Below are 72089 nucleotides of genomic sequence, written 5' to 3' on the forward strand. Positions count from 1 at the left end.
TGGCCACACTTTGGTAGAGTAGCTGTGCTGTGCTGTGGAAGGGGGGGATCCCTTCCACCCCAGGTCAGTTCAGACTCTCCAAAGCCCACAGGCTGAAATGGCTAAATCACCCAAACAGCAAAGATGGTGGCCCACCCTTCCCCAGGAGCTCTGTCCCAAGGAGGCACAACATTGCTACCAGTGCCTGGCTGGAATTCCAAGCCAGTGGGTTTTATCCTGTGAGGTGCCATGGAAGTGGGGTCCGCAGACCATTGCTGCTTGGCCCCCTGGATTCAGCCTCTTTCTTAGGAGTATTTATGGGGAGTCTAACCTCCCACTTTGCTGGAATTTCAATTACTTTTGCTGGGAAGCCCAGAGCTGGAGTACCTAAAGCTCCTGGGTCTCTGCACGTGCCCGAGCAGTTGCTCTGCAGAGACTCAACATAGTTCTGTGTGTCAGACTGAAGGCCCTGATGGAGTGGGTTCATGAGGGGATCTCCAGACCCAAGAGTTGCAAAGATCCATGGGAGAAGTCTGGTTTCTTGGGATCACACATTCACTCACCACTTCCCTGAGTGGGGAACTTCCCTTGGGTCCATGTCACTCCCAGGTGGGCCATCGTCCTGCCTTGCTTTTCTCTGTTCTCCAGGGGTCAAGTTGTTTTCTTGATTAGTCCCAAGGCAAGTAGCTAGATGTTTCAGTTGAAGGTGCTGTATTTACTCACCCTATCCATTCCTCTTTGTGAGAGCCCCACACCTAACCTGCTTCTGGTCAGCTATCTTGGACACTTCTCCAATAACATCACTATAAAAACTTTTCTTCTAAAATAAAATTCTGACTTCTAAATATGTCAAAATTTTTCTAAATTTCTTCTAAAAATATCTGACCTCAAAATATGCAAAATTGCCATGATATAGTTATATTTATTAATAAAACCTTATTTGTTTATTATACAGCATTTTCTTCCTTACTGGAAAAGCTATAGTATAACGACTGCCAAAGGAATGTTTTAATATAATTTAACCACTAGAATCAAGGAAAAAAAAACTATTGTCTCATGGTTTATTGATCTACTTGATTTTATAATGCATCATTGATTTTATATTTTATCAGATATAGTCCTGTTTACTATCAGACATATAAATGAACAATTTACCATTCAGAAGTTTCAAAATTCATGCTTATACTGTAACCATGGATTTGAGGACCAGAAGACTTTTCCCAAAAAAAGAGGTTTTTATGGTCTTGGCTAAACTATTATACAGTTTACAGACTCTGTAAAATCTTTAGGATTCATTTTCAACTTTCTTGTTTTTCTCATCATTTTATTAGGTTGATCAGATCATTGTAGCTTTTGATAAATATTAAACAATGAAGAAATGATTCTATATCTCACCAAATTTACAGATACCAAAATAATAGGTATTCATTAGTTTTCACATTCATGTAGGAGTAACTATATTTTTAGGGAAAGCTATATTTCCACCCGCTTTTTTTTTTTTTTGAGATGGAGTTTCACTCTGTCTCCAGGCTGGAGTGCAGTGGTGCGATCTCAGCTCACCGCAACCTTCGCCTCCCGGGTTCAAGCATTTCTCCTGCCTCAGACTCCTGAGTAGCTGGGACTACAGGCGTGCACCACCATGCCCAGCTAATTTTTTTATTTAGTAGAGACAGTGTTTCACCATGCTGGCCAGGATGGTCTCGATCTCCTGATGTCATGATCCACCCGCCTCAGCCTCCCAAAGTGCTGGGATTACAGGCGTGAGTCACCGCACCCGGCCTTCCCTCACTTTTAATTCAAGCTTTTCAGCAACAATGTATAATGAAAAAAAACAAACAAAAAAAAAACATGCAATTTAGAGATAGGATACCTGGGTGCAGTCCAGGTAAATGGGAATGGATTTATATAATAATAAATAAGGATGGAGATAGGGGAAATAATCTAGTTTGGGCTAGCCTACAATATGGTTTAAATCACTGTCTGAGAAGGTGTAAATCTACTTTGACAAGGGAAACACACAAGTTTTTTTGTATTACAATAGCATCTTTATTTAAAATTTCCAAAACTTGAAAGCAAACAAGATGCCCTTCAGTAGATGAATGAATAAATAAACTGTGGTGTATCTTCTTTTTTAACTTTTAAGTTCAGAGGGACAAGTGCAGGTTTGTTACATAGGTAAACTTGTGTCATTGGGGTTTGTTGTACAGATTATTTCATCACCCAGGTATTAAGCCTAATACTTAGTTCTTTTTCCTGATCCTCTCCCTCCTCCCACCCTCCACCCTTCAAAAGGCCCCAGTGTGTTTTGTTCCCTTCTATGTGTACATATGTTCTCATCATTTAGCTCCCACTTATAAGTGAAAACATGCGGTATTTGGTCTTCTTTTTTTATTATTATTATACTTTAAGTTCTAGGGTACATGCGCACAACATGCAGGTTTGTTACATATATATACATGTGCCATGTTGGTGTGCTGCACCCATTAACTCGTCATTTACATTAGGTATATCTCCTAATCCTTTCCCTCCCCCCACCCACCGCCCCACAACAGGCCCCGGTGTGTGTTCACCTTCCTGTGTCCAAGTGTTCTCATTGTTCAATTCCCACCTCTGAGTGAGAACATACGGTGTTTGGTTTTTTGTTCTTGTGATAGTTTGCTGAGAATGATGGTTTCCAGCTTCATCAATGTCCCTATAAAGGACGTGAACTCATCTTTTTTTATGGCTGCATAGTATACCATGGTGTGTATGTGCCACATTTTCTTAATCCAGTCTATCATTGATGGACATTTGGGTTGGTTGCAAGTCTTTGCTCCTGTGAATAGTGCTGCAATAAACATACGTGTCCATGTGCCTTTATAGAAGCATGATTTATAATCCTTTGGGTATATACCCAGTAATGGGATGGCTGGGTCAAATGGTATTTGTAGTTCTAGATCCTTGAGGAATAACCACACTGTCTCCCACAATGGGTGAACTAGTTTACAGTTCCACCAACGTGTAAAATGTTCCTATTTCTCCACATCCTCTCCAGCACCTGTTGTTTCCTGACTTTTTAATGATTGCCATTCTTACTGGAGTGAGATGATATCTCATTGTGGTTTTGATTTGCGTTTCTCTGATGGCCAGTGATGATGAGCATTTTTTCATATGTCTGTTGGCTGCATAAATGTCTTCTTTTGAGAAGTGTCTGTTCATATCCTTTGCCCACTTTGTGATGGGGTTTTTTTTTATTGTAAATTTGTTTGAGTTCTTTGTAGATTCTGGATATTAGCCCTTTGTCAGATGAGTAGATTGCAAAAATTTTTTCCCATTCTGTAGATTGCCTGTTCACTCTGATGGTAGTTTCTTTTGCCGTGCAGAAGCTCTTGAGTTTAATTAGATCCCATTTGTCAATTTTGGCTTTTGTTGCCATTGCTTTTGGTGTTTTAGACATGAAGTCCTTGCCCATGCCTATGTCCTGAATGGTATTGCCCAGGTTTTCTTCTAGGGTTTTTATGGTTTTAGGTCTAACATTTAAGTCTTTAATCCATCTTGAATTAATTTTTGTATAAGGTGTAAGGAAGGGATCCAGTTTCGGCTTTCTACATATGGCTAGCCAGTTCTCCCAGCACCATTTATTAAAAGGGGAATCCTTTCCCCATTTCTTGTTTTTGTCAGCTTTGTCAAAGATCAGATGGTTGTAGATGTGTGGTATTATTTCTGAGGGCTCTGTTCTGTTCCATTGGTCTATATCTCTGTTTTGGTGCCAGTACCATGCTGTTTTGGTTACTTTAGCCTTGTAGTATAGTTTGAAGTCAGGTAGCGTGATGCCTCCAGCTTTGTTCTTTTGGCTTGGGATTCTCTTGGCAATGCGGGCTCTTTTTTGGTTCCATATGAACTTTAAAGTAGTTTTTTCCAATTCTGTGAAGAAAGTCAGGGGTAGCTTGATGGGGACGGCATTGAATCTATAAATTACCTTGGGCAGTATGGCCATTTTCATGATATTGATTCTTCCTATCCATGAGCATGGAATGTTCTTCCATTTGTTTGTGTCCTCTTTTGTTTCGTTGAGCAGTGGTTTATAGTTCTCCTTGAAGAGGTCCTTCACATCCCTTGTAAGTTGGATTCCTAGGTATTTTATTCTCTTTGAAGCAATTGTGAATGGGAGTTCACTCATGATTTGGCTCTCTGTTTGTCTGTTATTGGTGTATAAGAATGCTTGTAATTTTTGCACATTGATTTTGTATCCTGAGACTTTCCTGAAGTTGCTTATCAGCTTAAGGAGATTTTGGGCTGAGACGATGGGGCTTTCTAGATATACAATCATGTCATCTGCAAACAGGGACAATTTGACTTCCTCTTTTCCTAACTGAATACCCTTTATTTCTTTCTCCTGCCTGATTGCCCTGGCCAGAACTTCCAAGACTATGTTGAATAGGAATGGGGAGAGAGGGCATCCCTGTCTTGTGCCAGTTTTCAAAGGGAATGCTTCCAGTTTTTGCCCATTCAGTATGATATTGGCTGTGGGTTTGTCATAAATAGCTCTTATTATTTTGAGATAGGTCCCATCAATACCTAATTTATTGAGAGTTTTTAGTATGAAGGGTTGTTGAATTTTGTCAAAGGCCTTTTCTGCATCTATTGAGATAATCATGTGGTTTTTGTCTTTGGTTCTGTTTACATGCTGGATTACATTTATTGATTTGCATATGTTGAACCAGCCTTGCATTTCAGGGATGAAGCCCACTGGATCATGGTGGAAAAGCTTTTTCATGTTCTGCTGGATTCGGTTTGCCAGTATTTTACTGAGGATTTTGCATTCATGTTCATCAGGGATATTGGTTTAAAATTCTCTTTTTTGGTTGTGTCTCTACCAGGCTTTGATATCAGGATGATGCTGGTCTCATGAAATGAGTTAGGGAGGATTCCCTCTTTTTCTATTGATTGGAATAGTTTCAGAAGGAATGGTACTGGATCCTCCTTGTACCTCTGGTAGAATTCTGCTGTGAATCCGTCTGGTCCTGGACTTTTTTTGTTGGTAGGCTATTAATTATTGCCTCAATTTCAGAGCCTGTTATTGGTCTATTCAGGGATTCAACTTCTTCCTGGTTTAGTCTTGGGAGGGTGTATGCATCCAGGAATTTATCCATTTCTTCTAGATTTTCTCATTTATTTGCATAGAGGTGTTTATAGTATTCTCTGATGGTAGCTTGTATTTCTGTGGGATTGGTGCTGATATCCCCTTTATCATTTTTTATTGAGTATATTTGATTCTTCTCTCTTTTCTTCTTTATTCGTCTTGCTTAGTGGTCTATCAATTCTGTTGATTGTTTCAAAAAACCAGCTCCTGGATTCATTGATTTTTTTGAAGGGTTCTTTGTGTCTCTAACTCCTTCAGTTCTGCTCTGATCTTAGTTATTTCTTGCCTTCTGCTAGCTTTTGAATGTGTTTGCTCTTGCTTCTCTAGTTCTTTTAATTGTGATGTTATGGTATCAATTTTAGATCTTTCCTGCTTTCTCTTGTGGGCATTTAGTTCTATAAATTTCACTCTACACACTGCTTTGAATGTGTCCCAGAGATTCTGGTATGTTGTGTCTTTGTTCTCATTGGTTTCAAAGAACCTCTTTATTTCTGCCTTCATTTCATTATGTACCCAGTAGTCATTCAGGAGCAGGTTGTTCAGTTTCCATGTAGTTGTGCGGTTTTGAGTGAGTTTCTTAATCCTGAGTTCTAGTTTGATTGCACTGTGGTCTGAGAGACACTTTGTTATAATTTCTCATCTTTTACATTTGCTGAGGAGTGCTTTACTTCCAACCATGTGGTGAATTTTGTAATAAGTGTGATGTGGTGCTGAGAAGAATGTATATTCTGTTGATTTGGGGTGGAGAGTTCTGTAGCTGTCTATTAAGTCCGCTTGGTGCAGAGCTGAGTTCAATTCCTGGATATCCTTGTTAACTTTCTGTCTCATTGATCTGTCTAATGTTGACGGGGGGTGTTAAAATATCCCATTATTATTGTGTGGGAGTCTAAGTCTCTTTGTAGATCTCTAAAGACTTGCTTTATGAATCTAGGTGCTCCTGTATTGGGTGCATATATATTTAGGATAGTTAGCTGTTCTTGTTGAATTGATCCCTTTACCATTATGTAATGGCCTTCTTTGTCTCTTTTGATCTTTGTTGGTTTACAGTCGTTTTATCAGAGACTAGGATTGCAACTCCTGCCTTTTTTTGTTTTCTATTTGCTTGGTAGATCTTCCTCCATCCCTTTATTTTGAGCTTATGTGTGTCTCTGCATGTAAGATAGGTCTCCTGAATACAGCACACTGATGGGTCTTGACTCTATCCAATTTGACAGTCTGTGTCTTTTAATTGGAGCATTTAGCCCATTTACATTTAAGTTTAATATTGTTATGTGTGAATTTGATCCTGTCATTATGATGTTAGCTGGTTATTTTGCCCATTAGTTGATGCAGTTTCTTCCTAGCCTCGATGGTCTTTATAATTTGTCATGTTTTTGCAGTGACTGGTACTGGTTGTTCCTTTCCATGTTTAGTGCTTCCTTCAGGAGCTCTTTTAGGGCAGGCCTGGTGGTGACAAAATCTCTCAGCATTTGCTTGTCTGTAAAGTATTTTATTTCTCCTACACTTATGAAGCTTAGTTTGACTGGATATGAGATTCTGGGTTGAAAATTCTTTTCTTGAAGAATGTTGAATATTGGCCCCCACTCTCTTGTGGCTTGTAGAGTTTCTGCAGAGATATCAGCTGTTAGTCTGATGGGTTTCCCTTTGTGGGTAACCCGACCTTTCTCTCTGGCTGCCCTTAACATTTTTTCCTTCATTTCAACTTTGGTGAATCTGACAATTAAGTGTCTTGGAGTTGCTCTTCTCGAGGAGTATCTTTGTGGCATTCCCTGTATTTCCTGAATTTGAATGTTGGCCTGCCTTGCTAGTTTGGGGAAGTTCTCCTGGATAATATCCTGCAGAGTGTTTTCCAACTTGGTTCCATTCTCCCCCTCACTTTCAGGTACACCAATCAGACGTAGATTCGGTCTTTTCATACAGTCTCATATTTCTTGGAAGCTTTGTTCATTTCTTTTTACTCTTTTTTCTCTAAACTTCTCTTCTTGTTTCATTTCATTAATTTGACCTTCAATCACTGATACCCTTTCTTCCAGTTGATCGAATCAGCTACTGAAGCTTGTGCATTCGTCGTGTAGTTCTCCTGCCATGGTTTTCAGCTCCATCAAGTCATTTAAGGACTTCTCTATGCTGGTCATTCTAGTTAGCCATTCGTCTAATCTTTTTTCAAGGTTTTTAGCTTATTTTCATTGGGTTCGAACTTCCTCCTTTAGCTCGGAGAAGTTTGATCCTCTGAAGCCTTCTTCTCTCAACTCGTCAAAGTCACTCTCCATCCAGCTTTGTTCCATTGCTGGCAAGGAGCTGCATTCCTTTGGAGGGGGTGAGGTGCTCTGATTTTTAGAATTTTCAGCTTTTCTGCTCTGTTTTTTCCCCATCTTTGTGGTTTTATCTACCTTTGGTCTTTGATGATGGTGATGTATAGATGGGGTTTTGGTGTGGATATCCTTTCTGTTTGTTAGTTTTCCTTCTAACAGTCAAGACCCTCAGCTGCAGGTCTGTTGGAGTTTGCTGGAGGTCCATTCCAGACCTTGTTTGCTTGGGTATCAGCAGCATAGGCTGCAGAACAGCGAATATTGCTGAACAGCAAATGTTGCTGCGTGATCATTCCTCTGGAAGCTTCATCTCAGAGGGGTACCCGGCCGTGTGAGGTGTCAGTCTGCCCCTACTGGGGGGTGCTTCCCAGTTAGGCTACTCAGGGGTCAGGGACCCACTTGAGGAGGCAGTCTGTCCGTTCTCAGATCTCAAACTCTGTGCTGGGAGAACCACTACTCTCTTCAAAGCTCAGTTGGAAATGCAGAAATCACCCGTCTTCTGCGTCGCTCACACTGGGAGCTGTAGACTGGAGCTGTTCCTATTTGGTCATCTTGGAACCCTCCGGTATTTGGTCTTCTGTTCCTGTGTTGTTTGCTATGGAAAATGGCCTCCAGCTCCATCCTTGTCCCTGCAAAGACATGATCCTGTCATTTTTATCACTGTGTAGTATTCCATGGTGTATATGTACCACATTTACTTTATTAAGTCTATCATTGGTGGGCATTTAGGTTGATTCCATGTCTTCACTATTGAGAATAGTGCTGCAATGAACATATGTGGAAAGACAGAAGTTTGTATGCTGTTTGCACTCATATATACATGTCAGATTAGTCTGTAATTTACCCTTTTTTCTTAAAGTTTTTTTCAAGTTTGATTTAAAGGTTGTGTTAATCTCTTAAAGTGAATGTGGAAGTTTTACCTTTTCATGCATGTTCTGGAGTAGTTTAAATCACTAGTCCACTAACCACCAATATATGTAACATAATGATCTTACCATTTATGGTTAAATAGAACTTCTCTGGTATTTTGTGGGCAGTAGATCATTTGAGATGTATGTATTACTTTTATAAATAGGAAAAAATCAAATATATTCCCTTTAAGAATCTAATAAAAGCTATGGATGCTTTTCTACTACCAAGACCAATCATAAATAAATACAAACTTGGGTGTTCAATTCCAGGTAGCTCATAGAAGCCTTAAAATATGTGCACAGAGTCTCTAAAGATCCATCAATCATGGTTTAGAAAACTTATCTTTGATCTTTCTGTACTCTCTTTATATTTTTAGCTTGTTCTTCCCCTTAAGGAAAAATTTGAGATGTTTGTTAACTACAGTATAGGTCATGTTCTTCTAATTTAAAATATCTAAATCTGGAATAACATCAGCAAAATTGCATACTAGGAAGCTCCAATCTCTTGTTCCCCTATGGAAACATCAAAAACTACCAGAAACTGACTAGCATAACCTTAGAGGAGCAATCAACTGAATACTCACTTAAGGAAAAGCCAGATTCAAAATTGTGGAAAATTCCATGGCATTTCTGCTCACCTTTGCCCCACTTCCTCCTCTGCACAGCACAATCTTGGTCTGGCAAAGTGGTAGCTCAGTTCTCAATTATCTCCCATAGAGAATACTTTATTTGCAATCTTCTAACATGTGTGAGGGCTGCCTGAAGGACTGATTTCAGTTTTGCCTAACTCAGAGCTCATGCAGGAAAGCAGCAGGCATTGCTTTTGAAAGCTGCAAGAGAGCAACAGACCTGTAGTTGTGTGGGACAAGAAAATATAGGTGGAGACATACAATGGACCATCTAATGTCCCAAGGAGAAACTGGAATGAGACATTTTTGGAAACTAAGATATTCAAATTTCAGCTATCTATACAGGGGATTTAAAAAGCCACACCAGGGCCCAAGCAAGACATATACACAGAAAAGACTTAAGAAGACCTTCAGCTATCACCTCAGGCTGATCCCAAGACTCAGGGCATGCATACCTGACTAATTGTGCAGGACTGTTCAAGCACAGAGCAAATCTGTAAAGACTGAAAGAGGTGGTTGTTTTTTCAAATGCTCAATTATCAACACACAAATAATAATCACAAGGCATATAAAGAAACTGAAAAACATGTTCATTCAAAGAAAGAAAATAAACTGGGAGAAACCACCCCTGAAGAAAAACAAGTATTGGACTTACTAGACAAAGACTTTACATCAACTGTCTTTTATATGCTCAAATAACTAAAGGAAAACACAGGAAAAGAACTAAAGGAAATTTTAAAATATTAATATATAAACAAAATGAGAATATCAACAAAAAGAGAAATTTAAAAAGGAACCAAACAAAAATTCTGGAGTGGAAAAATATAATAACCGAATTTAAAAATTTACTAAAGGGCTTAAACAGCAGGTTTGGGCAGACAGAAGAAAAAAATTGATGAACTGGAACATAGGATATTAGAAATTAACAAGTCTATGGAGTATAAAGAAAAAAGAATGAATAAAAATGAACAGAGTCAACAGGACTTATGAAACACCATCAAGAGTATCAATATACATATTATGGGAGTCTCAGAAGTAGAAGACATAGAAGGGCAGATAGCATAGTTAAAGAAATAACGGCAAAAACTTCCTAAAGTTGATAAACAACATGAATTTACAATCCGAGAAGTTCAATAAATTCCAAGTAGGAAAAACCTGAAGACACCCACACTGAGATACATTAAAATCAAACTGTCAAAAGCCAAATACAAAGATAACCCTGAAAGCTACAAGAGAGAAGCAGCTTATCATACATAAGACATCATCAATAATAGTATCAGCTGCTTTCTCAACAGAAAATTTGGAGGCCAGAAGGCAGTGAGATGATATATTTAAAGTGCTGGAAGAGAAAAATTGTCAATGAATAAATCTATAATTGGCAAACCAGCCCTTCAAAAATGAATAAAACATTAAGACATTTCCAGTTAAACAAAAGCTGAGGGTATTCATTATTACCATAACTGCCCTGTCCTTTGGGTTGAAATGAAAGGCCCTAAACAGCAATGCAAAGTCATATGAAGCTATACACATCTCTGGTAAAGGTAAGTACATGGGCAAACATAAGAACCAGTATCATTGTATTTTTGGTTTGTAACTCCACTTTTGTTTTCTATAGAAATTAAAAGACAAATGCATAAATATAATTATAATTATAAATCTATGTTAATGGGCACACAATGTATGAAGATGGAATTTGTAACTTTGAAAACAAAATGGTGGAGGCAGGGAAGAGGCTATTAAGGAATAGAGTTTTTGTATGTAATTGAAGGTAAGCTGGTATCAATTCAAAATAAATTGCTGTAGCTTCAGGATGTGATATGTAATTCCCATGGTAACCACAAAGAAAATACCTATAGAATATATACAAAGGAAATGAAAAAGGAATCAAAACATGTCACTACAAAAAGTCAACTAAACACAAAGGAAAATGGTAATAGAAGAAATGAGGGATGAAAAGCTTTAAGACATACAGAAAATAAAATAACAAAATGGTAAATATAGGTCCTTCCTTATCAGCAATCGCTTCAAAAGTAAATGAATTAAATTCCCCAATAAAAAGGCATAGACTAGCAGAATAGATTTTAAAAATATTAGTCAACTAAATGTCATATACAAGAGACTAACTTTATACCTAAGGACACAAACATGGTGAAAGTGAAAAGATGTGGAAAGATACTCCATACAAATAGTATCCAAAGAAAGCCAGGTGGCTATCTTAATATCAGGGAAAAAAAAGGACTTAAAATCAAAAACTGTTATAAGAGACAAATAAGCATATGGTATATTGATGAAGGAGTCAATTCACCAAGAAGATATAATAATTATAAACATATACAAATCAAACATCAAACCTCCAAAATATATGAAGCAAACATTTACAGAATTAAAGGGAGAAACAGACAGATACATAATTACTGGATACTTTGTCACTCCACTTTCAATAATGGATCAAAAACCCAGACATAAGATCAACAAGGAAACAGAGAATTTGAACATTATAAATCAATTGGGCCTAACAGACATGTACAGAGCACTCCATCCAATAGCAGCAGAATACACATTTTTCTCAAGTGCACAAGGAACATTCTCCAGGGTAGGCCATATTTAGACCATAAAAAATGTCTTAATAAATTTTAAAAGATTGAAATCATATAAAGTTTTTCCAATCATGATGGAATGAAACTAGCGATCAATAGCAGAAGGAAAATTGGAAAATTCACCAGTATGTGGAAATTAAACAACGTACTTTTAAATAACCAATAGGTCAAAAAAGAAATCACAGGGAAATTAGAAAATATTTTGAAACAAGGGAAAACAAAAATATGACATACCAAAGTGTATACAAGAGACAATGAAAGCAGTGTGAAGAGGAAATTTATACCTGTAAACACTTACCTTTAAAAAAGAAGAAAAATTTCAAATCAGCGACCTAAATTTACACCATTAGGAACCAGTAAAACAACGAACTATACCCAAAACTAGCAGAAAGATGGAAATAATAGATTAAAGTGGAGAAACATAAAATAGAGAATAGGGGAACAACAGAAAAAAATCAAGAAAACCAAAAGTCAGTTCTTTGATAAAATATACCACTCTTCACCTAGTTTGACTATGAAAAAAAGAGAGAAAACTCAAATTATTAAAATCAAAAATGAAAGTGAAGGTATTCCTTACTGGTTTTAAATAAATTTTTTAAACCAGATTATAAAAGAGTACTATAAAGAATTGCATGCCAACGAATTGAATAACCTACATGAAATGGACAAATTCTTAAAAATATACAACCTACCAAGATTGAATCATGAAGAAATAAAAAATCTTCATAACTTATAACTATTAAGAAGATTGAATCAAAAACCTCCCAACATAGAAAAGCCCTAGACCAAACAGCTTACTTGATTAATTCTATCAAACATGTAAAAAAAACCAAAATGAATACCAATCCTACTCACACCCTTCCAAAATACTGAAGAGATAACACTTCTTAATTCATTCTATGAGTCCAGCATTACCCTGATACCAAAACCAGACAAAGACACCACAAGAAAAGAAAACCACAAACCAAAATCCCTTACGAATGTTGGTGTACAAGTCTTCCAATATTAATAAATACTATCAAACCAAATTCAGCAGCATATTAAAAGGATTCTACAACAAGAACAAGTGGGATTTATTACTGGAATGCAAGGGTGTTTCAACACATGAGAATCAATGTAAACACATATAATACACCAATATAATGCACCTAAATATAAGAGCTAATACTATAAAATTCTTAGAAGAAAACAGAGAGCAAAAACTTCAAGACATCAGATTTGACAATGATTTCTTGGATATGACACCATAAACACAGGCAACTAAATAAAAAAATGATAAATGGAGTTCACCAAAATTTAAAACTTTTGTGTACCAACAGATACTCTGAAATGAAATGGCAATGACAGAATGGGAGAAAAAATTTTCAAATCACATATCTGATAAGGGTTAAGATCCAGAATATATAAAGAACTCCTACAACTCAACAACAACAACAAAAATTCAAAAATGGGCAAAGGACTCAAATAGACATTTCTCCAAGGAAGATATGCAAATGGTCACTAAGAACATGAAAGATGTTGAACAGCACTAACTGTTAGGAAAATACAAATCAAAAGCACAGTAAGATACTATTATATTTCACACCTATTAGCATGACTATTATTTTTAAAAAACAGAAAATAACAAGTGTTGAGAATGTGGAGAACCTGGAAGCCTTGTGCATTGCTAGTGGAATGTAAAATGGTGCAACCACTGTGAAAAACAGCATAGCAGTTCCTTAAAAATTTAAACAAGTAATTACTATATAATCTAGCAATTCTTTTGGGTACACACCTGAAAGAATTGAAAGCAGGGACTCGAACAGATATTTGTACACCAATATTCAAAGCAGCATTATTTACAAAAGCCAAAAAGTGAAAAGAATCCAAATGTCCATCAATAGATGAATGGATAAACAAAACATGTTATTTATATACAATGGAATATTATTCAGCTTTAAAAATGAATAGAATTTAATACATTCTAAAACCTGGATGAAGCTTGAAAACATTATGCTAAGTGAAATGAAATAAGCCAGACACAAAAGGACAATTAATGTATGATTTCACTTATATGAGTTATCAAGAATAGTAAGATTAATAGGAGTAGAAAGTAGAATGATGGATATCAGAGATTGGAAGGAGGTAGATACCGGCAGTTATTGTTCAATGGGTGTGGAGTATCCATTTAGGGTGATGAAAAAGTTCTGGAGATAAATAGTTGTAATGGCTGCCCAACATGTCAAGGTATTTAATGCCACTGAGTTGTACACTTATAAACAATTAAAATGGTTAATTTTATGTATATTTTACCACAATAAAAAATCATCTTAGACTCACTCATAGATCCCAGAAAAAAAACTTCTATATCTATACAAGACATAACATGAAAGAAGCTTGAGAAAGTGCTCATTTTGTTGGTTCTCAACATAATGTTAGTCATATTTTCTTAGCATCTTTACATTTACATGATGCCTATAAATGCATGCAAGCGTCCTCCTTTATAGCATGCTTAGCCACAAATAAAGACAACCTAGGGACTTGGATAAACTAGGGACAAATGTTAGGAGTGGGTGGTTTCTGTTTTGTTATGTTTGGCTTTTGCTTGAATTTTCACACACACAAATAATTCAATACTTGTTTTAACAATGGTAGATTTAAAAAATAGAAACACTCAGTTTTCAATCTAGATTGTTGTTTTCATTTTATCTTGAATCTTCATAAACATACAAAGCAATGTTCTACTTACTACATCACTGCTTCCTATCTTTCTTTTCCCATTGTTATTAACCAACTTGTGTATGGACTTGCACAGGTATAATTTGCATGGATATAAACTTTTAATTTGCTCTAGTACAGAGGAAACTAATTCTGCAGGTTTCTCCCAAAGAGTACATTTGTGCTCCCTTTCTTATTTTAAAGCCTAATAATGTTACACATGTGGAGATAATAACACCACCCATTCATTAAATTGTGAGGATTTAATGCAAGAACAGAATACAAAGTATTTAGCACAGTGTCCGGCATTATAATAAATAAGTAGTATTTATTTATACTACTATTATATTATATAATATAATATATTATATAATATATATATTATATTATATTACTATTATTATATTATATTTATTACTATTATAATAAATAAGTAGTATTCCCTTCCCACCCTGCCCATGCAGTATTATGCCATGTGTATGATGGCCATATGTCTTGGAATTTCCAGCATGATTCTAATATCAGATATGTTGTTCTCCTAACCCCATCATATATTTCTATAGATCACAATCCTCAAGTCAGTATTTAGAAAACAGAGTATTTATTGATATGACACATAGCCCTTAAACAATAAGAGTACTCACTAGATTTTGAGTGCTTACTATGTTAATTATGTAATGTGTTCTGCACTGTCATTTAATTCTCCTAACATCCCTATGAGATGGATGGTATCATTGCCATTTAAGAGATGAAGAAATTGAGAGACCTGTTAGCTCAGCCAATGTCACACACTTGGCTTACCAGGTCTCCTGACTCCCTATCTGATGCTTTTTCCATCACCTCAACGATTTATACTTTATCGACATACATGAAAACACAGGTTTTTTAAGTAGTGCTAGATATTTGTTCAGTTGTGCTCTGAATAAAGGAAGCTAGCAAGATTTATGATGGAATCATTCTTACACAATAAACACGTTGTGGTACCTCAGTTTCCTTGTCTCTAAACTAGGACTGATTTATCTTACATGGTGGTGAGGACTGATTGGGGAAATTGGTATAAAGAACATTCATATTTGAAGTACTAATTCTCAGAAATATAAATACAGATACAAAGCAAGATACCCTGAATACTCGTGCTTGTACTTTGAAAAGAGGTTGACAAGAAAAAGCTTGATGTTGAAAATGGCTCAGTTATAATCAGTTGCTGAAGTTATTCTGACAATCAGGTACAATGCAGAAGGGCAGACATTCTCAGGAAAGGTTAAGGTTTCCTTGGCAACTATCAAATGCATTGTTAATATCCCCTAGGAACTTTTTGGTCAATAATGACTGAAGTGCTAGAAAACTATTTTTAAACTATCTTTTGAGTTAATTCTACTCTCTTTTCAAAATTCTTTTTTCCTTAAATTTACTTTAATTGCTTAATTAATGGTTATTTGGTGAAGTTTACTGAACATTCTGTTGAAGGAAAGGTTTTGACTCTTTCTGTCAAATAGCATTAAAGATGCCAATGAACAGGGAGCTGCTTGGAAAAGATTTGAGCAAACTCTAATGCAAAGGAGGAGTAACCCATAAGATATTCACCCAAAGTTATAATTATGAGTGTCTATCTAAAATTATTATTAATATCTATTATAGAATTTTCATATTTGCAAATGTCTTAATAATTCATTTGTATTGGTTATTCCACATGTCTATCCAACCAACACCTTCAGTGACTATTCTCATTTTATGGATCAAAAACTTTAGACCAATTACAAATAGCCCAACTTGGCCGGGTGCGGTGGCTCACGTCTGTAATCCTAACACTTTGGGAGGCAGAGGCGGGCGGATCACTTGAGGTCAGGAGTTCGAGACCAACCCGCCAACATGGTGAAACCCTGTCTCTACTAAAAATACAAAAATTATCTGGGCATGCTGGCACAAGCCTGCAATCCCAGCTACTCAGGAGACTGAGGCATGAGAATCGTTTGAACCCAGGAGGCGGAGGTTGCAGTGAGCTGAGATCGTGCCACTGCAATCCAGCCTAGGTGACAAAATGTGACTCCATCTCAACAACAACAACAAAATAGCCAGACTTTCTTCGACCATTTATTAGTGGGCAATCATTAACAAGTATGGATCAGAATCAAAAGAATTGAAATAGTTATTTATATCATTAGAATTGGTATATCACAGCACTTGTCATTCCATCAAGTAATATTTGACAGGATTCTTGGTACCCCAAGAATATGATAGTGAAAGGCAAAAGATTTGTAAAATCTGAAGAGAAACGAGTGTATTGCTTGAGGTGATGGATACTCCACTTACCTGGATGTGATTACTATGCATTGCATGCCTGTATCTGAACATCTCATGTACTCCATAAATACGTACACCTACAATGTACCCACAAAAATTAAAAATTAAAAATTTTTAAAAAGAATGTGACAATGGACAAGATAAATCAATCAAGCCTCTATACAAACCAATGACACATGAGAATACTTAGAGACCCTGTGATTTTAAAATAATTGATGACAGCTTCATTCATTGTTACCTTCAGCTGAAGTCATTGGTATTGATAGAGTCTATTCTCAACTTTACCAAGAAGGAGCAGTTATTTTAAACTATATCCTTCAAGAAATATACTTTATATTTGCTTTTCTTAGTCCAAATGCTTTTCTTAGTATTTGAGGGCATTATAAAATAGTTATTTTTGCTAAGTTGAATAACTGTTTGTTAACATGAGTTGTATTATTAATTGTTACTGACTATTGCCAAGAATATTTTATTGATTTTTAAAACTGTCTAGTACAAAGGTAATTATCTTAGAAAGGTAATTGAAAAAAACAATTTCAATAATGCAATTCCAGGTTATACCTATGTCTTAGTGACAGACACCATAATACAGTAGAAAGAAAAATAGATGAACAAAAATAAACCTATAAATGAATTGTGTAGTTATTTAAGAATAACCTTGAGTCAGATATTCCTTTACTTCCAAGTGGTCTTATCTCCATCCCCTTTTCTTTGTCTTATAAGTCAGTATGAAAATATTTACCTGCTCCCTGGGTTGGAGCTTCCTTCCTATTTTCTAAAAATAAATTTCCTTCAACCAATTTCTATGTCTGCAAATCAGCCCTTATAGAACTGTAAACAATAAACGATTTTTTTAAGATTGGATGTTTTGGCCGGGCGCAGTGACTCATGCCTGTAATTCCAGCACTTTGGGAGGCTGAGGCGGGTGGATCACGAGGTCAGGAGATCGAGACCATCCTGGCTAACATGGTGAAACCCCGTCTCTACTAAAAATACAAAAAAAATAGCCAGGCCTGGTGGCAGGCATCTGTAGTCCCAGCTACTTGGGAGGCTGAGGCAGGAGAATGGCATGAATCCGGGAGGCAGAGCTTGCAGTGAGCCAAGATCACACCACTGCACTCCAGCCTGGGTGACAGAACGAGACTCCATCTCAAAAAAAAAAAAAAAAAGATTGGATGTTTTATCACTGATCATTAGAGAAATGCAAATCAAAACCACAATGAGATACCATACCATCTCATGCCGGTCAGAATGGCAATTATTAAAAAGTCAAGAAACAATAGATGCTGTCAAGGCTGTGGAGAAATAGGAACGCTTTGGCACTGTTAGTGGGAATGTAAATTAGTTCAACCATTGTGGAAGACAGTGTGGCAATTTCTCAAGGATCTAGAACCAGAAATTCCATTTGACCCAGCAACCGCATTACTGGGTATATACCCAAAGGAATATAAATCATTCTACTGTAAAGACACATGCACACATATGTTTACTGCAGCACTATTTACAATAGCAAAGACATGGGACCAATCCAAATGCCCATCAATGATAGACTGGCTAAAGAAAATGTGGCACATATACACCATGGAATATTATGCAGCCATAAAAAGGAATGAGATCACGTCCTTTGCAGGGGCATGGATGAAGCTGGAAGCCATCATGCTCAGCAAACTAACATAGGAACAGAAAACCAAACACCCCTCATAAGTGGGAGCTGAACAATGAGAACACATGGACACAGGGAGGGGAACAACACACACCAGGGCCAGTTGAGGGGTTGGGAGGAGAGGGGACGGAGAGCATTAGGACAAATAGCAGATGCATGCAGGGCTTAAAACCTAGATGACAGGTCGATAGGTGCAGCAAACCACCATGGCACATGTATACCTATGTAACAAACCTACACGTTCTGCACTTGTATCCTGGAACTTAAAGTAAAATAAAAAAAATAAAAGATTGGATGTTTTAATTACTTCAAAATATAACTTCTCTTGAAATTGTATGTTCATTTCAGCACCTGGTATATCCAGGTTGCTAACAACAGAAACTAAACAATCAGAAATAACCATGCTGAGGATATTTGCCTTGTTATATTTTTTCTCTTCCTCAGTTTTTATAAACAGGAATGAAAAATCTACTGTCCAAAGTGACTGGGAAAAGGGCTAACAACAATATAAAGGTAACAGTATTACACTGAATATTTTCTGGCTGCTCTTAAGGAAAATGAATCCCATTGACAATTTAGCACTATAAACAGAAGCTTCAGCAACAAAACAGTTCATCATCATAATCACCAAAAATCACATTCAAATAACCAGTATGGTCACCTTTTCACAACAAACTGGATAGACACGATAGTTGCCTACAATGGTGCTATTTTCCTACCACATAAAGCATCAGATACAGTGCCTACTACATTATAGTTACTGAATAAGTGTTTGTTCTTTCTCTGCATACTAGCATACCTCTAAGAACTTCCGGTGGTTGGCCACACTTCTTGCCTTGGCATGTTTTGATCAAGAGAATACACGTTGGTCATGATCAGGGGAGAGAAAATGGAAAGCATGGTGTGGTAGCTAATCATGGTATATGAGTAGAAAGTATGATCTCTGTAAGCAGACCACTAGACTTGTGGAGGGCTAGTTGGGCAACTGAAAAGGGAACATGAAAGAGAAAGAAGTTGCAGAGGACAAAGAAGAAATTATGACACCATATCAAGTATTAGTACATCTAAGGAAGGTCAAGGGCTAGGGGAAGGGCACATTCCTCAGTCACATTTCCTGGTCTCATAATATACTGAATAATAATTTATACTAACTAAATAATCCCTGACACTGATATTCTAAAGCATCTGCCACATGCCATCATCTTCTTCACAAAACATGCAGAAGAGGTTTCCTCTGAATAAGCCTCCATGTTTTGTTATGAGACACTGCAATCTTGCCACACGGATTGAACAGGTTACATACCTGACCCAGAGGCAGCTGGACTTGAGGGGAGATCAGCAGCTTATGGTAAAGAGACAAGGGAGCTTGGCCCATCCAGGTAGTTTTGTGTTGGATGATAGTACCATCTCAAGTATGAAGACAGGCTCATCCTTGAGATGAAGCCATTATATCACCTGGAGATTTGAAACTCCAAACACCACGGAAAAGGTCAAGAGATAGTAGAGTACAGACAGAAGCTGAAAGATGTGTCAAGAAAAGGCAGGAAGGAGAATTCACACGGCAGGGGAAAGCGATGAAGTTGAGAGCTGAGAGCATTTGGCAGCAATAGAAACAGACAGAATTATGGTAGGAAGAAGTAAAAGCAGAAGGCAGAACCCAAATCATGAGAATTATTTACTACTAGAGCTGCTTTTGGTGCAAGAGGGTTATATAGTATCCTAAATATGGTCTTTTTGGCCATCTGTAAGGATGAATTGCCCGAGTACTGAAATAGTTTCTTCTGCTTCCTTACTTTCTGACATATCTTTATAACAGCCACATTGCCTGAGGAAAACTGAGTTGCTGCTGTTCCTTGCAATGTGAAGTTACCAACAAACACACCTAGACACAGGTCAGTAACCACCTAGTCATTGTTTATAGCCTCCTTATCACTGTGCACGTGCTATCTGTCAGAGAAGGAAGGACAGACACCACAATTCAAGTCAAGAGACCCAAGTTAGGTTGCTTTTGGCCACAAGTAACAGAAAACCCTGAATAAAACAGAACTTTAAAATAAAGTGTTTTCTATTTCTCCACATCCGTTCAACCATTGTGGAAGTCGGTGTGGCGATTCCTCAGGGATCTAGAACTAGAAATACCATTTGACCCAGCCATCCCATTACTGGGTATATACCCAAAGGATTATAAATCATGCTGCTATAAAGACACATGCACATGTATGTTTATTGCGGCACTATTCACAATAGCAAAGACTTGGAACTAACCCAAATGTCCAACAATGATAAACTGGATTAAGAAAATGTGGCACATATACACCATGGAATACTATGCAGCCATTAAAAAGGAAGAGTTCATGTCCTTTGTAGGGACATGGATGAAGCTGGAAACCATCATTCTCAGCAAACTAGCGCAAGGACAAAAAACCAAACACCGCATGTTCTCACTCGTAGGTGGGAATTGAACAATGAGAACACATGGACACAGGAAGGGGAACATCACACACCAGGGACTGTTGTGGGGTGGGGGGAGGGGGGAGGGATAGCATTAGGAGATATACCTAATGCTAAATGACAAGTTAATGGGTGCAGCACACTAACATGGCACATGTATACATATGTAACAAACCTGCATGTTGTGCACATGTACCCTAAAACTTTAAGTATAATAATAATAATAACAATAAATAAATAAATAAAATAAAATACAGTGTTTTAAATCTCACATACTGAGAAGTCCATAGGTAGGCCAGGCACTGGTTTGGTATGTCAAGGCTTTGTCTCTCCTTTTCTGTGTTTCCCTGGTCTCTGTCCTTCTCTGTCAGTAGACCTTCCCTTCAGGCTTGTAGCATGATGCTGGCAACAGTTCTGAGGAAAATGAAGAAACATTTCCCAGAAACCTTTCTGGAGTTGGGTCATGTACTTGTGCCTAAACCAATCAATCTTTGGCAAGGAGAACAGGACTACCAGGACCTCTCTTACATCAGTTAGGACCCATCCCCTATGGTCTGAAATGGGGTCAGCCCCATCAAGAAGAATTGATACCTGGACAAAATCTGGGCTCTGTTAGAAAGTGGAAGGATAGTAGGGAGCACATATTCGGTGAGCCATCACAGTATCTGTTCCAAGAGCTGATGCAATTTGGATACTTGTCCCCTCCATATCTCACACTGAAATGTGATCCCCAATGTTGGAGGTGGGGGCAGGTGGGAGTTGTTTGGGTTATGGAGGTGGATCCCCCATGAATGTCTTAGTGCTATCCTCATGATAATGAGTGAGTTCTAGCTCTATTAGTTCCCAGGAGATCACATTGTTAAAAAGATCCTGGCACCTCCCCTCTCTCCTCCTCCTCTTTCGCCATGTGATGCCTGCTCACCTTCGCCTTCTGTCATGGGTGGAAGCTTCATGAAGCCTTCACCAGAAGCAGATGTTGGTGCCATACTTCGTGTATATCCTGCAGAACCCTAAGATAAATAAATTCTTTTCTTTATAAATTACCCAGCCTCAGGTATTCCTTTACAGCAATGGAATTAGACATGAACTACATCACACCATACTTGAAAGCAAGAAGAAGATCAGTGGATATATTTTGTGAGTTTCTGAAGCACATAGCATTATCCCCTATTTTATTTCTACCTGTAACAACAAAGTTTCTGACAACAAAGTGTGTAATTAGAACACTTCTTCCTTGTTATTATGTTGGCAGTTTTCAAATCACAGTATATCAATTTCCAATGATCCAGCCACTGTTCCCATATTATCAACTTAAGGCATTTAAAGCTAATAACCCACTAACTAAATTATTAATCAATTATCAATTCAGTGCCTATATGCCAGTCACCATGTTAGGTGCTAAAGATAGAGAAGTAAACAAGGTACATTTCTTTTCCTCATACGTCTCAATCTGCTTGCAGAGGGGCCCATATCTTCACTCTCCTTGCTAGACAATATGAAAGAGGCTGATCCACCATGGCATCCCCAGAACCTAATGCATGGTTGATATACATTGATTGTTGAAAGGATGAGAAATACAAAGAAATAATAAGGTGAGTGGTGAGAATAAGGGACCAAGAGACTTCTGTTACTATAAAGTAATAAGACTGGTTTTATTGTGTTTTGTGTTGCTCATAAACTATCTCCAAAAGCAGTTTAATAGAGGTTTAAAAAACATTTGAACTATGGCAATATTATTTAAGTGATTATCTTGTCCCAGTGTGATTACTTTTAAGGAAAATACTCATTTAAATATAGAAGTTATGGCACATTTGTCACAAAAGAAGTATTGTTACATGATTGTACTCAAACCTTAAGATTGCTTCTAAAAAGAAAAACTAGTATCCTAGTGACAGTTGCAATCTACCACTAAATGACCACATGCAGAACTTGTACATAAGATGGAAAGGGTTTTTTTCTGTGGATTTGGGATCAAGTTCAGCCCTGTGTAACTTTAAGTATGGCCAAGCCAAGGCTTTGAGGTTTTCTGACAGTGAGAAGCAGGAACATGGTAAGGTATCAAAGGATGAAAATTTCAGTGCAAATCAAGGTTTGTTCATAAGGTCTGCCCTTGCATAACATCAGGATGTGAATGAAACGGCTAGTACTGATGAGATGGGAGCTCAACTTAGCCTTTCTGTTTGAAGGCAGCAGAGGAGAAAAGAAATTATTTGCTACATGGCAATTTGCATTAGCAAAAAAGCAGCGGCTTCTATGATTGTCTCCTAAGAAATTATCAAATGTCCCTAGGTAACCCCCAAAACACTTCTTTAAAAATGCCTATGAAAATCTCCCCTAGGCAGAATATCTGAATGAATCTATTCTAATGAAGATATTACTTCCAATTCTGATTTATTTTGTCATCAAAATAAAGTGGAAATTATAAAGAGTAAGCTGAGAACTATAATTGTATTACTAAACACAATTTTCTATATTATTCTTTTTTATTTTTCCATAAGTTATTGGAGTACAGGTGGTATTTGGTTACATGAGTAAGTTCTTTAGTGGTGATTTGTGAGATTTTGGTGCACCCATCACCTGAGTAGTATACAGTGAACCCTATTTGTAGTCTTTTATCCCTCGTCCCCCTCCCATCCTTTCCATCAAGTCCCCAAAGTCCATTGTATCATTCCTATGCCTTTGTGCCCTCATAGCTTAGCTCCCACATATCAGTGAGAACATACAATGTTTGATTTTCCATTCCTGAGTTCCTACACTTAGAATAGTCTCCAATCTCATCCAGGTTGCTGTGAATACCGTTAATTCATTCCTTTTTATGGCTGAGTAGTATTCCATCAGGTATATATACCGTAGTTTCTTTATCCACTCATTGATTGATGGGCATGTGGGTTGGTTCCACGTTTTTGCAACTGCGAATTGAGCTGCTATAAACATACGTGTGCAAGTATATTTTTCGTATAACAATTTCTTTTCCTCTGGGTAGATACCCAGTAGTGGGATTGCTGGATCAAATAGTAGTTCTACTTTTAGTTCTTTAAGGAATCTCCACATTGTTTTCCATAGTGGTTGTACTAGTTTACATTCCCACCAGCAGCGTAGAAGTGTTCCCTAATCACCACATCCATGCCAACATCTACTGCTTTTTGATTTTTTGATTATGGTCATTCTTGCAGGAGTAAGGTGGCATTGCGTTGTAGTTTTGATTTGCATTTCCCCGATCATTGGTGATGTTGAGCATTTTTTAATATGTTTGTTCGCCATTTGTATATCTTCTTTTGAGAATTGTCTACTCATGTCCTTAGCCCACTTTTTGATGGGATTGTTTGGGTTTTTTTACTGATTTGTTTGAGTTTGTTGTAGATTCTGGATATTAGTCCTTGGTCAGATGTATAGATTGTGAAGATTTCCTCCCTCTTTGTGGGTTGTCCATTTACTCTGCTGACTGTTCCTTTTCCCGTGCAAAAGCTCTTTAGTTTCATTAAGTCACAACTGTTTATCTTCGTTTTCATTGCATTTGCTTTTGAGTTCTTGGTAATAAAATCCTTACCTAAGCCCATGTCTAGAAGGTTTTTCCAGTGTTATCTCCTAGAATTTTTATCGTTTCAGGTCTTAGATTTAAGTTCTTATCCATTTGAATTGATTTTTGCGTAAGGTGAGAGATGAGGACCCAGTTTTATTCTCCTACATGTGGCTAGCCAATTTTCCCAGCACCATTTGTTGAAAAGGGTGTCCTTTCCCCACTTTATGGTTTTGCTTACTTTGTCAAAGATCAGTTGGCTGTAAGTATTTGGATTTATTTCTGGGTTCTCTATTCTGTTCCATTGGTCTATGTGCCTATTTTTATACCAGGTTACCATGCTGTTTTAGTGACTATGGCCTTATAGTACAGATTGAAATCAGGTAGTGTAATGCCTCCAGATTTGTTCTTTTTGCCTAGTCTTGCTTTGGCTATGCAGGCTCTTTTTGGGTTCCATATGAATTTTAAAATTGTTGATTAATCAATTTACATGCACTTTTTTAAAAAGTCTTTATAATATACAAGTTTATAATTTTAGTTAACGAAGTATGGTGTCTATGGTAATTTCCAAAAAGAGTGGGAACAGATTCTTGGTTAGGAAGGCCACATTATTTGATTGGAAACGTCAGTTTTAACTTAAATATTTTCGCTTACAGCATCATTTCTAGAATAAAATCTAACATATGCCCGGCAGTTTCTGTTTCATGTTTTGAAGTTAAAAATAAGTCTTTTAATATCTAAAACTTATGTAGTCATGCACTGCATAATGATGTTTTGTCAACATTGAATAATCTTATGGGACACTGGTCCCGTAAGATCATAATGGAGCTGGAAAATTCCTATCACCTGGTGACATTGTAGCTGTCCTAATGTCAAAGAGCAATGCATTACTCACATGTTTATGGTAGTGCTGGTGTAAACAAACCTAATGTACTGTCAGGCACATATAAGTGTGGCACATACAATTATGTATAGTACATAATACTTGATAACGATAAACAACTATGTTACTGGTTTATGTATTTACTATACTATACTTTTATCATTATTTTAGAGTGAATTCCTTTGACTTATTAAAATAAAAAGTTAACTGTAAAACAGCCACAGATCCTTCAGGAGGTATTTCAGAAGAAGGCATTGTTATCATAGGAGATATGATATTGCCCATGAAGACCTTCCAGTGGGACATGACATGGAGGGAAGACAGTGATATTGGTGATCCTGACCCTGTGCAGGCCTCGGCTACTGTGTTTGTGTCTTCATTTTTAACAAAGAGTTTTAAAAGTTTAAAAAAATTAAAATATTAAAAATAGGAAAAAAGCTGTTGGAATAAGGATATAAAGAAAGGTTTTTTTGTAAAGGTGTATGATGTATTTGTGTTTTAGGCTAGGTTTTATTACAAAAGAGTAAAAAAGTTGGCCAAGGGTGGTGGCTTATGCCTGTAATCCCAGCCCTTTGGGAGGCCAAGGCAGGCGAATCACCTGAGGTCAGGAGTTCAAGACCAGCCTGACCAATATGGAGAAACCCCATCTCTACTAAAAATACAAAAATTGGCCAGGCGTGGTGGCGGGTGCCTGTAATCCCAGCTACTTGGGAGGCTGAGACAGGAGAATCGCTTGAACCCAGGAGGTGGAGCTTGTGGTGAGCCGAGATGGTGCCATTGCACTCTAGCCTGGGCAAAAAGAGTGAAACTCCGTCTAAAAGAAAAAAAAAAGAGAGAGAGAGTAAAAAAGTTTACAAATATTTAAAGGTTATAAAGTAAAATAGCTGCAGTAAGCTGAGGTTAATTTATTATTGAAGAAAGAAAAATTTTTTGGAAATTTAGTGTATAGCCTAAGCATTTATAAAGTCTACGGTAGTGTACTGTAATGTCCTAAAGTCTACGGTAGTGTACAGTAATGTCCTAAAGTCTACGGTAGTGTACGGTAATGTCCTAAAGTCTACGGTAGTGTACGGTAATGTCCTGATGTCATCACATTCACTCACCACTCACTCACTGACTCACTCAGAGCAACTTCCAGTCCTGCAAGCTCCATTCTTGGTAAGTACCCTATACAGATGTACCATTTTTTATCTTTTACACAATATTTTTACTATACTTTTTCTATGTTTATATATACAAATCCTATTATCTTACAATTGTCTTCATTGTTCAGTATAGTAACATGCTGTACAGGTTTGCAGCCTAGGAGCAATAAACTACACCTATATCTAGGTATAGATATACACACTATACAACTATGCACACTAGGCTATATCTAGCCTAAGTGTGTAGTAGACTATACCATCTAAGTTTGTGTAAGTACACTGTTTGCACCACAACAAAATCACCTAACAATGCACTTCTCAGGGCATACATAACTCCATCATTAAATGACACATGGTCAAAAGCAAGAAAATAAATTTCTCTGAAAAAACTTGTTCTTATAACCAAATTGATTTAGTTGTATATTTTATACCTCTTCCTCTTCTGTCACCCTCTCCTTCCTCATTGTCATGCTATCTCTTCTCCACATCCCCACTTCTACCTCACTTAACAAGATATAAAACATCCCTGACCAATATGCTCTTTGGCATCACTGCCTGATTTATTATATCTTTTCTCCTTCTTCACTAACCCAACTGATTGAAGCCCCCTCTATTTAACAGTAGATAGCTCTATTTGATTGCAGTCCTCTCCATTAATGAGAAGGCATAGCATTCCCTAAATTATTTCTACCTTAATGAAAAAAAGGCTGAAGCATTTTGGCCCTAACTTTGAAAGTGAAAAGAGCTTCTGGAGTCTGGAATCAATGCCTTTCCGAGTGCCTCTTCCTTCCTTTTTGTCCTTCCTTTTCCTCACTCATACATTCAACAATTTTTTCATTGTTAAATATGCCAGGGGACTATTCAAGGCACCAGGACTACAACAATGAACATGACAGACAAAAATTCCTGCCTTCATGGAACTTACATTCTAGTTGGGGATACAAGCAATAACCAAGTTTAGAAAAAATAAAATATTTTATATTTTACATAGTAATGCATGCTAAAAAGAAAAAATAAAGCAGGGAAGGAGATATGAAGTGTGTGTGTGTGTGTGTGTGTGTGTCTGTTTGTGTGGGGGAGGGCGGGGGGGGCAGGTTGAAATTTCAAATAGGATGGTATACAAGGCCTCAATGTAAAGGTGACATGTGAAGAAACATCTGATGGAGGTGAGGAGAAAGTCAAGCAATTATTTTGGGAAGAGATTTCCAGAAAGAGGCAAGATCTAGTTAGGATACTTTTCTAAAGATAATTCCTTGCTCCACGGAAATTTGAGGGTTGTGACTGAGATAAACAGAAGTATTTATCCAGCAAGTAGTAAGATACTCCCCATCACCTGCAGTAACCTAGGCCTGTCCCAACTCCTCCCAGAGAAATCATAACTCCTTAAAGTCTGCATTAAAGGGAGTTGTCCTTGCCCCCAAAGACACTCATAGAGATAAGTACCAAGACCCTCTCTCTGTCATTCCATATTAGATCATTGTTTTCAGGTAGCATTTTTCAGCATGCAATTTACGCTATCACCTATAGGCTATGTGCTGTAGATAACTGTTAATTAGACAAAGACCCTAATCTTCCACTTGTCCAAAGATGGAGTAAGTATCCAGGCCAACAGGCTTGTTTTCTCTGAAAAGTACTAATTAAGTTGGGCCAGAAAGCTTCTCAACATACGAGAGAACCCAGTGACCCCTCAAACACAACTTGACAAAATGTTCAGGGCGTGATTGTAGCTTAGTCATTAACACAAACTAATAATAGCACATATACTTACATGTACTTTTTGTTAAAACTGTTGTCAACACACTGAAAAGTGTGTATATAAGAAAAATATCAGGTATCAATTGCAGATGAGCCTTGGGGTTAAAAATATGTGTCTAGAGAAGAGTAAAGAAATCAGTGGTTTATAAGTTTCCCTCACTCCCCCATTATTCTTAAAAAAGCTTTGTGATAGAAGAGATTTAGCCAATTTGAGGATTTTTTCCCTGAAAAAAATGCCACTTCTAGTTTTTCTTCTGCCAATTAAATTATTAAATTATTATCTTCTGCCAATAAATATGTGGGTATAATAATCTGTAACAAAATTTTTTAAATCGTTGATTGGTTTCCCAGCAACCACAGAACTTCCATCTCTAATTATCTCTTGGTAATCAAATGTGAAATCACTAGATTAAATGAAGAGGAGAACACATATTTAACTCCAGGGTAAATATAGCAACATACAATCAAATCCCACATAATTAATCTAAGAGTAGAAAATGAAATCATATACCTTGTCCAAGATCACATAAGAGATTCTGACAAAGCAGAATATACCTAGAAGAGTGAACATGAGGTTCCAGTTAACTGAGCCAACCATACATTGATAGTCTTTATCCTTACAGTATGACTTTATGTTTTATGTTTCCAGGTAGAGAGACAACAATCTTAACCGAGAAACACTTCTCTAATGAGGAGTACTGCACAGGTATAAACTGTATTGCTTCAAACCTATGTCATGGCTCAAAAAAGGTACCATACTGTATGCTCAAAGGCACTGAAATAAAATGAAAACACAAATATATTCCAAGTCACGTAGTTGCAGAGGGATGAAATGAAACCACTGCTGCACTAGTATGTGGATTAATGTTGTCTTTTGCTGTCAATTCCAGCAAACACTACATCAAATTTGTAGCTAGGGCTGATTCATGTTATAATGTTCACTCTCAGATCTTTGTCTCCAGAAAGCCTACTCCACAGTTTATGAAGCTGGATAGACAAGAGTTATGCATAACCTCAGAAAAGCTAAGGGGCATCACATTCACTGGTATGGATCAGTGGTCAAATAGTTAATTATTTTGCTCACAGCAAAGAAGGAAGATTTTTCCATTTGAAGATTTTTTTACCCTATATACAACAGATTTGGGGAATGTACTGTATACTGTGCATCAGTTGGTTTAAAAAAATTACTGCAATCAACCTCCTAAAAACAGACATTGCAAAGGCTTATTACATTATTTTTAATACTTCTAAAATTCTATAAGAGAACAGATACAGTTCAGTTAAAAACAAACTCAAAATCCTAGGAGTATGAATCATTAAACATGCATACATAATGCCCAGACATCCCCTGAAAACATTGGGATTAAAGAAAAGAGGCTATGGTTTCTATAGAGAAATGCAAAAATCAAAAACACTTTTATCTGAAGTACAGGCTACCAGAAGCATAGGCTTAAGGGATCCTAAAGCAGCATAAATCAGCCAGGCAGACTGAAACCAACTGACCTACCTGTCAGGACCAAAGCAGAAGGCACTGCCGAGATCTATGGGGGAAAGGGGGAAGTGCATGGGGCCAACAGCATGCCACAGTAAATGCACTGTCGTCCTGCTGCACTGCAATTGCAGAATGGAGCTCAGGAAGACGGAGAAAGATGTTTGCTGCTCATCCACTTAAATATTAAGAAGTAGCCAAATAGTTCTCATCTTAGCCCTATGCTTGGCTACCAAGGAATGCCGTGGTGTATATCAATACCCATGGGTTACATCTCCGAAAATAACCCCAGTTGCTTCTCACAGAGGCTGAATAGACCTTTTAGAAACTTTGGGCCCAGCTATAAACCTTAAAAAAGGTAAAAATTTAAACTATATATATTTCCTACAAAGGGTTTATGTTTCGTTTGGTGGTGGTTCCTGTTGTTTCTAGCAGTAATAACTCGGCTGCAGTAATCCTGCAGCCAAGAAATTTTGCAACCTTCCCACTAGGAGGAGCTACAGGAACACAAGGATCAAGATTTGAAATGCTAGGGCTCTGGTTGTCAGGCTATAGTTTATGAGAAAACTATTTTCCAATTTACTTCAAGTAAGCGCTGGTCAGAACTATTTTAGAGCCCCACAAATGCAATCCAACTAATTTCAACCAATACCGTTTAAGCACCTACTGTGAGCAAGGCTCATTGCTAGATGTAATGAGGGACATGAAGATAAGTGACCCACAATACCTGCTCTCAAGTAGCTCATAAATTAGTGGTGGGGAGAGGGGGAAGGAAGGACAGGTGGCTACAACATATTCAGAACTACCTGTATTACAGCATGGAGTGTGATAAACTGCACAATGACGAATCTGAAAATAAAGCGACATTGTATTGATAAGGAGGATAAATCATACTTGGGTTGGGGGAAAAGTAGGAATTAGGAAATAGTCTCATGGACACCCTCAGCACTGTGAGTGATGGGAAGCATGCAAGTGCTTATTATATAATCTCAGAAATAGAAACCATTCAAGAGTTTAGGACCTTCTTTTGCTAGGTGGTTTCCGAATGCCCAAAAATAAAACAGATGGTCTCTGCCAATGATAGAAAGTTTCCATATGGCAGGTGCTTGGCTCCAGTGGATGCCTTGAGAGGAGGCCCATTGCCCCACACATTGTGTCCTCCACAATGAAATAGAGAAAACCATGACTTATATGACTATGATGTTTAATTGTATGTGTCATCTTGGAAGGTGTTTCTGAATCAAGTTAACATTTAAATCAGTGAACTGTGCATAAAGCAGACTGATCCTTGTAATGTGGGTGGGCCTCTTCCAATCCGTTGAAGGCCTCAATAGAACAAAAAGACTGGCCTGCCCAAACAAGAATGAATTATCCAGCACACTGCTTTCAGATTTTATGTGCACCATCAGCTTTCCTGGGTCTCTAGGCTGCCAGCCTTCCTACTGGAACTGGAATATCAGCTCTCCTAGGTCTCAATCCAGCTGGCCCACACTCTAAATTTTAGGCTTGCCATCCTCCATAATCATGTGAGTTAATTCTTTTCCTAATAGGATGTGTATGCATATAGAAAAAAATTTTTCTATATGCATACATATCCTAAGGAAAAGAATCTTATTGTCTCTGTTTCTCTGGAGAATCTTGACTAATACAAAGACTTTCTGGCATGCAGCTCATATTTGTGTATAAGAGTATTATATGATAATAAAGTATAGTAACTACAGTCTCTCATCATATGTGGTTCTTACTATGAAACCAGCTAAACAGAAATATTTCTCTGTTGATCTTAGTCCCCCAAGAGTGGAAGAGTATATCTTGGACCACAAGTCAGCCACATTGCCCCTCTGTCCCTCTTCCTGCCCAAACATTCATCTCCCCTTTATATATGGGCAAAGGACTACCCTTGCAGAGGGTTAATGTCAAAGATCTCATCTGTCCTTCTTGCAATTTTCCAAGAAATGTGGCTACCATATAACATATAGGTCCTCTTTTCAATAATGAAAATGCTTCTTTATGAAAAAAGCCTGCATTTTCTCTTGCATTGTCCTGGATATGCAAAATAAATAGATGCAATAAGTCAATTCACTAAATTTAGGCATTTTGTGACATATTCATTTTGTGGGCATGTGAAAGAATGTGTATATTTCATGCAGAGAAGAACAAGACATGAAGAAGCAGTAGGAATGGCGATTGTGGATGTGGCTCTAGAGTCGCATAGCCATGAGGACCATTGCCTTCTTTAAAAGTTATCTCTGGCTTCTTCTTCCTATTTTTCTAACCATTTTGTCAAGGTAGAATTGACATATAAAAAGCTGTACATATTTAATGTCTACATCTCAATGAATTTGGGGACAAATATATACCCATGGAACTATCACCACCATCAAGACCATAAAAATATTCATTATCTCCAAGTTTCCTCCCTGCTCCTTTATTATTATTGTGCTGTGGAGTTTTTCATTTGTTTGGGGAGGTTTTCTTCTGGTAAGATCACTAAGATCTATCCTCTTAGCAAATTTTAAATATACAATATAGTACTGTCAGCTACAGGCACTATGCCGTATAGTAGATCTCCAGAATTTATTTATCTTGCATAACTGAAACCTTTAACCATCCACTGGAGAATAAGGTCCTGCTCCTTCCCTCAGGTGCCTTCTCTGTGCTGTACCATGTTTCTCAAAGTGTGAAATATAGGTAGATACCTCAGACCACAAAAGCTCCAAGGTTCCAGGGCTCAAACTCAGATCTACTGAATCTGAATCTTGAAGCATGGGCCCCAAGAATCTACATTTTTTAACATACCACTCACATACATTTAATGCACCCTGCACCCTAAAGGTTGTTCATCACTACCCTAGCCCACAGGCAGACTTACCATGAAACTAATGAAGCTTTAGGTCCCCCAACTTGCCCAGGTCCCTTCTAAGAATCTTCACTAATTTTTTATTGGTAAATGTTTATTTTTTTTATTTTTATTTTTTTTGAGACGGAGTCTCGCTCCGTCGCCCAGCCTGGGGTACAGTGGCCCGATCTCGGCTCACTGCAAGCTCCGCCTCCCGGGTTCACACCATTCTCCTGCCTCACCCTCCCGAGTAGCTGGGACTACAGGCCCCTGCTACCATGCCTGGATAATTTTTTGTATTTTTGGTAGAGGCGGGGTTTCACCGTGTTAGCCAGGATGGTCTCGCTCTCCTGACCTCATGATCCACCTGCCTCAGCCTCCCAAAGTGCTGGGATTACAGGCGTGAGCCACCGCGCCTGGCCAATGTTTATTCTTTTTTTAAAGATCCCTTCTCTAAAGTGTTTAAGTATTAGGTACCACAATACCTGGATGCACCCCTGCTTTGGGCCATATTTGCAAAGCAAGTCAAACTCAAATTAGTTAAATTATTAGATGATAAAAAACCTTATTATGCCCCTCTCCTTGGGGCATTTGCATTTTAGCAAACATCTTTTGAGAAACTGAAATCTACAAGATTCAAAGGTATAATAAATTCCCCAACAGAGGAAATTCTGGTACTATGCCCAGCATTGGAAAGAGTAGAGGCCCTTACTAGCACACCTCAAATCAAACTGGGGTTGCAGCAGACCTTTTGCCTTCTTTAGAGGCTGGAAATAGACCCTCAAATCCAGAACCTATTCAAGGCAGTTCATTAATATGAAGCTATTTGTGCCTGCTACCCCTTCTTCCATCCTGCAAAATACTAAGGAAGCAATGTGGAGACAGGCTTAATGAAATTATATTCTCAACTGGTAAGTCTGCCTGCAGCCAACTATGACTTTCTTAGAAAAGAAAAGTAGAAGCCATCTCTAGCAGTATAAATTAGCTGGATGAGAGGGTGACCTGTGTTCTGAACAGATGTCTCAGCTTACCAAGGCTGACATTAACTCAGACAACTGAAACATACCACCTCACAAGTTAAACTCTTAATTAAGAGGAATTTTGTCCTTGAAAGGTTAACAGAGGGAAGAGAAGAAGGCTGTGACATTTGTAAACTCTCATCGGGAAAAGGACCTCCAGACCTATTGGTGTGAGTGATGTAAACAGGACCGTTAGACAGTGCATTTATGTAAACATAAGATTTTCTTTGTACTGAAAAAAATGCTATTACTGAGAGAGAACTGAATACAAAAGGAAAATTTGGGGATTGAAAATAACATTTGTGGTACTTCAAGGAAATGATTTAATTTGACTTTAAAAAGAGAATTGTATGGAAACTCACTGCTATTACTTAGGTTTTGTTTGAAATTAGATTTGGGTTTCTATTTGCACTGACAGCATACCATGGTGACCAGGGTGACAAAAAGGTGTCCTTTCCACTCTGGCCACCATCTTAGCACCCTAATATCTAAGATTTGCTAAAATGGCTCAAATCCAACCATCTCCATTTTAATATGATTATTGATGCATCTTAATCACTTCGCAGACCTTAACAAATTAAGTTACATTATTTTTGCTTTGTGTGTTACAAAACACATCCACTTTTCCATATTCAAAAATAATATGACTGCACAGTTAACAGAACTTTTGTTTTAAATTTTATTTCTATTACGGCAGCATTCTCCATTCAAACTGTGTTCCATGGATCAAGTGTCTGGCATGATATTGTTATTTTCTTTTTCTTTAGAGACAGGGTCTTGCTCTGTTACCCAGGCTGGAGTGCAAAGAAGTGGTCATAGCTCACTGCAGCCTCCAACTCATGGGCTTAAGCGATCTTCCCAAATTAGCCTCCTGAGTAGTTGGGACTACAGGCATGCGCCACCATGCCTGACCTTTTTTTTTGGCGGGGGAGGGGAGAGAAAGGGTCTCACTATGTCGCCCAGGCTTGTCTGGGACTCCTGGCCTTAAGCAACCCTCCTGCCTCGGCCTCCCAAAGCCTTGGGATTACAGACGTGATGGCTCACGCCTGGCCTGGCAAGATATTATTAATAGAAAACCACTCTACCACATATTTACAAACATTCAAAGAGTCAATGATCAAATAAATTTGGAAAAGAGAGCATAATCTATCTCCATCTAGGAGAGTCACATTTCATATTAGCACATGAAATACTATGATAACTTTTGTAGCAAAGAAATCTATTTAACTTCACGTAACATAGGCCTTCTTGCTCTAAAGTCCCATTTACTAACTTCTCCAGGTTTGCCCCTCGGCATTTGGATGGTTTGGTATTCATGCCTTGGCACAACATATACAGCCATGGTAGAGCTGTGCTCCTAAGTCCTACTCCAGCCTTATGGAGCTCATCTGAGCTTTCCCCAGCTTCCACGCCAGGGAAGAAGGATCAGAGAACTGATCACTCATTTACATAGAATCTCCCTATGCCCAACCTCACATAGCCACATGACAGCTGGATGCAGTTGTTTAAACAGCCTGTAGATAGAAAACAGATTGTTTCTCTGTGGGAAAGAAAACCCATAGGAGACAGTGTAAGAAAAGGTAAACTGTTTAATTTGTGTTATAAAAACTATATAAAATGCAGGTTTGAGATTTATGGACAGATCAGGTGATGGATTTGGTAGTTTAAACACCCATTATCGTGCTTCCTATGATAGAACCAAACCAACATTATGGCTTTATGTTATAAAAAACTGAACAAACTAACCTTCCAGTTTCTAAACAGAGCTGAGAAGTATACTGTGGGAGACCAAATGGAAAACACTGCATGGTAAGCCAATTAGCCCTTCACCATTTATTAAAAACAAACAGCCAGTTCTGGATTAATTTCAAAAGTAGATGAATAAAAAGCAGTATCATACTTACTCCTGTTGTTACTTTAGACTTTTTCAAACTCAACTCTTGAACAGTTGGCTCAATAGTCCTGATATTGATTCTATCCTTTGACTTGGTGTTTGTGTGTGCTTTTCTAAATGTTTTAACTCCAACTTATTCTCTACGGAATTTTACTCGGCTCTCCATCCCTGCTTTTTTAAACTCATTTTAATGAGTTGGACAGGAAATGCCCTGCTTCATCTCAAAACACACAGTACCCAACCCTCACATTTCCCATTAATCAGTGGCCATCTGGGCCAGCCCTCTCCCATAACAAACTTCAAAGGAGAAACAAAAGGAGGGTGGCCAAAAACATTATACCATACTACTACCATTTTGGTAATAGCCCACCTAAAATGACAGGGTCAGATTTGGAGAGCAGAATCCCATGAACCACTTTGGGAATTAAATCAGCAAAAGCAATCAAGTGGCAATTAAGTGGTATCAAGCTCTAACCCAAGAGCTCCCAATCTCTGTACCATAGATGCCTGAGAGACTAATCAGTTCTTACAAAGATTTTGCCAATCCATATATATAGGAATCTGCTAGCTGAATAATAATATGTGCTACTATTGTTGAATATATGCAGGTGCTTTTATGGTTATTAATGAAATGTAAATTCATTAAAATAACACTGAATTAATAGAAGATATATGACATCATAACAGAAAAACAGAAAAGGAAAGCTATTTTCTTGGTGGCAAGGGTAAATGGGGAGTTGTTCCAAGAAGTATTTTGATACATACAAGAAATCTTCATCCTTGAAAATGTTGGGAACAGCTACTCTAATCTATTGAGATAATGGCAAAAGTCAACTATTTAACAAATGCATTATCTGATAGATTTGTAGACAATATATTATACAAAATGTGACAAAATGCACTTTAGTCTTAGTGTAATAAAAAAGATAAGAAGCAAAATACAATTTTGTTTTAAAGAAACTGTGGACATAAGGCCCCTAGGAAATGCATGGTAAAAATTGTTAAAAGCCTTCTGCAATTGCATAATCAAAAATCATTTCAAAGAACAAATGTATTCAAATTACTATGACAACCCAAATGCTACGTTTGTAATTTAGGCAAGTAAAATCGATACATTTTCTAATTAATACCTTCCAAATACTATTTATCCGTATAAATGTCATTCATATGGAACTACTCAATTTCCATTCTTAGTTTTTGAGAACTCCACTATATTTTCTGATTATTCCAAAGACTTTCTCATTAATCTTGTCTCTTATGATTTATTATACATTTCTTTCTTGGCATGAGGCCAACCACAATTGCAATGGTTAACTTATATAGAAACTTATAAATATCTGATTCTAGATTTCTATTTCAAACTCTGTCTTTCCTAGGTCTGGCTTCTTTTAATGAAAAACTAAAGAGAAATGGGGGAAAGCTTGAATCTACAAAGTGAATAAACAAGGAAATTTTAAAAAGATAGAAGTGAAAAACTGCAAAGGAATAGAGAAACTGTCAGAAGAATAAATCACAATATGTGGAATATGTGGAAGACCTTTGGACTCTACGGTTTCATACACACACAAACACACACACCACACACATACACAAAAGCACACGTACTTCAGTATAAGGGAGGAGAGGCCAAAAAACAAAAGGAACTTGTATATGAGTAAGGACTTTTAAGTATGCATATAAAGTATGCATATATTGTGGCCACCATTGTAATTCATATGATACGTGAAGGTTAAATAGTGGAGTGTAGCTTTCTGAAATGTATCTTACTTGAAAACAAGTTTCCTAATATATTTCATCAAAACACACTTTAGACTCACATGAAAATCTTAGCTCTATATGAAAGCAATCTATAACAGGTACTCCACTAGAAGGCAATCCAGTTATTTTTCTTCTAGCTACGTGTTTTCCTTCCTGCTGAACCTTTATTGTTAAAGAGAATTCAGGCCAAAAAATAGTTTGTGAAAAAAAAAGGAAGCCAACTGGTTTTGTAAGCTATAAAGGTTAAAATGCTTCTATGAAACATTTCCCCTAGAAGCTTTGTAAGCAACACTTTTCTCCAAAATTTTATGACAGCTGGTACAGCATGAAACCATATGCCTTTTTATATCTCCTAAATAAAAATGACTAATTTGACTTATTAGCACTGATTCTCTGGAGACAGAGCTAAGAGAGTTCCCGCAGATTTATCTGGTTCTTATTATATTTTAACAATGTCTGCTTTTACTGCAGAAACAATTATGCTAGCCATCTGTTTGCAAATATTTGTGAAGTAAATGATGAACTTTACCTTTATGCACTTTGGATAGCTTTAAAAAATAGAATATGTTGGGTGATTCACATCACAAAACTCTTCAGAGTTATATGATATTACCTATGAGAGAAAGAAGATGACATACCCAGAGTGGATTTCAAGTAATAAAATCACCAAATGTTAGAGTTAGAAGGACCCTCAGAGACCTCTACTGTCTAACTCTTGTTTTAAAGCTAAAATTCTATGGTCCAAAGAGGTTAAACAACTTGACCATAGTCACAAGGCTATTTGCCAACAGAGATAAAACTAAAAGAGAAGTTTTCTGACATATCCAGTATTATTTGCATTAACCCCATCCTCCCACTGAGAGCCCTTTCTCTCTAGAGAGACACAACTGTGGAACTACAGCAAATAATGCCCAGAAATTTAAATCAGGATTGAAAGTTCCTTAAGAAATTCAAGATTCTAACTTGCATAGCACTGGCATATTGAGAGAGGGCCTGATCAGAGGTGACTGCTCACCAGATATTCTAAGCAAGAAGTACACTACAGAATAGACCCTGTCTATCATGAGAATCTGGTGTCATTTCTCTTCAGCCAAAGACTACCAAGAACATACCTGTAGCTGAATAAATTGAGCCCATTATTTGTTGCAGTGAGAAAGAACATACATCAAGGGAACCATGGGCATCTCAGAAAGAAGGCATTAGAAAGAATCTATTAAAGAACTTGGGATTAGGCTGCATAATTTTGGGCAGGGTCTAAGGAAAAAGAAGTTCTCTCTAGATGGGATGCTATCAGAAAGTGGGGTCGAGTCTATGATTGCGTATTGTATTAGTCCATTTTCACGCTGCTGATAAAGACCTACCCAAGACTTGGCAATTAACAAAAGAAAGAAGTTTAATGGACTTACAGTTCCACGTGGCTGGGGAGGCCTCACAATCATGGCGGAAGGCAAGGAGGAGCAAGTCACATCTTAAATGGATGGTATCAGGCAAAAAAGAGAGAAACTGTGCAGAGGAACTCCTCTTTATAAAACCATCGGATCTTGTGAGACTTATTCACTATCACGAGAACAGCACGAGAAAGACTTGCCCCCATGACTCAATTTTCTCCCACCGAGTCCCTCCCACAACACATGGGAATTCAAGATGAGATTTGGGTGGGGACACAGCCCAACTATATCAGGTATCTCAGTGAATTGTATCTATAGGGAGGGAAGATTCGATGAAGTTAAAGCTACAATTGGTAAACAAGTAACAATCACTTATTTTAGTTGAGATTGAAGGAGGCATTGGTGTTGAATGGTTTGTACAGTGACCTTGTTTTTGTCTCACTCCATCATAGTTTCAGAGTGATCTTGTCTGGTGTTGATGTTCTGTGATGTTCTCCTGTTAGCCTAGTTGTATGTAACAGTCCAGCCTGCAGTAATATAAATAAGACCTAGTTGTGAGCATCAGACCAGCTCCTGGATATCATGGGCTACGTTTTAAAGATTTTTCAATGTGTATTCAGTGGATGGGGCAGATGAACAGATCTGATTCCTCAGTGCCAATTTTGCCTAGCCCTCAAATGGAATGCCTAAGTCACTGTAAAGAAAGATTGGAAATCCTCTTTTACAAAATCAAACAACCAGATCAAAACAGCACAAATCAGCACTTACTATCTACTCATACCATAATAACTGTAAATTGGAAAGCAAAATGAATTTGACACCTGGAAGTTTGAATCCTGACACTGTTTCTTGATAACTATGAGACTTGATAGATATGTCACTCTGACACTCTCAAAGCCACAAGGATTGAATAAGATAATATAATTTGTCTCAAGAGACTCACAATCATGCCATCTCAAACTGTTGTCTCTTTCTCAGTTTTTAGTCCTAAGAAACATTTCCTTCTACAAGCCTTCCTATAACCAGGGAGCATTTACCTACAAGCACTTCATGGGCCTTGATTACTTAATGTCCTATCTTGACTTCTAACATCAAGTAGTTGGATTAACCTTTTTAGACATAGTAACAGTTTATCTTTGCTTCAGGTTCACACTGACATAATTCCAACTGACACAATTAAAAGAATGATTGATTAATAGAAAAAGTTTATAGGTGGGGAGAATGGTATGAACAGATAAGACCAGAATTGGCAATTATGTATGGGAAAGTTGAAGGTAAGATATTCAAGCTTACTTAGCTTATTCTAAAAATACTGATCAAGAATAAAGTGAAATTTAATAGCATTGACAAATGAAACATGATATTTATCATTAAAGTCAACACTTCAAAATTTCTATGACCTATAAAGCTTTTTTTTTTTTTTCTTGTGACAGAGTTTCACTCTTGTCACCCAGGCTGGAGTGCAATGGCACAGTCTCGACTCACTGCAACCTCCGCCTGCCGGGTTCAAATGATTCTCCTGCCTCAGCCTCCTGAGTAGCTGGGATCACAGATGCCCACCACCACGCCCAACTAATGTTTGTATTTTCAGTAGAAATGGGGTTTCACCATGTTGGCCAGGCTGGTCTCGAACTCCTGACCTCAGGGGATCGACCCACCTCAGCAAAGTGCTGGGATTACAGGCATGAGCCACCACACCCAGCCTATAAAGCTCTTTTTGATTAGATGTAAATTAGTTCTCTGACTGAATTAACAAAAGGAAGAAGGAGGAGAAGGAAAGGAGGTAGCAATAATCACAGAAGTGAATAACACACAGGCAAAGAGTACGTTTCAAGTTCTTAGAATTTTAAAACCTTTTTTACAGAAGGTTTTGAAGAAGCCTCCAGCCAGAAAGCAGAAGGGAATTGGCATTTCTGGCAACAATTACTCAAAACATAGGAACAGTCACTAACCTCTTGGATTGCCTTTGATCATTTGGATACCTTGAGGCTCAGGGGAAATTTGAAAGTTTCACAAATATCTCTTGACATTTTTACTTAGTGGAGTCTTGTTTACCTTTCTAATAAGATTGCAAGGTTTCTAATATGTAGCACTGACGATTCTTCCCAAGTTGTTTAACTATTAGTATCCTTAAACCTCAGTTATCCATTCACACAGTTGAGTGAGATGGCGAGATACATAACACAAAATGTCAATCTCCTGCAGAAAATTCTGTTAGCATTGCAACTCCAAGTTCCTGAGGTGCACACATCAATAGAACATGAGAGGCATGGACCTGGAACAGTTTGAGAGAAATTCTGTTAAATGAGGGCACTGGAGTTGCTCTGCAAGGACCATTCTGGCTCTCACATTATTTGACTTAATAACTACTTCAATGGGATATAAAGCAGAAAAAGAAACAAATGTCAAGAAAAATAAAATGTCAAGAGCCTCATTAGCTCAGTTGGCTAGAAACAAGTGCTAATGACCCTAGAGCATAAGGTCACGGATGTGATTGTTTCCTGGGCTAGTTGGCTGCCACATACCTTCCTTATACCTCTGCCTAGCACTCGCACAGATCCTTCCTAGTGGTCATGGGGGAACAGCATCGATGAATCAGTATAATAAATCCCCACAATAAGAAATAGGGCAGAAATCTGCATTATCCAGATCATTATGGGGCATGTTTACTAAAGACCTGACTGTCCTTCAGATTAAAGAAACAGAATACAAAATAACAGTACTCACTAACTCATCTCCAGGCCCATGGGATGTTGAATGCACATAACCAGGATACTCTCATAGCCACGGATATCTGGGCAACTCTGCTCACACCAGTTGAATTGTATGTCTACCAAAGATCAGTGTGATTATTCACAAGTCTATTGATGCTAGTTATACCTTGTATATTACATAACATGGTAATGGTGAAGGACAAGTGCAAAGGGAAAAACAGACTCATTTCCAGGAAAAAAAAAATTGCAACTGATTAAAGGACAGCTACTGAAAAAAAAAATAAAAAAGCTATCAAATTGTGGATGAAACAACTATAAATGATTGGTTAAGGGTGGGAATCACAAACATTCAGAAGGACTCCATACCCAAATTGTATAACAAGTCCTGTTAAATTGGTGGTCTACTTCAAAGAAACCAAAACTGGAAATCATAGAGGATGCATTATATTGTGGTTTCTGAAAGAAAAAATACCAGTGGTATACCGGTTACAAGAGCCAATTATTAAATTTTCAGGAATTGTGTGAGTCTGTTATTAAATATTGCCATTATTAATAATTAAATGATACAAACTTGTTATATTAAAAATAAAAGTACTAAATACAGAAGATTCATCACTTCCTAAATATTTTACTGCATTTTACAGTTATCTATGTTCTTGAGGTTATTTACCTTTATTCTGTCTGTATAAGTGGAAATACTGTATAATGGTGTGCTGCTACACACTTCAACTCTACATTAAGTGCTATGTTGGTAGCTTAAAAGTGGCCATGGTGAGAGTATTTACACCACTGGAATCATGAAACACAATAAACAGGGCCATTTTTTTCCAGAAAGTTGGTTGTTAGACATTTATCAGCAGATCACTAAACAACAGTGAAATCAAGTAAATGAGACCATACTCAAAGAAAAATTCTTAACCCTACAGCAGAAGGCTGGCAAATGCACACATGTATTTGGAAGTCTTGAGTTAAAATAAAAGTGCCTTAAGATATGTATATATTTTTAATGTCCTCTACTTTAATATTTTCAATTAATCTACAACTATTGGTCCTGATTCAGATGAGGGCTTCCCCCAGAGATACTAAAAAAGTAGAACAAATTTGTACAACCTTTTGGAAAGTAGTTTGACAACATTTATTGAGAAATTTGAAAGTCCATACCTCTTCACCCAGAAACTTCACTTCTATTACTTTATGTTAAGAAAATCATAATTGATGTAGTCCAATATGTATAAATATGTTCATTATATTGTTTAAAATAACAATACATACATACATACATAACCTAAATGTTCAACGTAGGAAAATGATTAAGTCATAATACATCTATATAATAGAATACAATACAATGAGTAAAATCACGTTTCAAAGAATGTTTAATGACTAAGAAGAAATTCACCAAATATTAATGGTGGTTATCACTGCATGGTTGGACTTAAATTGATTCCATGTTTTACACAAGTAATGCATATGCATTATTGAAATGTCATAAAAATAGAGATAAATAAAAATAAGAAAATAACAATCATCCATAATTCCACAACACAAATATAACTGTTTTAGCTTTTGTTGTTTATCCTTGCAGATTTCTTATCTTGTGTGCTCATACACACACACATACACACACACACACACACATTTTCAACCAAAATGGCATTATAAGGTGCATATTATTTTGTAACTATTTTTTTCATATAAGTTTTGAAATCCCCATGGAAAATTTTTACCTTATTTTCATATATCCAATTTTAAAAATAATGACCATAAAATAGGTTCTCTCCAAAGACAGTCCCCAATAAACTATGCCTGTGGATGTTGGCAGCTACCCTAATGGAGAAACTATGTGAAGAGGTCATGTAGGTGGAAAGAGGCCTTAATATTATATGGATAGAAGGAAGGCCCAGCCTTTTCAGCATCCTCGCTGGGCCCAACCTTTCAGCAGTGCCCACCATGGCACGTAAGTGAAGACATCTTGGATTCTCTAAACCAATCAAACCCTTAGATGACTGCAATCCCAGCCAACACTACATGGAGGAGAAGACCCATTCATCTGAGGCCAAGTCATCCAAAAAGAGATGATAGATAATAAAATGTTGCTGTTTAAGATGCTAAGTTTTGGAGGTTTGTTTAGCAGCAATAAATAACCAAAACAGAACATGCATTTTTCATATAATATGGAAAAACAATATTATTTTTAAAGATATTATAACACATGTCTGTACTTTTGCATATACAGACACATATACATACATACATATGGCTTATTTCCTGCCTGAATAAATAGTTGCTGTTGTCCAGTACATACTCTATTCTGTACGATGTGTACCTAATTTCACTATTCAGATTCATTCTGTGTATAGGAAAGAAAAATTGCTGACATTGTAAATTATTTATTGAATGTAAATCTAAAAACCACAGACTGATGTAGTTTTGTGAGTTTTTTTTTTTCACACGAGGAAACCAAACCACTGAGAGTAAATGACTAGTCCAAGGTTATCAAAGTCACACTAGTAGTTAGTTGCTGAGTCAGCACTTGAAACCAGGTCTCTGGTTCCCAGGTCTATACCCCTTCCTCTATACTACATTGTCTCTTTTAAAAATGCACCACCTTGTTTCAGACAACCGTGGAACTGAAAAAAACCTTATCTATCAGAAGATAGATGCAGTCTCTACTTGTCTAAAAACTAGAAGAATCATAAATCTTACAGAATAGCCTGGTCTTCAGGGATTTCTAGTCTGATAGATTTGGGCAGGCCAGAAAAGTTCAGATATGTTGCAAAAATCTATGGGTAAGCACTGAAAATATTGTTGCTTGGAGTGAAGGTCACATGACAGAGAATCTACTTGCTTATCCACCCAGCACTATTCATTTCAATTTATGAACCAGCCATTCCCATGTGAACACAGCTGGAGATGGTAAGAGGGAAGCTAAAAATTGAGAGTGGTAGAAGAGAGAGCTAAAAGAGAAAAGGAAAAATGAGAAAATTGAAATAACAAAAATATATATAATGAACTAATCCCTACTTCTTCCTGTCCTGTGAGCCATGAAACACCAAAGAAATAGTTCTAAGGAAAAGGAGTCTGATTCACTGGCAGGTAACCTATGAACCGTAACATACCAAGACAGCTCTTTCATCTTACCGCCTCCTCATACTAACCCAGTAAGGCACTACAGAGCTAGAAGGCACCTAATTTCAACTTACCTTCTGCTTTTCTTTTCTTGGGCAATATCTAATGTTAATGTGTTAAGTAAACAATACACCCTTGTAAGACACAACTAGAGAAGAAAGTCATTTCCAATTTTATCAGTTATTCTATACTGAGAAATATAGTAATTCCATATGTAAGTCTAAGAAGTCAAAAGAGGCACTGGTTGGTAAGAAATATTTCCCTTTGTCTTCAAAATGTGATTGTCACAAGCACTGATCCATATAGCCATGAAGACGGGGCTTAGAAGATCAGCTTTGTCAAGGGCAGAGCATTTACAGAAGTTTAGAACTGAACTCTGTCAAAGGTAAATACCCACCTCTATATACGCATGTGTACCTTAATGATGTCAACGTACTGACTCCAACACAGTTAGATTTCCTTGCTGCAATAACTGCCTAGTACCCATAATATAGAGAGTGCACTGTTTCCAAAATAAACTAGGAAAAATTGTACATTTTTTGGGATAGAGAAATTCAGGTTACTTGCCTTGATTTTCTCAGTACAATGAGTCTATTAAATTACTTCACACTACCAAATAAAATCATATAACACAAATGCCATGCCCTATTAAACTGCTAAGGGTGAAATTCTCAGCTTCCTTTGGTGGAATTCTGGTAATCACGTGGCAGGCAACCTGTAGTTTTCCCACCTTTCTTGACCTTTCCTTGTGTGCCGAATGTGAATAGAAGCTCCAGTGCCAGGTGCTATAGACAGTACTTACACTGACCACTGTTTATTTGTCTTGGGTCAGATGTTTTTCAGACTTCTCAGAGCAATGCTCTTTCTAATCTCAATCATTTATGCATGGATCCTATTAAAGGGAAACTGCACCTAGTCTAAGAACTCCATGTTTTGAGGACAATGAGGTGACTTATACAGATACTTAAACTCAGTGGCATTTTCTGGTTTTCCTCCTGGAAAGAATAATTGCTTTGACAGTGTGTGCTGCCCCTCCCCTTCAGTAAAGTATTCTGTGTACTTTCTTTACAGGTTGTTTATTTCAATAGACATTCTTGCACCTCTCACTTTTTTTCTTAAAAAACAAGGCACGTTTTCTAAGGGCCTTCTGAAAAATACTGGAAAAATCCACAAAATCTACAGACAGTTTGCTTGTGTCAAATCTTCTCCTACATAATATAAACTAGCATATAAAAAATAGGTTTCTTTTCCGGAAAGGAGGCACTTCCTTCAAACAAAAAGTATTCAAGACTCAAAATTTGCTGCATGAACATACTTTAGTGAGAATGCAAAGTTTTAAATTCACATTATGTGTGAATATTATAAGAGAAGCAATTATGGAAAGTTGTACTGTCATATTCTCACCATCTAGAGGAGTAACTGAAAGTACAGAAGTCCCCTTCCTTACCCCCTGTCACTTTCCACAGTTTCAGTTATCCAAGGTCAAACAAAAATATTAATTTATTTTGAGAGACACCACATTCACATAACTTTTGTTACACTATACTGTTATAATTATTCTATTTATTATTAGTTACTGTTGTCAATCTCTTGCTGTGCCTAATTTATAAATTAAACTTTGTCATAGGTATGTATGTATAAGAAAAAAAATAGTATATATAGGGTCTGGTACGACGCAGGGCTTCAGGCATCCACTGCGGGCGTCTTAGATCATATCCCTTGTGGGTAAGGGGGGACTACTGTAATCCAAAACTGTACTCTAGATGACATTTCTAGTTGACTCAGTTTCTTTTTTCAGAAGAGGAAATTATTCTTTCCCTTTAGCCTAGAGCAATATTTTAATCATAAAATCACAGAATTTAAAGTGAGAAGAGTCATTGAAGCCTCTAAATACAGATATAACTTTGTAAACTCCCTAAATTCTATTTGAAAAATAATTTGTTATTTTCATGGTTTCTTTGTAAAATTACATGACGTTCTGAAGGACTTGCTATGACAACCCCAGGAGTGCAAAAATGCTGTTTACACATAGAACAAGTATCACAAGAGATAAAATAATACAAACATTCTTGCAGTGTGCTTTAGTGCTGACCTGGAGGGCTGCATTTATGAGAAAGGGCCATGATATATGTACTAAATTTGTAAAAATGAGTCCATCTTCAAAGGCTTCAGGGTATATGTATGTGCAAGACACTAAAGCATGAAAAAAACTTTAAAATGAATATGTAAGGCTTAATTCCCTAAAACCACCAGATCTATGTCTTCAGAGAAACAGAAAGAACACTCCCCTGGTTTTTTAGAGCAGTTCCCAACCATGAGGTTATGACAAATAACTGTGTCACAGACAAATTTTGAGCTGTGCTGCAAGGAATATGTTTATAATAATATTTTAAAAGGAAAGTTTGTAACTGATTTATTTATTTTGAAGAAAATAATTTAAAGCCAATTCATAGTGATCCTCACTTACTTGCATTCCTGTATGCTTTTTGAGTAGAAGAGAGAAGTTGAGTGAGGTTACAACTTGTTCCCAGATATTCTTCCCTTGTACACATGAATGAATCCATTTATTCATCGATTTAACAAATGCTTTTTAAGTTTCTAGAATGTTCCAGGCACTATGCCAGGTACTGTAAATGCAAAGATGATTAAAGCACGGTCCGTACCCTTTGGAGAACCCATATAACCAGTATGGGAGGCAGACATGTAAAAAACGTAAGTGAAATCCAAAGCGATGAGTGCTAATACAAGTAAATGCTAAGTGATAAGGAAATACTGGAAAGAAAATAGCTTTTTCTGTATAAGTCAAGAAAGATTCCACACAATTAGGTTAGTTGAGATAGGCCTTACACAATTACTGAGAATTTACTCAGACAGGAAAACAGGCAGGGACTTTGTAATTTATTCTCTAGAAAGAGGGAAAACATTGGAGTTGCTCTTTTTGTTGTTTATGACTTTTTTAAAAGTAGGGAAGCAGCATGACTAGACTTGTCTCTCAGAAAGTGAATTTTTATCGATACATAATAATTGCATACATTTATAGAGTACATATATTTTGATATACACATACAGTGTATAACAATCAAATCTGGGTAATTAGGTTATCCTTCACCTCAAACATTTATCATTACTTTGTGTTGGGAAAATTTTAAACTTCTAGCTATTTTTGAAATATCCAATAAATTACTGTTACCTGTTGTCACCCTACTGTGCTGTTGAACACCAGAATGTATTCCTTCTATCTGACTGTATTTTTATACCCATTAACCAACTTATCTTCATCCCCCTCCCACACACACCCTTCCCAGCCTCTGGTAACCACCATTCTATTCTCTACCTCCATGAGATGAACTTTGATAGTTCCCACATATGTGTGAGGACATGCAATATTTGAGAGAAAGCTAACCTTGATGATTATATAGAGGATGCCTGGGAGAGGAGGGAAACCGGAAGCTGGAATTCCAGTTAGAAGGTTATTATGAGAGTCAAGGTAAGAAATGGTGAGAGCCTGAACCAAACAGTGACTGTAGGAATAAAGAGACTGAAATAGATTTAAGTGATATTTAAGCAACAGGACAATCAATAGGATATGGTGACTGACTGGATTCAAGAGGTGAGGAAGAGATAAATTAATAAAAAATGACTCCAAGTTTTCTAGCTTGAGTAATTTAACAGACATTGGCATTATTAATCAAGGAAAGAGGCTTGCAGAAGAAAAAATAGGTTTCAAGAGATGAGTTTTGTTTTGGACATGTTAAGCTTGAGATGTCAGTGGGTCCTTTTAAGTAGAGCTGTTCCACAGAGAGACATATTGTAATCAGATTTCAAGAAAAAGTCTTGGTTACCAATAAAGATTGAGATTCACTACGTATAGGTTGTAGCTAAAAATGTGGAACTGAATGACATCACCCAAGAAATGTGAAAACAGAAAGGGGTCCAGGCCAGAATTCCAAGGAACACTAAGCCTTGGAGAGTGGGCAGAAGAAGAGTGGGGAAAGCTGAGAAAAAGAAGGCATTAGGCAGACAAACGAATAGAGAAATGTGCTTTGGAAAAAGTTTTAAGAAGGAGGAAGTTGTCAAAAATATTATGTGCCAAAGAAAGTTAGAATGAGCACAGAAAAGAGGCCACTGAATTTGGCAAACAGGGTGTTATTAAGTGATCTTAGAGCAATCTCAGGAGTAGTAGAGAAGAAACCAAGAATCCATTAAGCTAAAAGACATAAAGGATGTTCTCTGAAGATCAGGAAAGGGGATTTAAAAGATACAACGATACTACCCAGCTCCCATGGAAATCATTGTTCCTTCTGCCATGAGCCCCATAGATGGTTACAAATATATTAATGGAAGGAGGGGTGAAGGAGAGGTAAAACCCCTACTTTTTGACTATGATCCTCTGTGCCAGTTATTAACTTGGTGTCTCTCAGACTTACCTTCTGTGTTCTACTTTGTGAGGCCCTGTGGTGCCGGGGCTGCAACTCTGCAAATCACATTTCCAGCTGGCTCATTTGCCGTGGGTTCCCTGATAGGTGCTGAAGCTAGGGAGCACAGGAGGGAGAATGCAAGCCTGAAGGAAGGGCAGAAGGCGTTACTCCTTCCCGTTTGCTTTCTGGTTTCTTAAATGTTACCACAATAATGGCCCTTCACCAAGGCCAAGGTTTTGGTTCCAGTCTGCAGCTTTTGGTCCCATTGTTCCCAGATTCAGGCTTATTGTGTTCCTCAAGGGACAACTGCATCAGGCTGCCAGCACCCTCTCCTCAGGAATGCGTGTTCCAGCTCTACATGGACCCTCCTCCAAGCTTCCTGGTTCTGATAACCCCAATCTCTTCCTTTTGTCCCCCTAGTCCTAGAGGTGGTAGTGATTTCCTGAGACAGGGAATAGTAATAGGCAAAGAACAGGTTTGGAGAAGAAAACTCCAGTATTCTGTGTTGGAGAAGTTAAAGACATCTTTGTGATTAATATAGTGACTACAAGACTTCAGGCACTTTTTATCCATCATTTATTCAAAAACACACACACATTATATATATATATATGTATATGTATGTATGTATTATGTGTATACATAAAATATTAAAATACATATACTGTTAAACTCTATACATAATATTGAACTATATATAATATTAAACTATATACATATGAATAATATTAAAGTAGCCTATCATAAGGAAGCTTGAATGTTCTGGGTTGTTTTCCCTGTAGTGAAACAACATTGGACTGAACAAGCTGATTTGCGCTAATATTTGCACTGCCGATAATTGGTTGTGTGACGTTGAACAAGTCATTTCTTTCTTTTCTCAGGATTAGTTTTCATGTTCGTAAAATGAGTAAATTGATTATACTTTGATGGTCACCCTAGAGAGTACTGTTGATTGTGGCAAGAGGTAGAGAAATAGGGGTGAGGATGGCAATTGGCAATAGAGGGGTAGAGCATGGGGGAAGCTTGTGTGACTACTTTTAAGAGTCCAAGTTGGCATCTCTGTTGAAATTTTAAGTCACTTTTTGCTTGAGAGACAGGACAATGCAGCGGTTAAGAACACCGTCTTGGATGTCAAAAAGACTTGGTTTGTTTTATTTTTTTCAGAGGTAGCTTTAAATCCTGTATCTACCACCTGTTAGCTCTGGGATGCTAGGTAAAACAACTGACCTTTCCAATTCTTACTTTCATAATCATTAAAATTATTATCCTGTTTTGTAAAATAGAGGTCTAGGGTTTCTGAGTATGAAGCAGTAGGAGGGACAACTACCTGAAGCATTAGGAGCTTGATCTGTTTACTGAAACCACTTTAAAAGGTTGTACTGCCATATCTCCATGTAGAAAGAAATGTTTCAGCCCCTTACCTGGATTAAAAAGAACAGAACCCACAGATAGATGCTATTATTTTTAGTCATTTGATATTTTTCTAGTAATGAGGAATGGCTGCTCATTGGTGGATTCATTTGGAAAGAATGAAATGTTCCTGGATTTCATCAAATTACATATACTAAAAGCATATATCCTGGTGAATACCGACTTAAATCTGCTTGCTTTCCTCATACCTGCATTAAGGAAAAAAGCATCTTAAGGAATTTTTTAAGGTGCTGGGATATACTCCACAGATGTCAAGGAAAAAATAAGGATGAGTACATCAGGACCTATACTGAATATAAGAAACTATAGTACATTCACAGATGCATGAGTGATGTTTTTTCCCATTACGGGATTAATCTGCATAGAATACTGTGGCACATTTCTTAGCATTTCTAGCCAGTGAAAATGGCTGGGAAAAAATTAAGAGCAAGACCATCTTTCTGACCAAAGCAGACAATTGTTTAAATTCCCTATGTTTACTTTCTAAGCATTATTCTGCTGTGCTAGCTTGCCTCTTGGTCTTAAAATAGAATTTTGCAAGTACCATTTACATCCTTATGTCAGTCCCTTACTACAAAATAGGTGAAAATTAAACATACAGTCCCTGGATTCAGAAACTTCAAGGCAGATTTCTAAGGCCAAGAGGTCATCTCCTTAGGTTAACATACATTAGGATACATTAACGGGTTCTTCACCCATCCCATCCCTAAACAGCCACACTCACATGCAAATTTTCCCTATAATTTGAGACATCTGTAAATAATGCAGATGATTCTAAGTCCCGAAGGTGCCAAGACAGAAATTAGGCTCCTTTGGCAATTGCAGTAACTTTTTCGAGTTACACAGATTATCATTTAAGTGTCTGGATCATCAAATATAATATGATATATAAGGAAAGGAGTAGGAGGGAAATGTGGTAGAGACATGTATTTGAACTGATTTAAAAATATGTCTCCTTTGAATGACTAATGTAATGTTCCAAGGTTGAATTTTGCGGTTTCTTAAATGCTTTGCTCTAAAAACATATTTACAACCTGTACTCAGAATGAAAAGTTGAATATGAGGAGTATGTGAGACAGCAACAAATCTTTATTTCAAAATTTTTGTGCAGGCTTTAAGAACAAACGTTAAAGTTAAATGCTAGCTCTTGCATATTCTAGGTGGAATAATAAGTAGGTTTTCATGTTCTTTGAAAAAGAAAAGAAAGAAAAAAATCTGTGATTTTTGGTCATGAAAGAGAAATCCTGTGGTAAGAGATTTAACTATAATGGTTTGGGCATGGGCTTATGCTTTTCCAGTGTCTATAATAATTGACTGAATAGTGTTTCTTTGTTTTCTAAAGAAAACAAAATCATAGTAAACAATATCTCTTTATTCTTCAGGGATACACACTAATACTTATCCTTTTTTTCCCAAACACTTACAGTTGTCAAAATGTATTCATGTACATTTCACATAAATGTGAGCCTCTTAATGTCCCTGTGTGATGAGTAAAAAAGGAATCATCCTGTTTTACAGCTGAACTGACCTTCAGAGAGACTATGACTTGCCCAAGGTCAGGTTGTGTATCTATTTAATGTTATTTGATTACAAGCAAAATAAGCCCAACTCACACTGACTTAAGGAATAAACAAGTTGCTCATTGGCTCATGTAACTAGAAGCCTGCAGGGGTGGCGTGGGAGGGGAAAGAAAAGATGAACTGTCTTCACCCATGGCTAGATCCAGAGGCTGAATGATGTCATCATGTCTCTCTTTCCCTTATCTTGGTCACTCATCTCTGCTTTTCTCTGCATTGCTTGTGTTCTTGGACAGGCTCAATCCTGACTGGAGAAAGATCACAGCCATCAGCTCTACTCTTATATTACATCCTCTTAACAGAGTGCTTCATTTTCCCAGTTGATACACATCAACCTGGCTTTGGCCATAAATATGGAATATGCTGATTGGCCAGGCCTAGGTCATGTGCCTTCCCTTGGAACTGAGGACAGGGGTGTGTTAATCCCATGTTAAGCCCTGTGAATTAATCACAGAAAGGAAATAATTCTCTTAAAGGTAAGTCAGTCTTCGGTTAACAAAAGAAGAGGGAATAGATGCTGGGCAGGCAAAAAAATTACCCATACCTTCTAGCTTCTAAGTAGGAGGACAAGGATTCAAACCCAGGTCAGCTTGACTTCAACGTGTTCCCTCTTTACACTATATTATGCTACCTCCATATGTTATTTTGTAAATATTATACTGTTTTGCTCAGTACACTTATAACTCAAAAATAATCACAAAATCTATTAGTACTACCTTAGGAAATCTCTACACTGCATATAAATAGTGACAAAGAAAATTACTGGCATGTGTAAACAAATTAACATTAAAGATTAAATAATTCAATGTTTTCACAGAGACTGCCAAGACAAAGGCTGAGCTATCTCTTATTAGCCAAACCTTTCAGTGATGGCTTCCCAACTATATCAACTCCTTACCTCATTCTAATTCTACATCAGTCCATGTCAAAAATTGCTTATGCTAATTTCTGAAGGGGATAAAACATGAGCAGTACCCAGATCCTGTCACTGAGTAATTTGAAATTTATTGGGGGCTAGAAGATGAGAGTGAGAATTAGGTGTCCTTACAAATAGCTACAGTTATGCACTGCATAACGATGTTGCGGTCAACCATGCACCACGCACACAGTGGTGGTCCTACAAGACAATAATGGTCCTGAAAAATTCCTATCACTTGGTGACATTGTAGCTGTCCTAATGTCATAGCACAATGCATTACTCATGTATTTGTGGTAATGCTGGTGTAAACAAACCTAATGCACTGCCATTCATATATAAGTAGAGCACGTACAATTATGTAAAGTACATAATACTTTACAATGATAATAAACAACTATGCTACTGGTTTATGTATTTACTAAACTATACTTTTTATCACTTTAGAGTGTACTCTTACTTATTAAAAAATTTTAACAGTAAAACAGCCTCAGGCATTTTCTTCATGAGGTATTTCAGAAGATGGCATTGTTATCATAGGAGATGACAGATCCATGAGTTTTATTGCCCCTGAAGACCTTCCAGTGGGACGAGATGTGGAGGTGGGAGAAAGTGATATTGATGGTCCCGACCCTGTGTTGGCCTAGGCTAATGTGTGTGTTTGTGTCTTAATTTTTAATAAAAAAGTTAAAACTGTAAAAAATTAAAATTAAAAAGCTCATAGTATAAGGATATAAAGAAATATTTTTGTACGCTGTACAATGTACAGGTCTACCATTTTTAATCTTTTATACTATATTTTTAGTGTACCTTTTCGATGCTTACATACACAATACTGACCGTTGTGTTACAATTGCCCACAGTATTTTTTTTTTTTTTGAGATGGAGTTTCGCTCTTGTTGCCCAAGCTGGAGTGCAATGGCGCGATCTCGGCTCACCAAAACCTCCGCCTCCCAGGTTCAAGCGATTCTCCTGCCTCAGCCTCCCTAGTAGCTGGGATTACAGGCATGTGCCACCAAGCCCAGCTAATTTTGTATTTTCAGTAGAGACGGGGTTTCTCCATGTTTGTCAGGCTGGTCTCGAACCCCCGACCTCAGATGATCTGCCCGCCTCGGCCTCCCAAAGTGCTGGGATTACAGGCATGAGCCACCAAGCCCGGCTTGTCCACAGTATTAAGTACAGTCACATGCTATACAGGTTTGTAGCCTAGGAGCAATAGGCTAAACCATATAACCTAGGTGAGTAGTAGGCTATACCATCTAGATTTGTGTAAGTACACTCTATGACATTCACACAACAAAATCGCCTAGTGACACACTTCTCAGAACATATCCCTGTTAAGCAACGTGTAACTATACATTATAAATTTGTATAAGAGTTCCCAAATAGCATGGAAAGTAATAGAGGAAAGAAAATCCAATTTGGGAGGAGAGGGACAAGAAAGATTTTATAAGGATGTAGTGGCATTTGAGATAAATCTTAAAAGAGAGGGTAAGATTTTGATACAGAGTTGAGTGGAGATAGAGGAAATAGAAACATTAATCTGGAAATTGTGGCAGAATGGAATTTCTTGACTTTTATTCTAAATTAGACTGAAGTGGTGAATTTCAGTTTTAGTTTGTGAAGATACAGTCCAAAAGCAAAGAATTCTACTAAACTTCCAGCCTCTTGAACACAAGTTAGAGTCCCTTTCTCACTTTGATCTTTTTGTTTCTACACCTTAGCCAATTCTTTTTTTTTTAGAAAATTAAATTTATTTAGTTTATGAGAAATTATGTGGTTATTAAAATTGTTTATTTCTATGTAATAGCTTTCTCTTGATATAGCAAAGAAGAAAATAGATCAATCTTCATGAATTAAGATTTTTAACCATCTGAAATAATAAAATGGATGCATATAACATCTTGAAATTAGTTTCACCTCTATTACTCTAGTTTTGTAAAGCAGACACTAAAATATATATGTGTGTTTGCATATGTGTGCGTACACAAACATAAACATATATACATACATTACTTATTATTTCTCCTCTGTATAGTATATATAATGTGTGTATTATATGAGTATGCATATATAATTACGGTGTCCATATACTATATATATACATGTATAGCGTTTATTCTTAAATAACGCCTTGCTGATTTTCTAGCATGATTCCTACAATGATCAGGTCTTTCCAATTTGTCTTAAGGTAACTAACCAACTCCAAGATATAGAAGAAGCCCACTTCTAGTTAATTGCAAAATCAGCATTTCAATCCTAGGCAAGCATTAAGGCCCAAATAAAAACTCATTTCTTATATGAAGCATTGCCCCATCTGCTCAATCCACAGACACACTTGCTTCTTTTCAAGTCCTACAGCAATTATTAGCAATATCACATTTTCAGAAATTACCATATGCTGCATATGTTATTTGGTTGTTTCCAACTATAAGTTTCTTGAGGATAGTGATCATATCAAACAACAAACCTATGTTAATTGAGCACCTACCTTGTACAAGATGCTATTAGATACTACTGGGAATATCAAAAACAAACAAAACAAACAAGATAACCCCATGGTTCCTGCCCTTATTTAAAGAGGTTTTACTTTATTAAGCCTACATAGCACATTAGTGCATGTTGTTCATTTTGATTGATTGAAAATCAGTGTCAATTTCCATGAACTTCCTAACCTTTCCACCACTTCAATTCAGAGTTTCTCTGTTGCTGCATCTACTCTCTCACCCTTCTCTCCAGCCTCAGAGGAAAAAGGATCTTCTTCCTTTAAAATTTCACACTAGCACTTGTGATCTTGAACACATCTTTCAATACTGTCCAGGCCCTTGGACTTCAAATTATCCCATCTTTCAAGCATTTTCCAAACGTTTTCAGTTGCCTCCTCTCCTCTTACCTCTCCTGCCACTCCCTTCAATTCTCTTACCCCGAACCCAAATCCAAACTCCCACAGATCTCAACTAGTCTGAAAAGACCTTTGCTTGAACTTGCTACTTCTATCCATCATTCTAGTTTATCCCCACGTTGACTAACAAATTTTCAGCAGTGTGGGCCTATACCTTCATTATTAGTTATGGAAGCTACACGTTCAGAATGGTTTCCTGCTCCCAAGTATATAGGCTTTTTCTCAGACCTCATTCCTCCCTAAGATATTTGCATGTAACATGTAACCGTGTTGTCCATGCTCTCTTTTGTGAAAAACTTCCTTACGTGGACTTCCAGAACGCCTTTCCTACTTCTCTAAACACCCCTCACTCCTCCTTGCTGGCTCCTTCTCCCATCATATCCTAATAATGAGCATTCTCTAAGACTCAGTCCTCGGCTTTTTATTTCTGTGTTTATACGCTCTCCATCTAAGAATGCATCTGTTCTCAAAGCTTTAACTATCTGCTAACACAAAGAAACCTAAAAGGTAAATTAGATCATTTTATTGCCCCAGATAATATCTTTCAATAACTTTCTGTTACAAAAAAATAAAATTGAGGCCGGGCGCTGTGGCTCATGCCTGTAATCCCAGCACTTTGGGAGGCCGAGGCGGGTGGATCACTTGAGGCCATAAGTTTGTGACCAGCCTGGCCAACCCTGTCTCTACTAAAAATACAAAAATTAGCCAGGTGTGGCAGTGCACACCTATAGTCCCAGCTACTCAGGAGGCTGAGGCAGGAGAATCGCTTCAACCCAGGAGATGGAGGTTGCAGTGAGCCAAGATGGCGCCACTGCACTCCAGCCTGGGTGACAGAGTGAGCCTCCATCTCAAAAAAAAAAAAAAAAAAAAAAAGGAAAAGAAAAAAGAAATAAACAAAATTTAATGTTCTTTAGATGCTTTTCAAAGCCGTCCATGATCTGGCTTCTGCCTTCCTCTCTAGCTTCATTCTGTGCCACCATGTCCCTTGCTCTGTAAGCTCCAGTCACCTTGGCCTTCTTTCTGTTCTATAGCACAACAAGATCTCTTTCACATCCAATCCTTTTTGTTCCCTCTTCCTGGAATGCTCTTGTTTCTACTTTTCCTGGCTGTTCCCTTCTCATCTATCAGTTCTCAGGTGAAACAGCACTTTATCCCAGGCTTTCTTTGACCATCTAATATAAATAGCACTTTCTCCCAGGCTTTCTTTGACCATTTTACCTAATGTAAAGTAGCCCTCCCTTCATAGAACTGACCATGATTCTATTATTATATGATTCTATGATTATACATAAACATTTTCCTAGTTTATTGTCTGTCTCTCCCTCTTGACTGTAAGCATCTTGAGGGAAGGTGCCATGTCTGTCTTATTTGCATTCTAACTAGCCCCAGTGTCTAGCATAGTGCCTGACAGAATAGGTGCTCATTATATATTTGATGAATGGATAATTCAAAGTTGGAATTGTCCAACTTTGACCTGAGTTCCTGTCTCATATCCTAGTTCCCTATTGGTCCTTTACATTTGGATGTCCCTTCCCTAACATGCTATATCCCAAAATTATCTTATCTCACAAAACTGCCCTCCTCTCCTAATGATAATTTTATATGTTTATGTTTTAATAACCTCACCGAGGCTTGAAATTCAGAAGTTATCTTTAACTCTTTAACTCCTTCCTCTCCATCCCTCTCCCACTCCTTTTTTTTCTTTTTTTTTTTTTTCTTTTTTAGGACAGATTCTCTCTCTATCGCCCAGGCTGGAGTGCAATGGCACAATCTCGGCTCACTGCAACCTCCACTTCCTGGGTTCAAGAGATTCTCCTGCTTCAGCCTCCTAAGTAGCTGGGACTACAGGCATGCACCACCACGTTTGGCTAATTTTTTTTTTTTTTTTTTTTTGCATTTTCAGTAGAGATGGGGTTTCACCATGTTGGCCAGGCTGGTCCCGAACTCTTGACCTTAAGTGATCTGCTCACCTTGGCCTCCCAAAGTGCTGGGATTATAAGCATGAGCCACCGCACCCGGCCCCACAAAAACCTTTAATCTCTCTGCTGGGGTATCATTTGATGATATCCTTTTCTTTACATCCATGGTCACCACTCTAGTTCAGCCTGTTATTACCTATAGTCTAATTCAGTGAGTGATCTCCAAAGTTTTTTATCCTGTACCCCACCCAGATTTTAATAAATGAACACTCATCCTCAATATTTGTATTTATATATTAGATACATGTAATCCAATGATAATATGCTGCCATTCCTCATTCTACTCCCTCTACTTTAGTAATCCTGATGTATTTTATAGTTCCTCAAATGTATCAAGAATGTACCTTTGCAAGTGTTCTTCATCCCTGAAAATCCCCATTTTACCTCTCTATTCTATAGGATTCTGTTTAAAGTATCACCTTCTCTATGAAACTTTTTCTGAGCTCCCGTCACATACATACCAGTACCACCACAAGCACCAGCAGCACCACCACCACCTTGAAGTATATTTGTCTATTTGTATAGACATCTATAAGCAAGTAGAACACCAAATTATACATATCTGCTTATGTTTATTTCTCCCTCTGGACCAAAAGTCTCCAAACACAGACAACTAGCAGTAAAAATGTTTGAGTATTCACCCCCCACATAAACATATGATTGTATTACTGTGTGTATCATATTACTGTATGTTATATCCTACTAGATTATATTTATTACACTGTATTTATATTCCTATAATATATACATTATAAATTATGAAAAGTATAATTGCAAAAGGATGAATTGAAACAAAGATGAATAGTAATTGAAGTTCTAATCCTCTTTCCCTCCCACTATATTTTTTTGAACACACCTTTGAGGCTTTGAGGTGTTCCCATTCTTTTTTGTTGTTGTTGTTGTTGTTTGTTTGTTTTGTTTTGTTTTTTAAGAGACGGGGTCTTACTCTGTCACCCAGGCTGGAGAGTGCAGTAGTATGATCATGGCTCACTGCAGCCTCAAACTCTTGGGTTCAAGCAATCCTCCCCCTTCAGCCTCCCAAGTACCTGGGACTATAAGCACGTGCCACCAAGCCAGCTACACTCCTTTTCGGAGGCGTGTGGTCTATTCTATACTATTGTAATAACTTCCAACACACAGTAATCTCACCCTCGGATAGACCCTTATGGCACTTAATTGGCATTTTTGGTAGTTCTTATACAACTATCTAATTTGAAATTAACAAAAAACTTTAATGATTACTTTTATTTGACATTATTTACTGAGTGCCTATAATATACCAGAAACTTTTCTGGACCCTGGGTTTACAGAAATGAACAAGACAGACAGGGCCCCTGTTTTTATGAAGCTTACTTGCTGGGATGGGGAGAGATAGAAATCAAGATAATTGTATCATATGATCGTAAGCAGTGTGAAGATCTATAGTCTTAGAGTGAGAAAATAACAAGCTTTCAAATTAGGCAAATCTGGATTCGAATCTAGAGTTTACCACATATAAGGTCTGTGATTTAGGCAAATAATTTAATCACTCTGATTTTGTTTTCTCATCTGTAAAATAAGATTAATAATTATCCTCTCAAAAGGTTATGAGAATTAATAAGGTAATGTATAAAGTTTCTAGCATAAATGTCTAGCCAGTAATATTTTAAGTGTATTTTGTAAAATCTTCATAGCTAAAACAGCATATATTATATTATATCTCTATTTAAAGGAATTTACAGTAATACTAGAAACAGGGTATGGAAATTATCTTTTCAGTTCACCTTAATTAGATAAATTTGAGGGCAGATTTGAATGCGAGGAATATACTTTGGAAAATATTAAGGAAGGAATGTTTGGAGCTAGTTATCTGCCTAAGAAAAATAATTGCTGTTGACAGTTTACTTACCTGACAACTTTCCTAGAAGCTGAAGCTTTGGCAATTTATCTTTACTGAATATTAGTTGCGTTTGAGGCAGCCTCGAGCTCCACAGATTACAACAGGCTGGAGAGAAGCAAATATAAAAGAAGAACAAATGGAACCCCAAATTGTCTTTCATGTTCAATCCCCTACCTTCATATATAAAATGGCCTAACCCTACAGAGTTAAGATATTCATCATTTGCTTCCTAGGTTTTCATCTGAAAGATATAGCAAAGCTTAGCACAGCCTCTCTTCCCAGACTGAACACAGAGATAGATAAAGCCTAAATACCAACAGCCAAGACAGTAAAAAGCTATACTACCAAGTTTAATTAAGCAAGTAGTGGTGACCGGGGCAGAGGAGTTGTAAGGTTCAGTGTGACTTCTGAGAATACACTAGTACTTGATGAAGAGTAATAATTATTGTGAATATGCACATTTAGGTGACAAAAGCAATTTAAGGGGCATATGTTGCTATTTGTTTAAAATCTTACTCATAGCTAATATTTCATTTGATTATAGCTATGTGATTTTTATTAAAATCTTTTATTTTCTAATAGTAATTGAATCAGCATTGATATGCTCATCTTATTACATTAGCAATTAATGTCTTTTGTGTGTTTTATAAAACACTTAGACAACAAATTCACTGTTTTTTTTTTCTCTCACTCCACTTCCTAATGGTTTTTCCAAAAACCTGAGACTCAGTGAAAAATAACAACTGCAATGCTGAGTTAGCCAAGATTTTCTGAATTGTATATGTCTTTTTCTGATGATTTGTGTAGTTTAAATTCTGGCCTCTCAACACTTTTCTGTAAGGAAATAACTAATTAAAATCCACACCTGCCAAAGAGCTCTTTAATCTTTTAATATTCATAAGCCTTAACCTTCATGGCTAATGTCATGTCACCTAGGTAACTATGCATTAAACTTCATAAATATTAGACCAACCTTTTGAAGCTCAGTTTCTCTCAGGTCTATCATGAGTGATCAACATCAGAAAATAGAAATGAGTAACTGAAAACTGCCCTTTGGTACTCCAAGAATGATGACTTACTTGGTAACTCATATGATGTTGGAAGAAAATTACCAATACAGTCAGCAACTCATTCTCACTGCTAGGGTAACAAGGTTCACCCAAAGCATGAAACAACAAATGGAAAGTCTACCTTTCTTTTTATTCATGAATGCAAAAGAATCAGGTTAAGTTCAAATATAGCAAAGGAAGACTTTAGTTATGGTGCAGAGCCGAAAGAGAGTGCACCTCATGCACAATCATTTCATTTGAAGGCCAAGTTGATGTATTTTGACCACGTCCCAACAGTACACTTGAAATGAATCATGGTTTTATGTGACAGGAAATGATAATACAGGAAGGTAATTAGTTACCAGGAATTAAAGGAGCGAAAATAAACCATTAGCAATTTTATTTTCAGTCTCACTATGGAAGTGAGTTTTTACTCTCTGCACTTACTAATGTTAAACTTTATTAGTCATTTGAATATAAGTCATTAAACATTCCTACTTAAATTAAATGTTTGGTATTCATTAATTAAATGTTATTAACATGATGCTTTCCTTTCCCACTGCTCTGCTCCAGCCTCTCATTTTAACTCCCCTGGATAGTTACAGTAGCCTCCTGACTGATCTCCATGCTTCTAGTTTGTCATATATCCAACCCAGAGTCATCATCACCATCATGATATTGATAATAGCAACTGCTATCATTGAATGAGTACATATGATGTGCCAGTGTATAGCGGGGCATTTTAATTTAATGCTCACAGCAACTCTATAAGGTCAGTACTAATGTTGTAGAAAAAAACAGGTTCTTGTCACACGACCAGGAAAAGTTAGGCACGCAGACACTTTAAAGTGTGAGGGGAAACGGAATTTACTAGGTGAAAAGGAAGAAAACGCTCGGCAAAGCAAGAGGGTTTCCTGTTAAGAGGCCCCCAGCTCACCGATTGAATCCCAGGTACCACAAAGGAAGAGGAGAGGCCAGACTCCTGCACCCCTGCAAACGGCACGAACTTCCCATGACTCCACCATGTTCTCCCAGTGCCCAGGCAGATAGATGGGAGATTCTCCGGGGATCCTCCCCCTTATCTTCCTCCTGCATCTATCACTAATGTCATCCCCTTTTTACAGATGAGAACACTGAGGCTGAGCTGAGGTTAAGTAATTTATTCAAGGTGAAATAACTAGAAAACAATAGATCTCAATTAAGTTTTGCCTGTTCTAACTTTAAAACATACACATAGTCCTCCACTTCTGTCTACATCCCCTACAAATTCAGCACCTATCAGGCAGAACTAACTTTTTAAAAATCTAAATCATGTCATGTCAAACCCTACTTAAAATTTCCTCTAACGGCTTCCTGATATGATTAGAGTAAAAAACAAAATCCTTACCCTGGTCTACAAAGACATGATAATCAGACCCCTACCTTCCTCTAGATCCTAATCTCTTGCATGTCAGCCCTTTAGTCACTTCAATCCAGCCACATCAGCCTTCTGTCTGTTTCTAAAACGCATCAAGTTCATTCCCACATAAGGCCTTTAAATCAGCTATTCCCTTTTATTGGAAGTCTTTGCCTCAGATATTCACCTCACTAATTCCATCTTCTGCATAGCACTTACCACCATCTAAAGCTATCTGTAAAATGTATTTTGTTGTTGTCGTTACTGTCCTCTGTCTCTCCTGTACCCTGCTAAAGAGTAAGCACCATGAGAGCAGAGGACTTGCCAACACTCATCACTACTATGGCCCAGGTGACTAGAACAGTGCCTGGAATGTAGGAGCTCAATAGATATTAACTTATCAAATCCAATTTTGTCAGACTTCAGAGCACTTAGCTCTTAACCACAATGCTAACTTCTTTTTTTTTTTTTTTTTTTTTTTTGGAGATGGAGTTTCACTCTTGTCACCCAGGCTGGAGTGCAATGGCGCGATCTCTGCAATCTCCACCTCTTGGGTTCAAGCGATTCTCCTGCCTCAGCCTCCCAAGTAGCTGGGATTACAGGCATGCGCCACCACACCTGGCTAATTTTTGTATTTTTAGTAGAGATGGGATTTCCATATGTTGTCCAGGCTGGTCTCGAACTCCTGACCTGAGGTGATCCACCCGCCTCTGCTTCCAAAAGTGCTAGGATTACAGGTGTGAGCCACCACGCCCGGCCCACAATGTTAACTTCTTAAACGATAGATTTGTTCACCTTACTTCTTTCTTCAAAAATCACCACTATTGCCATTTTCTAGAAAATAAAGTTCCAGCTGCTCAGTGTTGCTTTCAGGGGCCTTCACATCTAGCCTGTCTTTCCATCTGACCTCCACCTGCACCTCACCTCATGTGTTATGACTGAAACACAGCAAAGGATCTGAATACTCCCCATACTTCACACTCTGCACTTCCCCACACTGCCACCTCCCCTGACTAACCATTTCTACCTATAAAATATGACATACATCCTTCACAGCCAAGGTCAAACCGCACTTCTTATCCAGAACTTTCCTAACCCTGAAACTGCCTTTGCAAAAATTATTATCAGTGAGAAAAATTCTAACAATAAGCTGAGCTACCCTGCCTTCCCTATCTTGCCTTTCCCTTAGTTATTCCTGGGCTATTGGGCCAAGCTCACTTTGGAAGACCTTTAGGCTATTATTTAAATGATAATAGGCCTTGCCCAAAACTCAATCACCTTTGTAAAGCTAACAGGAGGCCATCAGGCTGAGGGGAGGAGGGGCCCCTGAGTCCTGCTAAGGTGCAGACACAAAGGACTGTCAGCCATTATTTTGGAAGTTATAAGATCTGCAACTTCCCCAATTCTTCCTACAAATAATACTACTATTGTAGATTGACCTTTTGGGATATCTCTTCAGTTTTTTTGCATGTCTGACATCCATCGCTCCACATGGACCCACCAACCGCACTCCTGTGGCCCCATCCAGAAGGGATTCAGTCCACTAGAGGACAGCTTCAACCCCCTAAGATTTCATCTCAGCCCTACCCAATCAGCAGCAAGCACCTGTTACCCGTCCATCCCCACCCCTTCCCCCAAACTGCCTTTGCAAAACTCCCAAACTAGGAGGTTCCAACCAGATGATTTGAGTAGGAACTCCATCTCTCATCTGAGGTGGCCGGCCTCATGTCTATTAAACTCTTTCTCTACTATAGTGCCATAGTCTTTAGGCAGCAGGCAGGAAGAACCCCTTGGGCAGTTACAACCCCCTCAGACATAATTAATTTCTCCCTCTATAATTCCCCCCCATGGTACTGTGTAGATCTTAAAACATTCACTACAATGTGCCTCGCAAGAAAGTTAACTGTCTCTGCCTCCAGATTGTTACCACTGTTATCTTATTTTCTGTCATGTTTTTTTAAAATACAGGATCTAGCACATAATGTTTACTCAAATATTGAACTGAACTAAACGTTTGTGGGCTCTCACATCCCTTTCACCACTCATGTATGCTGGTTCTATTATATTACATTTTTCCCCTTGCTTCTTAATTGCTTTAATTTATTTGACTTGGGTATGTAATTTTTCCCCAAGCTAGATTTTAAGATAGTGAAGACTTCTGTTTCTATTCCTTGTCCTTTCTCTTGTCAACAATACCCCTCTACCCTGTGGTCCCCCATTACTGCTCCTTTACATTTAACCTGTTGCTGAACATGTAGGGAGTATATTCTATATAACAATGAGTGAAGAATAACTGACTACACAAATAAATAAATGGATTAAAAGAAGAGTTCCACTAGGTTTAGTGTAAGTTTAAAAAAATAGCATCAAAGTAGTCCAACTAGTTTTTCCCTTTCTGTGTTTCAAGTGGAACAATGGTTAATCAGAGAGGCGGGGTATGATAGCAGCCCTGGGCTACTGGCCAGAGGGAGGAACAGGAGATCAGAGTCTTTCCCTCACGATTTCTGGCAGATTTGCAGGGAGGTTTAAGAGCAAAGATTAGATCAAGCTGACAAAGCAGGGTCAGGGTATTATTTGCATTCTCCTCCCTCCATACCTTCAACTCCCCCAACGCAGACATGAACAGCTTTGGGATGGGTAAATGCATAAATTGATTTTCCCTAGCATTATTATTTGAGGAGACCATGGAAGTCTTGAAAATAGCTACTTCTCAAGAGTAACCATTTGTGGAGAAAATAATGAAAACCGATTACGTTTACGAATTTTATGTGTATCTCTAGAAGGATAGATAACTATCAAAATATTAGTGGACTGGTAAATAGTGGTTAATTAAGAGGTTGCAATGGCCATGTTTATTTGTTTTTTAAACATAAAATTTAGTCTGGACAAGCATCAATATTTAAGACATCTCATTTTTGCCCAAAATGGCTTATGGCCCAGTCTGGATGAGTCAGACCAAACAAATGTCTCCTGTGTATTTCCAGAGTAAACATTTCTCAGAGGCAGAACTCTGCCCTCAGCCTTGCCTATTAACACATAAGACTGCTTGAGCTTTTCCATAAACATAAGGAAGAGGAAGAAAAGGCTGAGGAGGAGGGAGAGAAATATAAGGCAAAGTTTCTTAAGGAATAAATTAAACATCGACCCTCTTGAGGAAAACCAGCAGGTTTGACTGTTTTTGTGTTTGGTGAATTGTATATCTATTTACTGTGGAAAGACCTCCTTAGCCATAGGCAAAAAACAACACCAACAACAAAAGAAACCCAAAAATTAAACACCAGGAATTGGACAAGTGACTTAGCCTCTGAAGACAACCTCGAATAACCATCAAACTCTAGTTAGGTAACTCTTTGGCAAATAAAAAATAAAAATCAAGACAAAACCACCAAGATGCCTAAGTATGTGCAGTAGCATCTCCAGGCGGACATTTCCTGATCCAGACTGTAAATAAGAGGAAGCAAAAGAATGATGAATAATGGACAATGAAGCATGTCAATCCTGTGGTAGCTAAAGAAAGGGATTTTTACCCTTAGAATCAGAACAGTCTCTTGATGACTTAGTATAATTATGCTATCAGCCAGCAAACACACAGAATATTCTTGATTGCACCAGGTCCTTAATACACCAGCAAAACCATCAAATAAGGAACTGTTAACAGTCCAGTAAAGAACAGCAGCATTTGAAAAGGTCTGTCTTTTAGGTTTTAAAATAAAATTCCCAGGCCCGGTGTGGTAGTTCATGCCTGTAATCCCAGCACTTTGGGAGGCCAAGTGGGGTGGATCACTTGAGTCCAGGAGTTTGAGACCAGCCTGGCCAACACAGCGAAACCCCTTCTCTACTAAGAATGAAACCACCTTTGCAAAAATTATAACTGAGGAAATTATGACACTGAAAGAGATCATACCTAATCAACTCCATCTTGCTTCTAACCTTTCAGCTGTCCTTGTTCATCCCTGTGCAAAGGCTGAATTAACTTTGGGAAAGAATTCAGTTTACGGTTTGACTCTGAAACAAAATTGATAGTAGCCCTTTCCCAAAAAGACCCCCTTCTCACCTGGGGACCAGTCTGCCTTTGCAGGACTAACAAATTAGCTATAAGATTAGAAATTAAGGTTAAGGAGTCATGCAGCCTCTGACTGCAAGAGTCTGAACCTCCCCAAATTGCTCCTAGGGATAACATCACTGTTGTAAAACCTAAGATCAGTGCTTGAGATATTTTGCAGACCCTGCACTGGACAGATCAGCCAACACCACCCAGACAGGTAATCTGGCTGAACCAGCTCTGCCATCCCACCCAGGAACAGAAGACAGCAAGAAAACCTCACTTCGACCCCCTGTGATTCCATCTCCAACCTGACCAATCAGCACTTCCCACTTCTCTATCCCCTACCCACCAAATTATATTTAAAAACTCTGATCTCCAAATGTTTGGGGAGACAGATTTGAGTAATAATAAAACTCCTTTCTCCCGCACAGCCGGCTCTGTGTGAATTACTCTTTCTCCATTGCCATTCCCGTCTTGATAAATCGGCTCTGTCTAGGCAGCGGGCAAGGTAAACCCATTGGGTGGTTACAAAAAAAAAAAAAAAATTAGCCAGACACGGTGGCGCACACCTGTAATCCCAGATACTGGGGAGGCTGAGGCACAAGAATCCCTTGAACCCAGGAGGTGGAGCTTGCAGTGAGCTGAGATTGTGCCACTGCACTCCAGCCCAGATGACTGAGCGACACTCTGTCTCAAAACAAAACAAAACACACACACACACAAATTCCCCTTACTAATGAAATCACTTTATGCAAGTAGGCTGCCAAGTATTCCGTTTTCCATACAATGGATGAATTGGGATTTCTTTTTTAAAAAATTCTGGCATATTTTACTTCAACTCTAGGTATATGATAGTTTAACATAATAAACTCCTGCAATCTATAACTGACAACTAAATACACAATCTAATACCCCAATCCTTGAGGTATTTTTTATTGTCATGCTATAAATATTGCCTTATTTACCTACAATATCTTCCTCTGTGTGGTAGAAAAGTTACTTTTTGTATATAACTTAGAAAATCCTCTTTAAAGCCAATAAATTGAAATTGTAGCTGATAAGATGTTAAGCCCAATGAATAATAATGAGTCAGGAATGGTATGAGCCACTTGAATAAATTGATGTCAGGACCATTTGGGGAGAGAAGAGACACATACAAACACCCTCTCAGAGAGAAATGTTGTGGAAGAATGGGTTACACTTGTATGTTACAAAGTTAATTATATTAATAAGCAGATTGAAATCCATCAAACTCAGACTTTTTTTGGAGCCATGTGAAATAATACATTTAAAGATCTGAAGGTTGCACATTTTATCTATTTGATTCTTGAAATTTCTGAAATCCAATAAAGAAAGGCACTTGCTGTCAGACCAAGAAAGTAGAAGTTAAGGAACATAAGGTTTAGAGCAATATTATTCAAAGTGCAGTAGCTGGACCATGCACCATCAGAATCACTCAAAATATGTAATACAAAGAATGATTCCAAGTTTTACCACTTCAGATATTCCAGAGTATATCTGAAATCTCTCCTTATAACACGCTCCCCTCCCCAGATTATTCTATGGTCATTAACAGTTGAGAAATGCTAATTTAGGTATTTATTCCGGGTTATTCTTGCTTATTCCTTTGATGCTCTAACAAATCTTTCTAACCTCTATGTGAAAGGTTACTACTATGCTAAATTTATGCATTGCCCTATTCCCAAATGACACCAAGATACAAAGTTTTAATAGGGTTAAGAAATAGCCCCACTTTCTGGGAGCTTGCTTGGAGGTTCTAGCAGAGGAGCACAGCTACTCATATATCCTTGACCGAAGAATGGTCCTTTTCTACCAGGGAAGATTCTCTGACTGAATGTGCAGCTTCAGGTGGGATGTACATGGAGAAGTGAGGGAGGAAGCAGACACCTGCCTAGCCAGCCAAATCAGCCAAAGGCACCCTGGTGATCAATGGGGTGAGAGATGTCGCAGCCAGATAGCTCTTACATCCACCCCTACTTTCTGGAAAGGGGCTTTGAGTTTTCTGCAAATCCCAATCTCCCCTGCCCACATTTATTTATGTAAAGGACAAGTCGAAGGCTTTTGGATATTTTAATCCAAAAGTTTTATCAAAACATAAATTGGTAAAGTATTAATGTTTTAAGCCACAACTTCCTACAGGGCAAAGAGTGTTTACCTGAACCAGGAACATGTGGGAATTTTTTTAAAAAGAACTTTTTAATGATGATGACCATTAGCAAAAACAGAAAAGTGCAGTTTAATATTTACTCAGTAGAATGCAAGAAACTCTCAGTGAATGTTTATTTAAACAACACACACCAAACCAGTTAGCAATTTTTGCTGAGCGTGTAAAAAAACTGCTATGTCTTCTGATTTAGACATTGCAGTCAATTGCAGAAAGTTCACAAAGTAGTGGTTTACAATAAGCTCCAAAACTTTCCGTGTCTTTCTGGTGAACTTGATTATCACAGTGTCTTTTAAACCCCATATGGGCAATTTCTATTGATTATAATGCTGCCTACTGCTGAGAGCAAAACTGATCCAGTGCACACTCCAAAGTGGATAATCCCTGCCAGCAGGTCGCTTGTGCCTCCGGAGGTTGCCTTTTAACACAATTAATGATGATGACGATGACGGTGATAATAATAATAATAATCCTCAATGCTTACTCAACACATTCTATTAAGATAGCTGGAAAATTAAATAGGGCTAACGTAATGTCATTTCCTTGACAGTGAAAACATAGGGTAGAATATTCCAAAGGCCTAATTACATTTTGATGGTAACTGGAGATTTTTTTCAGAAACTAGATCCTAAAGACATCCTTGAATTAAAAAGAGGCTCAAAACATCTTTAATAAACAACTACAAGACAACTACAGATTTTCTACAAAGTTACATGCTCTACTGTATAAGACTTAGCTTTCTATTTTCCATAACATATCAAAATAATTCCCAAAGGGTATATATGTAGCAGCTGGCTTTGCTTAATAAAGAAGGAAAATAACCTCATAGTTCTCCAGTAAGTTTTGCAAAATATACCTCCTTAAACCTCTAAGTCAATAAAAGAAATATACCCAAAAAAGTAGCTCCACCAATTACCAAATTTGCTAATGTATTATCATACCCTTACCAGCTTCAAAAGTGAAGACAGTAGCTTTCATTTCATTAATATGGTGACCAAATGTATTTTCTGAAATTCCAATTGTATTTGGACCCCAAGTTGAATTAAATTTCTTTTTAATAAAATAAATATAAAACCTAAATCTACTGGGCCGGGCACGGTGGCTCACTCCTGTAATCCCAGCACTTTGGGAGGCCGAGGTGGGTGGATCACGAGGTCAGGAGATCGAGACCACGGTGAAATCCCGTCTCTACTAAAAATACAAAAAAAAAAAAAATTAGCCGGGTGTGGTGGCAGGCACCTGTAGTCCCAGCTACTCGGGAGGCTGAGGCCGGAGAATGGCATGAACCCGGGAGGTGGAGCTTGCAGTGAGCCGAGATTGCACCACTGCACTCCAGCCTGGGGGACAGAGCGAGACTCCATCTCAAAAAAAAAAAAAAAAAAAAAAAAAAAAAACTCCTAAATCTACCTAGTATTCTTTATATAATTTTTGTCTTTCTGTATGATTATTTGGTAAAGGTCCACTTGCATCATCGTTTTAAAATGTCCTTTGGTAATGAAGCTATAGTTATTCTTTCATTCTTATTTCCTTGGAAGATTAAAATGAAGAGGCTGGAAAATCTTACCTTTATGGTTCTTCCTATGAGTCTATGATTGTTGCACACCCATTAGAGAACAGCTTAACTGCCCACATAGATTAGAAGGAAAATGCAGGCTGAGAAGAAGTACCTCTCATTTGAATGCAGATCTTTCAGGTGCACTGGCACCAAACTATAAAGCTGTTTCTTATGAAGCAAAATTTATTATAAGGTACTTTCAATTGTATAGACTCGAAAGATAGTTATTTTCTAACAACGAAAAGGACTAACTATAAGGCAGGATAATTACAGAAGGAGAAACTCACCAAAACCAGTAAAAATGTTTATGCCATCAATATCTCTGTAATTCCAAAAACTGTTACTTAGAACTACCATTGTGTTAGTCTACTCAGGCTACCATAACAAAATATCATACACTGAATGGCTCAAACAGCAGAAATTTATTTCTCACGGTTCTGGAGGTTGGGAAATCCAATATCAAGGTGCTGGCAAGGTAGATTTCATTCTGAGGACTCTTCCCTTGACTTGTCATCAGCCACCATCTTGCCGTGTGCTCACATGACCTCTCTTTGTGAGCTAAAGGGAGAGGGAGTAAGCTACCTGGTGTCTCTTCTTAATAGGGCACTGTCTTAGTCCATCTAGGCTATTACAACAAAACACCTTACAGTGGGTAATTTATGAAAGACGGAAATTTATTTCTCCCAGTTCTGGAGGCTAGGAAGTCCAAGATCAAGTCCCCAGAAGATTTCATGTCAAGTGAGGGCCCATTCCTCATACAGAGCACTTTATATGTGTCCTCACGTGGCAGAAGGCAAGGCAGCTCTCTGGCGCGCCCCCCACCCCCCCCCCATTTTTTTTTGAGACAGAGTTTCCCTCTATCTACCTGCTTCAGCCTCCCAAAGTGCTGGGATTACAGGCGTGAGCCACTGCACCCGGCCTCCGGTGCCTCTTTTTATAAGGGCATTAATCATATTCAGGAGCCTGGAGCTCTCATGACCTAATCACCTACTAAAGGGCCCACCTTGTAATACCATCACCTTGATGATTAGGTTTTAGCATGAATGGAAAACACAAACATTCAGATCATAGCAAGCACTAATCCCATCATGAGAGCCCATCCTTATGACCTCATGTTACCTTAAATTACCTACCCAAATACCATCAAAGGGGACGGAGGGGGGTGTGGGTGTGGTTAGGATTTTAACATATGCATTGGGGAAGAGACACAAACATTCAGTCCATAACAATCATGTTGCCTGCCACCACAAACTTTTGGCATCTTTACTGAGAGACACAGGTTTAAAGGCCATAGATTGCTATACATTGAATGCAAAACATAAGAATTGAACCATATAAGTATTCAATCTAAGTAATTCCTTTCTACTTGTGATAACAAAAAGGACTACCCCATTCCAACCCTGTAGCAACAGCCTTGTTGTTTGCCTGAACTGTCTATTTAAATGCCCCAATTATTTAATTCACCTTGTCAATTTATGCAATCACATGGCAATTATTTCCATAGTGAAATACAACTTGACTAAGAAAATATTTTTTCCAAGTTGGCTTCAGTGTACAAAGACCTCCACTCAGAAAAAGAAAACACAGTGTTCAAGAGGCCTCTTTTGTCACCGGGTATGTACTACTCTACCCAGGTGGGAATGTGACGTCCTCAAATTAACCAAAGGTTGGGGTTCAGCAATATATTGTGGAAACGGCAACCTAAGGCACAATTTCTATCCTTGTTCATCATCCCAGTGCACCCATTTTCTCACTTTCAGAAGCTACTAACTCTCAGAAAGACTGGACACATAATTTATTTAAGTAATACTCCACAAATCTCTAATTTCAAAGAGCAAAATCCAACTTTAAGATAGTATCATTAGAGATCTGATTTTCTTAATTCTAACTGTAATTCACATGATTTGGGATTTTGGTCATCTAAATACATATTTTTTGTTTGTGTTTAAGAAGCCACTGAACCTCTGCTGACTGGAATGATTTGTATGATTTCGGCTCAGAAATCTTTTTTACATTCTTGAATGGTCAGTTCCATAATCTCTGCCTCCAGTGGTATCCCAAAACTTCTGTAATAAAACAAAATGGGGCTGGGAATGGTGGCTCACGCCTGTAATCCCTGGGAGGCCGAGGCGGGCGGATCATCTGAGGTCGGGAGTTCGAGACCAGCCTGACCAATGGAGAAACCCCATCTCTATTAAAAATACAAAATTAGCCGGGCATGGTGGTGCATGCCTGTAATCCCAGCTACTCAGGAGGCTGAGGCAGGAGAATCACTTGGACCCAGGAGGCGGAGGTTGCAGTGAGCCAAGATTGCACCATTGCACTCCAGCCTGGGTGACAGAGTGAGACCCTGTCTCAAAATAAATAAATAAATAAATAAACAGAATGGATTTTGTTTTCTCTTTTCAGTTATTTCAACACCTGAGGTGGTTACCAATGGATCCTTTCACTACTCATACAATATTATAAATTCACATATATTCAGTGATTCTAATTTTCAAGCTTTTCTTCAAAGGAATACTGAGGATCCTTTCAGATAAGCATATTTCAATTTAATTCATGCCTACT

General features: G+C 37.7%; 1 long non-coding RNA gene and 1 pseudogene across 1 annotated transcript, besides 1 other annotated feature; both read right to left on the reverse strand.

Annotated features, from left to right (window-relative positions):
* Positions 1-20414: 20414 nt before the first annotated feature.
* LOC105373294 (uncharacterized) lies at positions 20415-48746 on the reverse strand. The gene is made up of 3 exons (XR_938466.3): positions 48617-48746; positions 21582-21669; positions 20415-21073 (listed from the first exon to the last, which is right to left on the reverse strand). It is a non-coding gene; the product is annotated as an uncharacterized LOC105373294 (long non-coding RNA).
* Positions 62733-63324: an enhancer, noted in NCBI's record as "OCT4-NANOG hESC enhancer chrX:95660743-95661334 (GRCh37/hg19 assembly coordinates)". NCBI's record gives its function as "activates a minimal SCP1, AML or CMV promoter by ChIP-STARR-seq in naive H9 embryonic stem cells {active_cell/tissue: H9 hESC(naive)}" and the evidence as "EXISTENCE:reporter gene assay evidence [ECO:0000049][PMID:30033119]".
* RN7SKP194 (RN7SK pseudogene 194) lies at positions 67421-67771 on the reverse strand (annotated as a pseudogene).

Source organism: Homo sapiens, chromosome X (assembly GCF_000001405.40).
Source record: "Homo sapiens chromosome X, GRCh38.p14 Primary Assembly".
NCBI lineage: Eukaryota > Metazoa > Chordata > Mammalia > Primates > Hominidae > Homo > Homo sapiens.